This window comes from Pteronotus mesoamericanus, unplaced genomic scaffold, assembly GCF_021234165.1.
Source record: "Pteronotus mesoamericanus isolate MK-2021 breed Mesoamerican mustached bat unplaced genomic scaffold, CSHL_Meso_final scaffold_1186, whole genome shotgun sequence".
In the NCBI taxonomy this organism is placed as follows: Eukaryota; Metazoa; Chordata; class Mammalia; order Chiroptera; family Mormoopidae; genus Pteronotus; species Pteronotus mesoamericanus.
Window position 1 is genome coordinate 11,151,097 of NW_026555302.1, and position 72,089 is coordinate 11,223,185.

Here is a 72,089-nt window from a genome sequence, read left to right on the forward strand (position 1 = left end):
AGCAGGAAAGAAGGGCGAAAGCTTTGAAGGAGGATAATAAAACCGTAGCCCTCGATTCAATCTCGTCCCGTTCCTGGTGGGAGCACAGGGCGGGGGCGGGGGGAGGGCAGGGGCTCGTGCAGATGGATGGGACTCAGACCCTGACAGCGGGCAGGCCGTGCGGGGCCTGTGCTCGAAGGGGAGTCCCGCCTATCCTGCCCAGGCGGATCCTGGTGCAAAGGGCAGGTGGTTGGTGGAGAACACCGCGTTGGGCAGAGGGATTTGGGGACCCCGAGCTCGAGCCGCTCCCAGCAGGAAGTCCTGAGGGCTGCTGGGTCCGGGAGGAATCAGGAAGTTGAGATCCAGGTTCCAAGTTTAAGCAGCACGAGTTGAGAAGTGTGAGCCAATACAGGAAGGGAAGGAGTGGGAACTGCAGAAAGCACCAAGGAACACAGCAGAAACCAGACAGGAGAGGCTGGAGGAATCCCCTCGGCCAGTTAGCATAAAGCTGTAGGTTGCTTTTGTTTTGTCTTTTGTTTTTGGTGTGTGATGATCTTCAGAAAGGATGTGCCCCACAGAGTTGTCAGCGTAGCTTAGGGAGGTGGAAATGAGTGAACAAACCTTGCTCAGTGGCCCTGGGGCCGGGGAGCGCAGGGGGTTCTACCTTTAAAAAGAGAGAGGCTGCCGATGGGGCCTGCAGAAAGCTGTGAAGGGTGGTTAACGTGTGCCAGTGAAAGAATAAACACTGAAAAGCCCTTACAGGCTTAAGAAAAGACCACACAGCAACATCTGGCGAGGGCCTGCTTTGTCTAGATACACTGCTCTATGTGTTACGTAGCTTATCTCACTCTCGCTGTGAAGTAGGAAGTGCATGCAGAAAAGAGTTCCTTAGAAGGTCATTGGAGATGACAGGAGAGAACTTGTGGAGGTATCTAGATGGCGTTCATGTGCTCTTTGAGTCCAGTTGCTGTAACTTGCAGCTTTCTTAGTCTGCTTGGGCTGCCGTAACAAAGGGCCGTAGACTGGGCGGCCCGAACCACAGATATTTATTTTTTCACACTTTGGAGACTGGAAGGCCGTGATCAAGGAGCCAGCATGGTCAGATGCTGGTGTGAGCTCCCTTCCTGGCTTGCAGACGGCTGCCTTCTCACTGTATCCTCACTGGACGGCGGGGAGGGGCGGGGGAGAGAGAGCGCTTTCGAGTGTCTCTTTTCATGGGCACTTATTTCATCAGACCAGGGCTGCACCCTCATGACCTAATTACTTCCCCAAGGCCCCATCTCCAAACAACATGCTGTTGGTGATTCAACATATGAATTTTGGAGGGACACAAGCATTCGGTGTCTAACACCATCTGCAGAGAGTTTTGTGCAGTTAAACGAACAGGCAAGCCCAGATGATCTTGGCTTAAATCCCAACACTGTTGTGGTTACGTTGCTCTGAGGTTCTGGTTCCTCATGTTAAAGATGTGGTTAGTAATAACCAAGCAGGGTATGCCTCCAGGCTTCAATGAAAGGAGGCCTTTCATGTCTGTGACACAAAAGGCATCAAAGAAACACACATTCCCGTCCACCAATAATTTGGAAAACAAAAGATCTAATCGATAGGAAACTTTTTCTTCGTGAATTTGTGGCTCTGTGCCTTTGGCATGTTCCTATCCGCTTGGATGTATTGATTGTTTACTAGGTGCCCAGCCCAGACACAGAGCTCTTATTTTCATTTTAAAAATCAGTTGTGTCCCATAGAGTTTCAGGGCAGGCTCCCCAGTAAAAGGACCAGCCGGTCTGTGATGCCAGCTCTTCCTTATACTAAATGCGTGAGCTCAGCCAAGTCGGTTCATCTCTTGAAGCCTCAGGCTCTCTCAGGTGTGAAAAGGGGAGAAAATCAGCGCTCTTCTCACATATTGGTTTCTGGGCAGGGGAGGGGCATTTCCGATGGGACCATAAGGAATGAGAAGACTCAGGCAGTGAGCGCTGTGTGGCCTCTGTCACGGGCAGTGACTCAGGACACAGACAGCTACCCCAGGGTTTCTGGCACCAGCACTATTGACACATTAGGCCAATGACCCTTTGTTGTAGCAGGGCCTGTCCTGTGCCTTATAGGTTGTTTAGCAGCGTCCCTGGACTTTACCCACTAGACGCCGGCAGCACCCACCCCACATGCAGAAAACCCAAAACGTCTCCAGACATTGCCAAATGGTTCCAGCAGGGGCCGGGGGTGGGGGTCTCCCTCAGCTGAGCATCACTCATTTACACTAATTCCAGTTTATACTCAATTTAATGTACTTGGGAAAGAGGAGGGAATGTCTTATGTGCTTGGTTTAGATTTGCTTTTAGGATGATTCCTATTTAGCAAAAATGATCTTTTGGGGAGAATAAAAGCTCTGTATGTGATGATGGTGGCTTCATGAGTGCATATCACGCATCTAATTGTTTATTGTCTATAATTATATTTTAATAAAGTTGAATTTTTAAAAAAGAAGGTTACCTATATCCTATTATGAATTGAAAGACCTACTTACACATTTTTGCCTACCCTTGGCATTGCACACGTGTTTTTTCTCACTTTTTCTTTCGTTGTGTTTTTTATCGTCGACACCATTACAGAGGCTCCCCCCATCCCCCGCCTTTGCCCACCTCCTCCCCGCCCCCGGCTGTCCCTGCACACGCGTTTTAAATGCACGATTTACAGTGTAATTTTGCGAGAGCCAAAAATCTGTCTAGATATTGGCTTTCCATAATGGTGTAGTACTTCACAGGCATGTTTCCACAGACAGAAACAATTCTGCTGCCGCTTGGTGCCACACTAAGTTTTCGAATCTATCATCATGCCCTAAAATAACTGCCAGCGGTAAATTCAAGAGAAAGAAAAGTCATGAACATGACAAGAATGAAAGGAAAAATCAGCCCTGGAAGGAAAGGGGTTGATGAGGGAGGGGCTCCTGAGTCTGAAACCCAAACGGAATGTCATTATATTAGTTCACACTTGCATTTGAACTAATGCTGTACATCCGGTTTCAATGAAAAGTGCACATTTCGGGTTTGCTCATGCTTCACGTCTAAGATCAAAGTCCAGCTCTCAGGAGACTTCTGTATTTAACAGTGCCATTTTCAGTTTTGTTTAGACTCTCATCCTGTTCTCATCCTGAAAGTAGCATGCTTCACATCGACAGCAAGCAAATTCAATTTACCTTGGCAAACCTTTATAGAAAGACTTCTCCAGGCCTGTGAGTGAGCACGACACTGGACTCCTGAGCCCAGGACCGTGCTGCGTCATAGGGGAGACTGAAATAAATGTACATAGTTACAAGACAAGTCGAATCACAAGAGAGGCTCTCAAAATGGTGAAAACAACCTCATTTTTGCTGGGAGGCCCAGGGAAGTCTTCTTATCGGGGAAATGAAACAAGGACAGAGACCTGAACTGGTCACATGGAGAGACCCGCGTCTGGCTTTTATGACAATTTACGGAGATGCACATTCAAGAAGACGGTACTCCAATCTTGCTGACTGAATCCGCATTTCCAGAGGGAAGGGATCAGGACATCTGGATCTCCCCGAAGTTCTCCTCGTGACAGAGGTGACTGGCGAGGCTTCGGGAATTCCTGGTACTGCAAATCCCCGACCCAATCCTAGAACTTTCGGAGCAGGACTCCTCTAAAACGGTTTTGTGTAACGCATTCTGGAAGAGCGTGCGCTCACAACCTCACACGGCAGCCAGCCCTTCATGGGAAGCGCGAGCGTGTAAGGTTTTAGTCACGCATGGTGGAGGGTGTCTAAGGGCAAGTGACTGCCGGAGACAATCAGGGAGTAGAGGGAGGTAAGTTTGGAGAGGACACTTGGGGTTCGATGATGGAGCGACTCATAGGCCACCCTAAACAATTTCAACTTTTCCTCTCTGAGATGGAGACCCCTGCTAGGATTCCGGTCACGACTCAGTTTAAGAGTTTGCCAAGGCAGACTGGGCTGGACTTGCCAGAGAGCGGAAGTTTAATGCAGGTGTTCACATGGGGAGTAATAAGGGCTTTGGGCCAGAAGCAGTAGGAAGGGCAAAGTGGAGGGAAGTCTGAGCTCTAGGGCAGGACCGCCCTACAAAGCATGGCAGATGGGGGCAAGGAAGCATCAACGCAGATCCCAGAGATCTGAGGTCCTGGAATGTTAACGACGTGAACCAGAACGGGGACTTTTAGATCAAAAGCAGGTTAAGAAGACAGATGGGGAATTGGGCTTCTGACATCTAAGTGCCTGGGTTCCCATCACCCTCCATCCTGCTGCCACCTGTACCAGAGCAGAGCTTAGTCATGATGCCTTTGGTGAGCTCAGAGCACCTGGCGGGCCCTCGGCAGGTTTGGTGAATGAGGAGCCCTACAAACACCCTCCCTTCTTGTGATCCTCTCGGCTTCAGTTCAGGGCCTTATTATTTCTCACTTACCTAATTGTAAGCCCTGGGCCGTGGCTCAGTTGTGGGAGCATTGTCCTGTACAGCAAAAAGGGTGCAGGTTCGATTCCCGGTCAGGGCACATGCCTAGGTGGCAGGTTTGGTTCCTGGTCAGGGCGCCTGCAAGAGGCAGCTGATTGCTATTTCTCTCTCTCTTGCTGTCTCCCCTCTCTCCCCCCACCTTCCTCTTGCACTAAAATCAATGAAAACATATCCTTGGGTGAGGATTTAAAAAAAATCCTAATTGTAAGCTTGAGAACCATCCCCCGCTCATACTACTGCCTTTGTGTGGATTAGAACAAAGTGCCCTTTCTAAGTTTATGAATTAGAAGAACAGCCTTTACTTGGGCAAAAGCAGCCCCTTGTTGGGGGGTGTGGGCCGCAGAGCCCACGTTCGTGGGCTGATCAAGACCCCTCTCCCCAGAGGAGGGAATCCCCCTCTCCAGGACAGAGGGCTCGGAGAGCGGAGTGCGGGGTGGGGGGCCCCGCTCATCTCCTCGGCCGGCACCGGTGCCGGGAGTGGTCTCCCAGCTGGTCTCCGTGATCTCACCCCGCCATTTCTATTTCATGCACAGTGATTTTTATGTAAAATGTAATTATATCCCATTCTGCTTCGCACCTTTCTATGCTCTCCCAGTGTCTTCCGGATAGAGTTCCAGTTCTTAACTTGCAGTGGAACTCCATTCACGACAGCTTCTCCCCCTCTTCCCCGGCCGCTCTCCTCAACGCCCTCCTGTCCTGCTGAGGTCGCCTGGCTGAGACAGGCCCAGGCTGCGTCTTCCCCACCCCCTGCCCGACAGTCACTGTTTCTCCTCACTCCCCCGGATGGGCAGATGGCTTCTGGCATTTCTGAGGCTTACTTGGCTCATCCCAAGGAAGTTGTCCAAGTTCTCAGCCCAGTCTGAGCTAGCGTCCGCCCTGTGTGACCTCCCTGTCACATGACCACCTGGAACCAATGCTCTCCTGGCTGTGACCTTCCTGAGGACTGAGAACACGGTCCTCTCGCCTCTTGTCACTCAGCACCGGTATGGAGGCACCTGGCTCATGCTTGTCGAAAGGACACATGACTTAGAAACAAATGAGTAGTACAGATGTACCACCCCCAACCCAAACAAACAAAAAAATACCCCAAACCCAAAATATCATAGAGAGTTTTTGCTGCTCTCTAAACGTGAGGTATTGTGTTAGCTGTCAAAACCTTATTTTCCCTACTTTTCTGTAGTCTTGAAAGGGGCGTCCCTCTAGGGGTTAATAATCTTTGGAAAGGTAATCACTGGAATGAAACCTGAGGCTCGCACACCAAGGCTGGTTTGCGCAGGTGTGCCTGTGGATTTGATCTCTGTGCGAGGCTTTAAAAAATTACCCAGCCCTGGCTGCATGGCTCAGTTCATTGGAGCATCACAGTGTACACCAAAAGGTTGCCGGTTCAATTCCTGGTCGGGACACATGCCTACGTTTCAGGTTCGATCCCCAGTAGGGGCACATATGGGAGGTAAAAAATTGACGTTTATCTCTCTCACATTGATGTTTCTCTCTCTCTCTCTCTCTCTGTCTCTCTCCCTGCCCCTCCCCCTCTCCCTCTCTCTAAAAATCAATGGAAACATGTCCTTGGGTAAGGATAAAAAAATTGCTCCTAGATTCAGATAAAATGTTGATCTCTTTAAAACATGTCACCTTTGGATCTGGTGGTGGACCCTTCCCCTCTCTTAATTAAGACTGAAGTGCGGCCAGCAGTCTCTCTGCTGGTGGGTTCGTGAGTCCCAACTTCTAGGCCAGCCCAGTGATGAACTCTGAAATGCATCCCTTATCTGTCCAAAGGTCTTGCCAGGAACTTCCAAGTCACTTTACATTTATTTTTCTATGCATATTTCCCTTCTTCCCACAAAGAATGTGAAGTGGCTGTGAGGATGTGGTAAATAAAAAAGAGAAGAAACAATTAAATGTAAAACATCACTTAAATTTCAACCAAAAGTTACACACAGGCAAACTGTGACAGCCAGAGACTGAGCCATGGGAGACAAGAGCTGCACCGTAGACGTGTCTGCTCAAACGCTGGCATAGTTGATCGTCTGCTTTTCCTTGGGACGCCACCAAAATGGCAATTCATTCCGTTGCACCATCCTCCTGGTTGCTGATGAGAAACAGTACTTCTCAATTAATAGTTAAGAAGGAAGCTTTGTTAACAGTGAGACATCGCTTGGGGCACAAACATGTGCTCTGCAAAAGTATATCTTTTTCATCTGTTTGGCCATCATTTAAAAATATTTTCTATGATTTTCAGCATTCATAGTTTTCACTATTTCTTTTTAGTTGCTCTTATTTCCAATAGCATCTTTGGCTTTCTTTCTTTTTCTTTCTTTCTTCTTCTTCTTCTTTTTTTTTTGTTTTTTTTGCTGTGACTCTTAGTTTTTGAAATAAATGCATAAATGGTTATCAGTTTTAATGTCTATTTATAGCTATTAACTATTCCAGAAGGATTGGGCTCTACACGTGGATTTTTATTTCACTTTCCCTCTCAACACGCTGTATGGTACACATACTTTTCTCATGGGAATGGCAAATCAGAGGTAAGTTTGGAGGGACCTTGGTTTTTAGCTTTGGCTTGGGGTCTATGATAACAGTACCTCCATTCCCTTATTGTTCAGACAAACACTTGAACTTCTGAAAATCAACGTGTCCTCCAAATGCAAGGCATGATGATTATCACGAGGATATTAATTCATATTTTAATTGATTAATTCTATAATAAAAATGTACTCTCTTTTTCATAAGCTCTCTTTTGAATACGCCTCATACTCATTTTCTATTATCTCATATTGTTGATATCAAAATATTCCTCCCTCCTTCTTTCTGTAAGCGTCTTGAGCGGCGGATGGGGAGCTCGGAGGGACATTCTCGCCCACAGAAGAGACAGAATTCTGTCTTAAACAGCCCCCTCCCCATCTCCTGTTGTTTTCTAGAACCACGCTAGGATTATTACTATGTATTTAGTAAATATTTGTAAATTTGAACTTGACATTGGGAATAATTTTGTCATTTCAGTGGTAAAGAGTAAGTAGTGTCTATCAATTGGTAGAATACCCTTATTTTCCAAGTTTTGACTTCAAAAAAAGGGGCAAACTTCAAAGATTATTCGAATCTATCCATTCGTTCATTTGTGCGCAAATTACATTTGGGGAGAGTGTAATTTGGAAGGGGGAAAAGTTGGAGTGCTTTTCTGCTTGGCTTAACACCATCATTTAGGTGTTTACTAACTTTGTCTGCAAGGATTAAATGAGAAGAAGATTGGAAGGCTGTCTGGCATGTAATAGATGCTTACTATATACTAGTTTATTTATTCCACTGTAATGGAATAAAATTAGAGGGTCTCACTCCTTTATTTCTGCATGATCCATCGCCGTATTTTCTTCTTTTCTCTCTTTTTTCACTTTGCAAGTGATTTGTATGTGCGCCCCTCAAATCTGTAGAAGTGGTTCAATGCTCAGTTTCCAGCATTATCCTTAAATCTCTCCTGGGATTTAAAGACACCTTTGGGGGGAGGGATAGCTGAGCTCCTGTATCAACAGATGACGATTTTTATCTTTATAAGTGGCCCACGATTTGGTTCCTGGCGCAATGAGAAATTAAGAAAACAGTACTCTCTTATGACTGTCATTTCACATCACTCAAATCAGAACTGGAATGCCACAAAAACAACTCCCTGTTAGCCTAGAGAAGAGAAAAAAAAGAAAGAAAGTAAAGGGGAAATTCAGATTAGTCACAAAGAAGTTCCCCGCCTGCCTGTGGCGTTAAAACCGAGAGAGTCCGCTCTGCTCTTTCAATTGCCTCTTATCTCTGGTCCTGGGACCACTGTGGATTCTCTGATCGATCCGCTTCGTGTTGCGTTCATCTCCTTCTTGGCTGAGGAGAGGGCAGTTTCTCCCTAGATTTCCTTTTGGCTCCGCTTTCATCTTTTCTGTATCCAGACTGTGAAGATGGAAGGGGTCCAAGCCCTGGATGAGAATGTCAGAAGCGCAGCAGGGTGGAGATTCCAGGCGAACAAGCTCTTGCTGGTGGCCGCCGGGGTCCAGGGGCTGGGGCTGGTCCTGTGCCTCACCTACATCTGCCTGCACTTCTACGCTCCTCCGGTAAGATGCACACACGCTTTGTTTCCACCTGCTTGTGCCGATGGCCGCTCCCACAGCTGCAAAGGGTCCCCAGGACATAATCTGACAACCAACTTGTGAAGTTTGCCTTTCCTCACCCCTTGGCGATGGTCATGTGTGGTTAAACACCCTCCTCCGGTCTCTCTTTTCCTTCCCTTTTCTCAGTAGTGGCCGTGGTGGGGCACAGCAGAGGTAGGGCAGGGACACCGCTTCTGGATTAAGTCTCTGTTTCTTTGCAATGCAAGGATTCTGAGAGTGTTTTATGAGCTGTCACTTTGAAGCCCCAAGTCACTGATATACCTTGGTTTACCCATTCTGCTAGTTAAGCATCTGATCAGAGAATTAATATGAAAAGGAAGTAAGAATGAGATCAATTCCACATACCCACAGATACTCAGGGACGTTTTCTTCTGCTTTGTAAAGAATGCTGAAGGCATCACTCTTCAGTTCATTTAAACAGCTATCCTGTGCGCATCAAAGGCAGAGACGTGAGGGTTCCCGTGTGTGCACGCACATGGCCAAACACTTACCCCAGCAACCTAACCCGATATCGATCCTCCCAGCCTTTCTCCGCCGGTCAGCGCACAGGCGTCGCTGTGCCCCTTCCCACTTTGTCTAATACATTACGTGGGGAGTGATCATTTTTCTAATATTTCCCTCTCTTAGGGAACCTATTCCTTCCTTTTCCCTTTCTCTTTACTGCGGCCCCTTTGACATTATTTTTTCTTACTTACTCGTTCATACCTGCGAACATTATGAGGTCTTTAAGGGTGTCTTTGACGGCAGGCAACTCCACTGAAAATAAATGCAGAGCCTGCCCGCGTTCCCTTCTTGGGGCGGGTCCCCTCACTCTCGTTTCCCTGGCAGGTGGCTTTGGGTTAGAAGAGAAGTCTGTTCCAGGTAGAGGTCAGAGGAGGGGAGCCTTGTTTCTGATGGACATGTCAGAGGCTCAAACGAGACCAGGATAAGAGGAGAGGAGTTCTAGCAAATGCCTGGGCTGGCCTGTGCCTACCGGAAACAGGGGTTTTTCATGCAGAAAGGCTGGTGGGTAGTGCGGTTGTGCTGACTGCCCTGCAGAGAGGGCTCGTGTCCCCAGATTCCAGAAGCGTAGCTGGTGTCACGCTCGAGTCTGCAGCCCAGTGAGCACAACGCCACACTCTTCCTGTCCCTGCCGCATCTTACCTTTCCTCCTCTCTCGGGTGCGAGGGCGGCAGAATGTGTCCATGGCGAGGTGCCTGAGGCACAGACCGGAATTAGGCGCTTCCGAGAAGAAAACAAAGAGAGTAACCAAAAATAGAACAGCTGAGCGTGTGCAGCAGGTCTGGGAGCCCTGAGAGTGCTGTTTCAAACCACCACAGGGTTACGGGTTGCCTTACGCTGTGACGAGGGAGAGACAGGCCAGGTGGCCCCCGTCGAGGCTCGGCGAGGGCTCTCAGCAGGACAGAGCCAAAGGGGCAATGCATGGTCACGCTGGTGGCAGGGCTACCGACGCCCATGGCACTGATCTCATTCTCACTTGCTGGCAAGCCGCCCAGCAGCTCTGCAGCAGGGCCTGGAAGCAGAGCCGAGTGCTGGTTCCCAGGACGCCTGCGTTCACCAGGGCTTACTCGGTTCCTGGCTCAGAAGAGGGCGTAAAAATGCAGGAAGCGCTTTAGAGCTGTTGGCTCAAGAAACGTGTTCATATGTATTCTGGGTACAAAGTTTTGGGAGAACAGATGTTTGAAGTTCTTCACTTGACACTGTAATATTTTTCCTTATTTCTAGGCTAGACTGTTTCAGCTAATGTCATTTCTTATGCTGTCAGAGGATGCATGGTAGCACAATGGGTCCTCACATTTCAATTTCGTGTACTTTATCAAGGGGGAAGGCACCGCAAATAGATTGTGTGTATTCTTCCTGAGGCTTGATCGAACGGTGGTAGCTGAAGTGTGTGTGTGTGTGTGTGTGTGTGTGTGTGTGTGAGAGAGAGAGAGAGAGAGAGAGAGAGACATTGAGAGAGAAGGATGTAGAGTAGCTGTTGAAAAAGAGACATAGGCTGGTCGTCTGTCTAAACTCCTTGATAAAATTGTTTGGGATTTTGGCTGAAAGATGGGATAGATGATGATGTAAAAACCCTTCTGCTTTTATAAAACAGTATTGCAGTGGTCTGTCCAGGGTGTGAAATGGAGCTGAGCTGCTCGTCATTTACCCAGTGAAGGTGGATTTCTTTTTTATTGTAGGAGAAAGATATTTGGTAAATAATCATACTTTTCCCTCATATTTCAGATTTGCTTTGGCCTTATAAAATAATCGCCCGCACACATGGTTCTGTGAGAACACAGGTGTGACTCCCAGCTCCCTTGATGGGAACCTACCCCTCACCATTCTGTGACGGCAGGTGGACTTACGCACAAAGCAGAAGCTCTCGTTTTGGGATGTCAGGAAATGAAAAGCTAGAGCTTTACCACTCATACACATCACTTCCCTCTTTGAGCTTTGATTTTCCTTGTGTGTAAGCAGTTGGATCAAATGACCAGAAAGATCTCTTCCAGTTCAATAGCCTATAAGTATGCACTTTATACATATAGTCAGAGACATGAGATTTTGAGAAATACAAAATGTAAGTAAGCAGAATTTTGTGTCTGAGCTTATGAATGTCCTGGTTCTTAAGAAGGGATTGGAAGAAATTAAGTTTGCACATATATTTGTGTTTTGTACTTATTTATACACGAGGTGCATATCTAAAAAGCCTATTCTGGGTTAGCAAAAGACCTTATTTCAAAGGAGGAAAGAAGTGGATGCTGCAAGAATATCTGTGGTACAAATGATACAATTGAGCATTTCTGTCACCAAACACGATACACACTGTTTGGGTATTTTTTGAGGGGGCTGTTTAAAGCATTAAGCTGCCAGTCTTACCTGTCACTTCTGTTGGGAACAATGGCCGCAAAGGAGGTCAGTTTAGCAGGGTGTTGATGCCAGGTTCTCGCAAGGCTTGGATCACCCCGAGTGCTTTGAGTGGCAATTCTTCAGGAGAGCTCACAGTTAGAGGTTTACATTCTCATCATTTTCACTACTGGGAAAAACAGAAGTAGAGGACCTTGGAGAGTGAGCTGACCAGTTGTGATGATCAGAGTTAGAAAGTACAGTTTCTTGATGAAGGTGCAGTTGATAACTTGGACTTCTGTGTGTGTCATTTAGGGAGGAAACAAGTTCCTTTCTTTTTTTTTTTCCCCCTAAAATCTTTACCTCAGATTGCTCAAATTAAATGTGTTCCCATGTAATCTAACAAGATTTTTAGAAATTCTCTTTTTTTTAATGACAGACATGCAAATAAGTGATTTTCAACGCAGTCCAATTTACGGTTCATAAGTGAGCCTATGAGAATTACAAAGAAACATCTGAAGTATTGACGTGATTTGCCATTAAGTACCTGGAGGCCCTTAAAGGAGGTACTAATAATAACATACAGAATCATTGGATTTTGAGCAGATGTTAGACACAGTCTACGTGCGGACAAGAAAACAGAATCTCAGAGAGGCCAAGGGCTGGGGAAGAGGTAATGCTTCCGCTGATAGTAGAAGCAGGGGCAGAAGCTCTTCAAAGAGGCAACAGGACTGGTTGTGGCCGGAAAGGGGTAGAAGGCTTTATAGGTAGAACAGCAAGGTGCTCAGAATGGTTGAAGCTGAGCGTTCCTGGGCAAAATGGCAGAGGATAAAGCTTGAAGGGGCCTTGTGACTCATGCTTCCTTCCATGCTCCGCAAAGGAAAACACAGGAAAAATGACCCAAATTACTGCTTCTCCCAATTTCGCTTCTCTTCTGTCATCTCTGTATTTCTATAGGTAGAAAGTGAATCTGACCTCGTGCAGCACTAGAGGGCGCTGCAGTAAAACTAACCATTCTCAGGCGGCCTACAGAGAGGGACTCTTCCTGCGGTCAGACAAGGACACCTTCCTTGGGAAGCCCGGTGTGCGCCCTGGTGTAAGAGGATGAGGTGTAAGGGGGCCTCCTGTTGTTTCCTCAGTGATGAGATTTTGTAAGTGGAAAATTCTGGTATATGTACCTCCAGATAGGACAGTAGAATTTGTACCAGGATGGTGCTGGAAAATGTGACACATGTCCGCATGCAGGGTCCGGCAGAAGCATCGCCTGCTTGAGTGCGGCTGGTAGGGTAAACAGACGGGTGTAATAATTTATAGTGTTAATTTGAACATTTCACGTAAAATGTCACGTCGTGTGCTTCAGTGTGATGTTGCTCTGTTACAGAACGACATGCTAATGATTTTGTAATAAAAGATTTTGTAATGAGAAAGGGGTGTTGTTTGTGCCGGACTCGGTATATGGAAACAAACACACACAGAAGAGGTGGAGGTTGAGCAGAAAGGCTCTTGGTATAGACGGAAGGATCCGATCCCCCGATGCCATTGCTGCGACCCCAGTCCCCCCCCTCCCCCGCTACGGAGACCCAGCCCTGCCTCGGGGCTGGCCCTGCCCTCCCAACCCCATTTCTGTTCACAGCACTTATTCTGCGCCCTTCCCTCCCTGAGAGCCTGTGCTCTCCACCCACTTCAGGGACTCTGCGTCCCCAGGGAATGAACGGTGACATTCTGGAGTCACCTGGGCGAGAAAGCCACGGACGGTGTTCTCATGACTGTTTAGTTCAATGAAAAGAAATACCGGAGTTGCCAAAGGTTATTTTGCACCGCTGGTCACTGACGAAACATGTGGCGGCGTTAGGATGAAATCGGATCCCCCGACATCCTAAGGCTCGTGTGTTTTCTTCGGAGCCACTCACACCTTGGAAAGCCAGATCTTTTTAAACGGAGGATCTCGGCACTTCCTTCTGCACGAGTGCAAAACACTGTCTCAGAGCTGGGGCAGGAGGGGGAGGGGCGGGGTGCGGGGCGGGGGCGGGGTGGGGGGTGCGGGGCGGGGTGGGGGGCGCGGGGCGGGAGTGGCGCTGAGGTGCAGAGGAGAGCGCGACCGCCTGGACACTGCAAGGCTCTGGTGTGGGCTGGCCTTTCATGTAAATTCCCCGAAATTCCCTGAGTTTAATCGTGTTCGAAACTGGAATTTGGTGGTTGTGAGGAGCACATGTCTTAGAGGGCTTTGGAAATGCCGAGATGATTAGTACTATTCATGGACACGCTTCCCTGGGCGTGTCACCGCTGAAATGTTTGTATTGTAGCGCACGCGCGTGCGCGCGCACACACACACACACACACACACACACACACTCTCTCTCTCTCTCTCTAACTCAAACCTCAGAAAGTGTGTCCTAATAGGGGTTGACCTTAACTTCATGCACTTTGACTTTCTCACTGTAGTTTTTAGGATAAAAAAAAAAAATCTTTCGAATAATTCTAGCATTTTGGAATATCGATTTCTAATTAAAGTCCATGCTGCATTAGGGAACAAAGATAGACCGGAGAGGAGAATTTAGGAGGGTATAAGGTTTTATTAGGTTCACCTCTCCCCTACTTTTCCTTTTCTTTTTTAAAAAAGATTTTACTTATTTTTAGACAGCGGGGAAAAGAAGGAGAGAGAGGGAGAGAAACATTGGTGGGTTCTCTTGCACACTCCCCAACCCAGGACCTGGCCTGCAACCCAGGCAAGTGCCTGACCAGGAACAGGGACCAGCGACCTTCCGGTTTGCAGGATGATGCCCAAACCACGGAGCCACCCCAGTCAGGGCATCGCCCCACTTTCATCCAGTCCTCCAATGACTGGACTGTCAAACAGGGCAGAAAATTCTGTCTAGGAGAAGGGTGTGGCTGGCTTCACAATACGGGAATCACCGGAGCTGGGACCGGGATACAGTCACCCCCCCATCCCCCGCCTTTGGCTCGGTTTCGCTTTCTGTGGTTTCAGTAACCCATGCTCAACCGTGGTCTAAAGGTATTAAAGGAAAAATCCCAGAAAGAAATGATTCCGAAGTTTTAAATTGCACGTCTTTCTGAGTCATGTGATGAAATTGCAGGCGGTCCAGCAGGGGGCGAGTCGTTGTCTCGCCCAGCGTCACCCCGCTGTACACACTCCAGGCCCATTACTCACTGAGTTGCTCCTCTGTTCCCGGATCTGGTGTTGAGGAATCACAGCGCTTGCGTTCAAGCCACGGTATTTTACTTCATCAGGGCCCCAGCGCATCAGAGCAGCAATGTGGGCAGTTCGGACATGCCAAAGAGAAGCCAGAAAGAGCTTCCTTGCAGTGAGTAGGTGTGCACGTGTAGGATAAACATAATATGTATAGGGTTGGGTACCATTCCATCTGAGGTTTTGGGCATCTTGGAACATATCCCCAACAGATAAGGGGGGATAACTGTAATTAATCGTTTTCTTTTCCATATAACTTTTATCCTGAAATGCACCTTAGGTGGGTTATTCATCTGTATAAATTTGTCTAGCATTGCCTTGGCTGGCGTGGTTCTGTGGATTGAGCGCTGGCTTGTGAACCAAAGGGTCACCAGTTTGATTCCCAGTCAGGGCGTACACCTGGGTTGCAGGCCAGGTCCCCAGTAGGAGGAGCATGAGACGCAACCACACACTCATGTGTCTCTCCCTCTCATTCTCCCTCCTTTCCCTTCTCTAAAACAAACAAATAAATACATAAACCTTTAAAAAAAATTTTTTAGCTTTGATAACATGTAACCGCTATTTAAGAACATACTCTCAATAGACAGAAAGAGGGCAACAGCTGCACACTTTAATTCCTCCAATACTAATTTACTCAGGGCCTGTGGGTGGAAAACCCCACTCCTGAACCCTTGCGTTATATTTGTGGGGAACTGCGGGGGTCTTGTGAATTTTAGTGATGGACCCTCGGGGCTGGGCTTCCCTGTAGGTCACCAGGGAACCTACCAAGGAGGTTCAGGAGGAAAGTGACAATTAACATTACAAAAAATGGTCAACCAGCACCTGAAGAGTTATTAAGGGAAAGTATAAAAACCTTTTGGGGTTACAGAACAAGTTGTAAAACATCTACTTTACAGTTCAGTAATGTAAAATATGTTTTGATTTACTTATGTGTTGAGTCCTTAATGCTTTTGTCTTCCAAGGCCCCTAAAGATCTTAACCTGGCCCTGTACTCAGTTCAAGGAAGACTAGGAGCCCCTTTGGGGGGGTGGCGTTGAGGGGTAACATGCCTGGTGTCACTTGCAACAACGGTCTCTTGTTTCTGCAGATCTTCCCCCCACTTTTGCTCTCACTCCCTCGCCGTGACCTTGGAGGAAGACAGAGACTTGTGTGCAGTTTTGCAGTGAGGAAATGGGAGGCCTTACAGGCTTGTCTAGGTTGGTGCTGAAAGGTCAGGCAGGGGTCGACATGAAGGCTAGGTCTGCATTCTTGTCCTGTCTCCTTCCGTTGCCCTTGGTCATGACCTCATGACTCTACACTTTAAGAATTTTGGTTGGCTGTTTTAAAATCTGTTTTCTTTCCCTGCAGTAGTTGTATTTGAAGAAAAGTTGGGAAGAAGATTTATGACCTGGTAGAGAATGAAGGAAGCTTCTTTTGAAGAGAGATTTAAACATACTTACAAATGTAGATAACACGATCCATGAAGCTTTAACAACTACATAAAACCTTAGAGATTATTTTTATAGAACAGAGCATAGCATATGTGATATGTTCATAGAACAGCAAGGGGACCTAGCTCAACATTTATTCCCTCTGAGCTTTATTTTCCTTTTTTTAACAATAAGAGGCTTAGGCTATATAATTTCCCTGGACCTTTCTAGTTCTATGGGCCTCTGACTCAAAGATTTACTTTCATGTGCTAGCGTGATTTGCACACTCTATACAAATATCTATAAAATCGTGTATTAATTTCTAAGAGTTGCCACAACAAATTACCAAACCTGGGTAGCTTAAAGCAACGGAGAGTTCTCTTTTCATAGTCCTGGAGGATAGAAGTTCAAAATCAAAGGGTTGGCAGGACCCTGCTTCCTCTGAAGGCTCTAGGGAAGAATGCTTCCTTGCCTCTTTCTGGCTTCTGGTAGCTCTCAGCAGTCCTTGGCTCGTAGCCACATCACCCTGTCTCTGCCACCATCTTCACACGAACATCTTCCCTGTATATTCTGTGTCCTCTCCTCTTCGCTTAGGGATAGAATTCATACTGGGTTGAGGGCAGGTCCTAATCTAGTGGACCTCATATTAACTAAACTATTTACACCTGCAAACACCCAATTTCCAACTAAAATCATGTACTGAAGGTCCAGGTGGACATGAATTTTGGGGGCAACACTCTTGAAATTGCTACAAACCACAAGTAAAAAATCATTTACTTACCCAACAGCATCTGAGTGGTGTCAGCTACCTGCCAGACACAGAGGGAACATTGGTGAGCAAGACATGGTCTTCTTCGCCCTCCCAGAGTGTCCAGCCCCATGTGTAAAGAAGCAATAAGATGGTGTGTGGTATGCACTGGATTACCAAGTAGAGCACAATTCTGCAGGGAGAAGTTTCACAGAAAGCTCTCCCCCAGCTTCAGGGCCTAGCGCCCTGACTGAGATTATAAAGCGGGCCCACTTTCCTTTTGCATTAGGCACCTTGTTTCTCCTCTGTGAATTTTCAGGAAGGTTTTGGTTATAAACGTCATTGTCATTATTGTCACTGCCGCTGTCACCATCACACTGTGATTCTGTGATGACTTTTACTCCTCTCCAATCTCAGTTCCCATCAGAGTGCAGGCTCAGGGTTATTAAGAGCTTTATTGCACAAACACTAGAGATACTATTGATTGTTCATTAATCATCAGGGGAACCAGGGGTTGGGGGAGGGGAGAAGGTCTGCTGCTTCCAGGTACAGCAGAGGGTTTATTCTGTTGAAAAGGTCTCCCATTCACCCAACCCTTTGGGATTTCTCTTTGGAATATTGTGGTTTGTTCAATCTCTGATATAGAAGGGTCCTTAGGGGCTGGTTATATGCCACCATCTCAGTTGAGGTTGGATATCAAGATGAGGCAATTAGAAACTGAGGAAGGGGAAGAAACTTTGTTCGGGCCCAAGACCAGACCCAGGGATCCCAGTTCTCAGCCCAATGTCTGGTCCATGCTTCTAAGTTGCCTTTGCAAGGCATTAACCTCTCCTTTTCATATAGCAAATGAGATGGGGAAGGAGTGACTCTAAGAAGAGATACTGATTATAATAATTCTTTGTACTCAAAGATGAATGGGACCATGTTGAAGAACTTGAGCAATGCGTGGTGTTGGTCAGAGCCAGTATCAGATACCATGTGATTAGGAAGTCACTAGGTAAGGCCCAGGGATGGTCTAAGGGGCTAAGTTCCACCTGGGCACAGCAGACATTTGCTTAGTGAATGCTGCTATGTTTGAGGCAACGGAAGAGTCATGATAATGCAAGGGGTACAGTGTCAACCGACCCTTCTGGTTGCTTAGAAACTAAGCCGCTATAAGGATGTTATGGTACAGACTCACCCAGCCACCGAGGTGAGGAAGTGAGTTCTTAGAAATGTTTTGGCAGATGCCTCTCTCTCTGTACTTTGAGGACTTCCCCAGTGCATGAGGGAAGGGAAGCCCAGATGTAAGAAAAGCCAGCCCCTCGAGGCTATACAAAGTTGGTTGCATTGGGTCAATCACATAATTTTGCAGGTGTGTTCAAGTCACATGGATGCTTTTGGACCATCAGGTTGTTTACCTGAAGACCTGAGGTGCCTCTTAGGGATCTGGTCATCGCTGAGCAGCCTGGACAATGAGACTGCAGTTCTTGTTCTCTGAGATGCAGAGGACGGGGTCAGTGAGCAGCAGATTCTCTGTGGGGGAGCCACTGTGAATTTTGACAGGAAGAGTGGAAGTGTTTAGAGTGAGGGCACTGTGTTAGTATGTCACATGGACCGTGTAGTAGAGAAGGCAATGAAAGCTAAGAGAGAGCTCATAGCAAAGTGGTGTTGGTGGCCACAGTGAAGGGCGGGGAAGGAGAGAGATGAAAATTTGGGATGACAATTAAAATGCCTTTTCTTTGTGTTCATTAAATCCCAACAGACTCTTTATTCAATGAGATTTTCAAAGCCACATGTCTTTGTTTCTAAGACATTTCACTTTGGGGAAAGGTTTTCCTGAATTTGGAAGGCTCCTTGGGCAAAGCACTGTTGTTGCCCATTCTCCCTAGTCCTACCTCTGTGTGGGGATCTGAAGTGCCCTGGTCAGAAGTGAGGCCTTTTTCTTGGTACGGAGGCCATTTCTGCTGAGCACACGCTGACTCCCCCAGGATGAGAGTCTAGCTTCCCTGCCTCCTGTGATGGCTAAGGATAGAAAATTCCATCTTCCCCACAGAGGCTCCTGGAGATGCACCCTAAGAGCTTGTGGGGTGTGCTTTCATGATCTCTCAGGTCTCCTCTGATTGACATGAAGCCAAGGTGGGGGAAGGGAGGTTCCCATCCCAGTGGAGGTGGCATGGAGAACCAGGGAGTCCCCATCACAGTTCTGTTTCCCCCTGTGCCCCACTGACCCCCACCCGACCCCACTTCCACCTGAGATGTGGACGTTGTGGCCGGGTACACAGTGAGGAAGGGCAGGCGAGGCCCACAGAGTGACTGCAGAGCCTTGGTTTCATGCTTGTTGAGTCTCGTCACCTCCTGCCCTTGAAATATCAAGAAGAGCAAAAACCCTCAGATCTTCTTCAGACATTAAGAAAATGGAAAATATCAAAAGTCAGTCAGACTCCTGCCAGTCTACACACCAGAATCAAAGGACGGTCCCGGAGTCTGAGGGAGGCGGCCTCGGAGGCAGGAGCGCCTGATGAGTCATCTTCTAGTTGATGCTTGCATTTTCCAGATGAAGAAATTGCGGCCCAGGGGAGGCAAGGGATTCCACTCCAGCCCTCCAGTCCAGCACAGTTTTCTTCAGGGCACAGAAGAAGCCCCCCCGCCCCCCCACAATACCAATTTGGAGTGAGGAGGAGGCACTAGGAAGGTGTGAACAGTATTCCGCGCCCGGATCCACTGCAGCGCCCAGCTGGGAGGAGAGAAGAAGTTGGCACACAGAGCAGGTCGTCTAGGTGGTGTTCTCTTCATGACCTCATCCGGACAGGGCAGAGGGACAGCCCAGAGTTCAAGTTTCCCTCCTGGGGCTGAGGTCATAAGTGAAGCCAAGGAAACAGGAACGGCAGAGTCCCCGCAGATGGAGGGACATTCTTGTTGCCTAGAACAAAGGAAGCAAGTATTTTCGAAAGCTCACCATGTGCCGGGCCAACCGCTCGGCGCTTTCACGTGTGTTCTCTTATTTAATCTGCACCGTCATGTCCTGGGAATAACCCAGAAACAGTAGGTCTCGTTGCAACGGGCACACAAGCTAAAGCCCAGGAATGGTATGTAATGCTTCCAAATTCGCAAGACTAGAGAAGTCCCAACTCAGGTTGAATCTGACCCTCAAGCCTACATTCTCTGTCTCACCTTCCCAGGCTCTGGTCAAGGGCAAAGAGATTAGAGAAAATGGTGGGCTAGAGCATAAGACACGGGAAGGATGTGTGTGGCGATCAAGTTGGACCAGGAGGTTGGAACCGGGCCCTGGAGACCTCGAATGGGGCGCTGCGGGGTGTTTCTGGGCAGCGGGGTAGTTGGGACAAAGTAATGGGGTATGGAGGGCGAGGGGGACGTTGAGGCAGGGCAGGGAGCAAGAGGAAGGGCCGGTGATGTTTTTTTCAGAGCATCGCCGTGACTTAATGGGATCGATGCTGGAGATTTCTGGGAATGTGCCTATTTCTAGCACCGGGTAACCTCCAGGAGGAGGAACAGAAAGCTTCAGGCTGGAGTTCCAGTAGCTCCACCAAGAGAGGAAGTTGTGTGTGCTTTCCCGGCAGCCTCTCAGCATCTCGGTCTCCGGGCAGGTCCCCTGGGTCACTGCCACCGTTAGCAGGGCAGTTCAAAGCAACGGGAGCAGTCTTTAAATTGTAGAAACCATTTGGAGATTTTGCAAAGTCAGTCACATAATCCAGTCACGAGGGCTTTTAGATCAGAGGGCTGGAGTCGTGTAGGGATAAGAGGGTCTCGTTTTTATTTCTCCTCTTTTATTAAAATTGACTTAGGGCTGCAACGTCAGAAACTTGAATCATGAGGGTTAGTGCTGAAAGGGATGTTTTGATCTTCTTGTAATTGTTCAAGATGAGAAAACGGATGGGTAGAGGAGTCATGAAACTTGCCTAAGACGACATCACCCCCGGCTGGCTCCGTTAGAACTCACGTGACCACCAGCTGAGCCGTGCGCGCCCCGACTTTAACGCGGTGGCCGGGCGTGCTGCGGCCGACTTGCTTGGAGAACAGTGGCGCATTTCATTACGCCGGGGAATGGGGTGCTGGGGTGACATGCCTTCTAAGTGGCCTCCTTCTGGAACATTGCACAAGGGACACCCATTCAGCCCTAACACGCAGTTCAGAAAGGGGAGCCAGCCAAGGACTTCTCACGTACCCCCAAGTCAACACCTCTCCGCATGGGCTCCTCCCTGACCCGGCGGGGCTCAGGGTGTCTCTCCTTCCGCCTCCGCAGCCGCTTGGTTTCAGCGTGGTAAGGCCTGTGCTTTGACTTCTGTGGGAAGCAGGGGATTCCTCACGCCTGTGGGCAGTCATCAGAGGAATCCCCTTGACTAGCTACTCGTGTGCCAGGGAGTGGGAGGGAGGGACTCCACACCCCAGGGCATGAACACAAATTCCTCCCCACGCCTCCCTCTGTTCAGGACATGTCGCCAAAAAGCGTCTAATAAGAAGAGCTGTTGTTCTTGGCAGGGGCCAGAGGCACTGTTTTATTTCCATTTCGTTGTTTGGTAGGTGATAAAAGTGTGTGTGGTACGAAATTTAGAAAATAAAGAAAAGTAGGCCGGGAAAAGTGAGAGTCCCTCCCAATCTTGATTTTAGGCTTTCGATTCCTCTCTCCAGAGGTGACATTTGCAACTAGTGTTTGTGTATCCTGTCAGAGCCAATGCCCATGCAAGCATCATTTTTATTTTCCAATATGTAGTAATATACTTCACACACAATTCTGCCTTTTGCTTTTTTTGGCTTTATATATTTTGGAGTTTGCTCTTTATTGAGCTTGTTGGTTCATTTCACCACCAAATAACTGCAACGTTTTATTCTCTAGGCTTCCTCTCTTCTTTCTTGCTGTTGAATACTCTCTGGGTTCAAGTTAGGTCTTTTCAAGCTGGTAAAGAGAAGGGAAAAACCCAACGTTAAAAAAAGCTACACTCACACGCACTGAACTCTGAAGGGTTAGACCAGTTTTTATTGCCTGCGAGCCCTAAAAATAAAACACTGCGACTCCTGCGTTATAGCCAGGAAGCATCCAGAACTCACTCCCAGTGGGCTCTGGGAGTCTGTGGCCATGGTGGACTGATAGGTCCCAGCCTTCTCCACGAGAGGATGGCCCTGTGAGACTGAACCGGTTTCTATTTTTTTAAAAAAGATTTTAGGTATTTATATTTAGAGAAAGGGGAAGGGGGGAGAAAGAGAGGGCAAGAAACATCAATGTGTAGTTGCTACTACAACCACACATGTAGTAAAGCTACTACACTTCCGTGTCAACGAATATGACATTAATTATTTATTCACTATTTTTCTAAAAATATGTTCTTTTCCCTCCTTCAGGTGCCGCCTCAGCATCCTCCAATTCAAAGTATCAGAGCACAGTTTACCCGTAAGTATTGTTGGAAGTTCAATTTTTTTGAAGAATCTCCTCTCCAGTCTCTTCACTTTCTCCACAACACAAGGCCTTGCCCTTTCTCAGGGAGCATTAAGTCCTGGATTTGATGGACTTTGTATGTTGTTTTTGTGGGGGACAAGGAAGGTGTATAAAGGAAAAAAAGGGGAGTCATTAGTTAACCAGATCTGCGCTTGCCACTGTCTTAATTCCTGTAGATGCCTCACTAATCCTTCCAGGGACCATCTGGGGAAGAATTATTCTCATTTTGTAGGTAAGCAAACTAAGGCTTTACTTCTTACAAGCCCGCCTGACTGTGAGACACACCATTTCTAGGACAGGACAAGATGTTCACCTTGATGAGAGGTGGGAGAGGCCCAGCTGTCATTAACTACCAGGAGAGCATGGCTTGGATCCATGATTAACACCAGGAGGCCCACCAGGAGTTTCTTCAAGGCTATTCATTGGTTTCTAAGTTCCCCTGAGCCGGAGGGAAGTATATCTTGCCTTCCATGAGTGGTCTTCATTTTCAGTTCCAAGCATGCGCCCTGGAACAAAGCAAGAATTACTGAGTTGCGTTCAGCAGTAGGGACATGGGCCAGAGTGGGAACTCTGAGATGTGGCTGCTCAGCCATATTGGGACTGATGACAAAGAAAAGAAATCTAGGCTTTTTGGCTTACAATTGGAATGGCGCCACACAAGGGTACCAAAGCCATTGCTCTGAGTCTTCCTCGTCCTCCCCCTCCTTTTCCCTCTCCTGTGGAAGCAACTCTTCCCAAAGCACTTTCCAGGAAAAACTAGCTACACAAAGGCAGGAAGGAAAGGCAGGTCTGTGTTCCTGAGTGCTCTTACCTTCATGCTGAGCAGAGCCGGAGCTCACCAACATTCTGGGCACTGCAGCATCATTAAGTCTTAGTGGCTGCTGGCAAAGGCCACTAAATGCTGTTCAGAAGTCCAGTGCCCAGGTGTGTGAAGAATGTGCATTTCATGGTCAGATGGAGAGAGAATAGGGAAGAGCTCAAAGCAATGGCTTTGAATGAAGATGGTGCCCAGGACTTGACAAGCAGCCCTTCCGCCCCCCACTTTGTGCTCAGAGCCATTGAGCAAGAAAGGAAACCCTGACGCTGCCAGTGCCTCCTGGTTTTGAAAATCAGGGAAACCTGCAAGTCCATTTCCTGCCATAGGTCGGTGGCGACAGCCGCCAGTTGCTTTCACCTCCCGGCTCTTAAACCCCAGCCTCACGGGAAACTCTTCTGGGTATGAGCACTAGCTCCACGTCCTCTTCTATTCCACAGATAGAGCACGATGCTTGCTTCCTCTCCTCCTTCTCAGTACCTCTTGCTATTCCTGTCTCTTCATGGGTTTCTAGACATGTTGGAAGGTTGTTGTTTAAAGCTGTGCTAAGGAATCACTGTTTTTTTTTTCTTCTTTTTGTCCTACCATCCTTAGAGTGTGATAGTGGCAAAGCTTGCCTGCTCATGCCCCCAAGCAAGGAGGAGACCATGAAGGTGCAAGACAACTCAATCCCCATCAACTGTGACGGGTTTTATCTCATCTCCCTGAAGGGCTACTTCTCCGAGGAGATCAACCTCCACCTTTATTACCGGAAGAACCTGCAACCGCTCTACTCCCTGAGCAAGGTCCAGATCGTCAACTCCGTCACTGTGGCCTTTCTGGGTTTCAAGGACAAAGTCTACTTGAACGTAACCGCTCATAATACCTCGTGTCAAGACATCCAGGTGAATGGTGGGGAGTTAATTCTCATTCATCAAAATCCTGATGAATTCTGTGCCGAATGAGGACCTGATGCCCGCACATAGGCCAGCGCCAAGCACAAATGCCACACCGGGGTTGGGCAGGACACCGATTCTTCCTTGGGAGTGGAGGAGTCCTCCCAGCTCAGCCCCGTCTATGGCCGCACAGGATGTGACCAGAAAAAGATTCCCCTACCCCTACTCAGGGATATTTAAGACTTATTTTATGTATCATTTACCTTTATTTATCCTAATATCTTCAAAATGACTTAGTCTTCATCCCTCACAGGTGCCCCAAGCCTCTCAGGCACCTCTGTGGGATGAGAAAATAGGTGCCTCCTCCTGAAGACTCATTGTTTTCATTGGGCAGGAAACGGTTATAATAAACTTGTTTTACTGACAAAGACACTGGATTACCACTTGCTGGACCCTTAACACCTGGTATTGTCAAAATGTGGAGGACCTGGGAGGGGGCGATAAATCTGCCAAAGGGGGTGTGGACCTACTCCTGAGAGCCAGCGCTGCTTCTCCAACATGGAACTGGTTGCAGTTTGTGTGTTGCCTAAGTACTGCTTGTTTGGTGAAGTTCAGACGGAAAATCAACTTGTGAACAACTCTCTGGACTTGGTGGAGATAGGCAGCCAAGGATGGCTCTGTGCTCTGGGCTTGCTCTCTTTACCACTTTCCCAGCCTCCAGGTGTTCTAAATAGAAGTTCTCCCTCAAAAACCCATCCTGGGGAAGGGATGTTGTGAAAAATCCAACTGGCCATTTCAGGAAAACCAAGAAAAAGCTTTCACTAAATTGGGCAAGTGAAAGAGTTACCTTGAGCTCACAGGAGATCGGTGAACCTGGAGCTCTCAGGGGAAAAGTCAGTGAGACTTGCCGCGGTCTGGGGAGGAAAGCACACTCTTTGTCACAGTTAGGCAGAGGGACATGCATGTATTCTCCTGTTCATGCTGACGGACACTTGGCCCCGTGCCTTGTACACACATGCACTGCACAGCTAGTTTCACAGATGAAACAATTCCATTATCACACGCAACTTCATGTCAAAGACACTGAGCACCACCTGGATCTTACGAAAAACAGTGATCTCTGTGGAGAAACACCCTAATATCACAGTGACGACTGAGACTAGAGGGACTCATCCTCAGCCAACTCCTCATGTTCAGTGGACATATTCCTCTTGATGTATAAGGCTCATGGCATGGTCAACAAGTGGGATTTTTCATAAGTCAAATTTCAAGATATTGTGTAGGTTCTCAAATTGTGGCTAAAATTTTTTTTTAACAGGTGCCAGTGTTTCCCTGCCATTTTAAATACAGCACACAAAATACCACAGGCTTTCTCTGGATGATTCTGTATCCTCCCAGTAACTGCACTGTGCTGCAAGGCAGTGACATCTCCAGACTCTTTTGAAAAATGGCAGGCGTTCTGCCCCTGCACTAGACTGTCTCAGTCACATTTGATTCTTTTTTGTCTGTGTAACAGACAAAAGTTGCTTTCTCTCTCCTCTTACAGTATCTATCTCCAATTGTATTCCTGCCCTTCTATCTTAATCTGTTGTGGAGACATAAATAAGTGCTAAGTGAAAAAAAAAGTAAGATAAATTGTGCATAAAGGTAAGAGCGATCTAGGTCTAGATGGTGGCCAAGGCCCCGCCCAATTGTAATCATAACCACTGGTAGACTTTTAGGGAGGGGCTACTGTGGACTGGATATTGGGCTAAATGCTTTACACGAATTATTCTGAGCAAGATATTCTATAAACCTGCCTTAACTACTCAGAGGATTTGTGTGTGTGTGTGTGTGTGTGTGTGTGTGTGCGCGCGCGCGCATATGAGCTTGTTGACTGTGGTCTGCAAAGTTGATATTAGTGAGTGATATCTAATAAGTAAATGTTTATGACTATAGATGATATTTAAGAAAGTGTTTGTTTACTTTTTTAAGTTTGGGATTTCTGATTGTATTTCACCTGGACATGCACATTCCAGGCCTAAGCATGATTGTTTTGTGGGTTGCTTGTCGTTGGTGTCATGGCCTCTCCTTGCAGGTACACCTGTGGGCACACCTGGCCTGCTTTTTCCTCGCTGGCCTCCTCCAGACACACAGGGATATTTCTACCATGGAGCAACCTCACTCCCCCACCTCCCAGCCATCAAAACATGCATGTGCCCTTTGAGTCATTCCTTCAAAGGGATAATTAACACTTCTCTGGACACAACAGAGTTCTGTGGAAACAGAACTGAATTGAGAAGCCAAGAAATTGGAATTCTAGTTTGACTCAGTCACTAACTAGCCAAATGACTTTGGACAAACAATTTCCCAGTTTCCAATCCTGCTTTCTGCCCTTGTTAAATGATCATGTTAGAATCTTCAGGCACTTAGCACTGTGAAAGTACATGCTAAGTGTCTCTGTACTGGTTGCTATGAGTCAACATATGTAATCTCTTTTACTGTGTGGATTTTTTTTCCCCTTGGACAAGCTAATAGTCTTCCCTCAGCCTTCTTGGTGAGTCCTTTAAGAGCAGTTGCCATTGTTACTTAGTGACTTCCTACCTAGGGAATGATGTAAGAGATCCAATCTTGATATAAGTCATAATTTGTTCTTAAGCATACTGGGCAGGTCCCCCTTTTTAAGCTCTGATTTTGTATTTAGTGCTTCCCTGACTCTAAGAGAGTATTAATATTGATATTAATAATATAGCTAATAATAATATTCATATTTACATGGAAACAAATAAAAGGTCTCAGAATTCGCTACTGGTTAGAGTGTTGGAGTTTTTATTTATTCTTTTCTCCCATCCCTTGTTATGCTAGGCTGGTCCCCTGATGAGGGGAGCCTGGGGCAAATGTTCTGGTTGTCCATCTGCCTCTCATTTCAGCTCTCAGGACTATGTCCAATGAGTGGTTAAGCTGCCAAATTCCAACTTTGCTTTGGAAAAGACATTTGTTCACTGGAAGTCCTCAGGGACCCTCTACGTGGTCCAGGATACTGATCCAAATGGAATTCTACATCCCACTGTTTTTTTCCTGCAGGACTTCCGCCTCATTTTTTAACCCCGGAATGATTTCTTTGGGTATTATGTCCCCTCTCCACAGAAGAAATTACATCTGCAGTCTCAAGAAGAGGTTGCAGCTCCTGATGGGTTTGTGTGCCCAGTTGGCCACCATGACCCTTATGCCACCTGTGATGGTGTTGATGCCTCCCTCCTCCAGGAGGTGCTCCTAAGCCTGTTTCTTTGACCTCAGCCACTTCTGGTCCTCTTTTCCCTGTCTTTGCCAGTCTCTTTCACCCCTCCCTCTTTCTCTCCCCACACCTTTAATGCTGTGTTCTTCAGGGTTCCACCCTCAGCCCTCCCTTTCTCTACTGTCTGGTGGCCAGCAAGCCATGATCTGACCTCTGTGTCTGTCATTTTGTTTGTTAAGTTGAGTAGAGTTGCCAACACTTAAACATTGGGAAATTTCTGGCTCCTTTGGACAAAAAACAAAACAAAACAGGAGATCTAGCAATGCTGGGCTGGATTTTGGGATGGCAGCAATCAACTCAAGCCAAGAGTAGCAGCCTCCCTCTTTGGAGACACTGCACTCTCCCCTTCCCCAGAGGTACCCCATTCATGTAATGTGCCATATGCTTAGACTGGCTCATTTCACTCATTTGCTACATTTGAATTCTGGGCATTTGAGTTGTGACCTTTGCTCTACACACTTGCCATTTCATGGACTTTCTTATACCTTTGACCACTGCTCATATACCAGCGATACCCAAAACCACTCTCCAGTACAGATGTTCTCCACTCTGGGGTTACACTTATTGCAATCACCTGTGTTATTAGCAATAAAATGACACTTATTGACTACTTATCACATGCCAGTCATCATTGTAGCCATTTTATATGCATTGTTTAATAGTATCTTCCTAAAAACTCTTTGAGGTGGGTATTATTATTCCTATTTTGCATACAAACACCTGAGACTCTTAGAGAGAAAATAATTTGCCCAAAGGAGTGCAGCTAACAAGTGGTGGAGGCCAGGTTCAAGACCAGGGATAGGTGACATCCAAGACCATGCTCTTACCCGTGGGTACCCTGTCTCTGGGAATCTGCAGATAGATGCAGGGGCACTCTGCACAGGATGCTCACACAGGCTATCTTCCCCACTGAGCCCATCTTCCCTGGCTCATGATGTTAGAGGCATCATGATCATTCCAGAAGTCACAGTGTCACCCTGCTCTCTCCCTCTCTCTGTCCCCACCCATGTGCCTGTGGACTCTGCCTTCTTCTCATTAACTCTTTTTTTTTAGACATTGTGGTACCATCCCACCAAGCCTGCATGCCTCAGTGAGTCCTGGTTGGATTAAGAAGATAATAGGCCCTAGGTAAAGGAACGAGTGAAAGGGTCAAACAAAATGGAACAGGGTGCCACCAAGGAAAGACCATGGTGTGTGAAGCCTAGTTTTAAATCCTGACTATGTCATTCATGAGCTGGGTGACCCTGGCAAATTTTTCATTTCCTTTTTTTTTTTTAAGCCACTCTAAATCTTACTTTCCTTATCTGTAAAATGAGGACATCAATCTATTCTTTTCTATTCTTTCCGGGTTACTGCAAACATAAGAGTGCCTAATATATTGCCTGAAACATAGTTGGCCTTAATACCTAACAATTGTTTACAAAGGTCCCTTACTCCACAAGGCAGAAGATATGTGCCAAATGAATAACAGAATTATGGGGATTTAGGGATGGAGAGAACACTGAATCCTAATGGAAGAGCTTGGTGGGACCAAGACTGCAGAAGGAGAGGAAGGACAACATGGCAGAGGAAGAACAAGTATATGTAAAAGCTTATTGGTAGGCATCCTCAAGGTGTTTTCTGCAGACGAAGAGCTATTACTTGGTTATGGCACTCAGTCTCTTCCCTCGACTTGAGCACATTCTATTTCTTAAGACAGAAATTTGTGTATAGCCATGGTTAAAGATAAGGATTAACAGTCAGTTTGAGGATAAAATATTGGAGGCATTAGAGACACAGCTAAGAATTTTGGATCAGAGAATCAAGATGGTGGAGGAGTGAGTGGAAGTCACACTGACCTCCCCCCAGCACCAATCTGGAATTACAATTAAATTGTGGAGAAATCTCCTGGAACAAACAACTGAACAACAATGAGAGAGGAGCCTTTTAACCTTGGCCAGGCAGAAGAAACAGCATTAGCACAACCTAACTGGTAAAGAGTGCACTAGAGAATCAAGAAGGCAGGCAGGGTGCCCAGAGGCAGCAGCACCAAAAGGATATTGAAATGGCCAGTTGGATCCCTCTGAGAAGAGCGGGGTCTAAACCATAAGCAGGGACCTCCAGCCTATAGCACCAGAGCCCAAAAAGTACACAGATAAAATCCAGCTGTGAAAAGCGGCAAGGTTTCTCTTTGCCAGACACAGGCAGCTGGAGACGCAAAGAGCCGTTGAAAGGACCGACGCATACATTTTTATTGGCAGCCACTTACCCTGGTCTCCGGCAAAGGCGGGGGTAGAGTGGGCTGGAGATGCCTGAGGAGAGACTGGAGAAGGAGGCTTTGGGGAGAGAACTGAGAGAGTAGCCGGCAGGATCCTGGTGCTGACTCATCCCCCATGCAGGGGCAGCCATCTTGCTCAGGGAGACCACTCCCCCTGAGCATCAACAGCGTGAGAGGACATGATAGCCCCGCCCCCAGGAGGGACTCTGCCCTGGCCCAGTGGTGCCAAAGCCTGATTTCTGAGTACAGAGTGACAGCCACAGATAGTAGATCCCTGGCTACAGAGGGCACAGAGTGGTCTAGAGACATTTGAGGAGAGACTGGAGACAGAGGCTTGGTGGAGAGAACTGAGAGTGTAGCCAGCGGGACCTTGGTGTTGACTCCTCCCCCACACGGCAGCAGCCATCTTGCTCAGGCAGACTTCTCCTCTGAGCAGCAGCAGCGTGAGAGGACCCAATTACCCCATCCCCAGGAGGGACTCTGTCCCGCCCTGTAGTGTCTAAGCCTGACTGCTGAGCACAGAGTGACTAGATTAACAACTGAAGGACAAAGCCACAGACAGTAGATTCCTGGAGGTCTCGAACAGACTGCCTAAGGTCAGACAGGGTCAACATCTGACATCAGCAGAGGCATAGCCAGAAAGAAAAAACAGCGGTCTCCTACCATAGAAGTTCACACCACAAAGTCAGGAAATCAAGACAGATCAATTTAAGAAGCAGAAGCAAAAAGAAGAGTCTCACAAAAAATGGCAAGACAAAGAAATACGCCCCAAACAAAAGGAAAGGAGGAATTCCCAGGAAGAGAACTAAATGAAATAGAGGCAAGTAAAATATCAGATATTGAGTTCAAAACAACAGTTCTAAGGAAGCTCAATGAGCTCAGTGGGCTCAGACAGAATTATAAAAAACTACAGGGAAACTAAGAGGAACTTACTGCAAACTATATCAGCATGAAAAAGGACATGGAAACTATCAAAAAGAGACAAGAGGAAATGGAGAATACAATTTCTGAATTGAAGAACACAGTAGAAGGAATCAAAAGCAGGCTAGATGAAGCAGAGGATCAAATCAGCAAGCTGGAGGATGAGGTAGGACAAAAGCTCCCAGAAAGAGCAAGAAAATGAAAAAAAGACTGAAGAAGTGTTTAGGGAAATGCAGGACAACCTGAAATGTAATAATATCTGCATAATAGGGATACCAGAAGTACAAGAAGAGGAGGAAGGGATAGAGAATCTGTTAGAAAAAGTAATGACAGAAAACTTTCTTAATCTGACAAGAGAAAAAGTCACACAAGTCCAGGAAGCACAGAGGGTCCCATTCAAGAGGAACCCAATGAGGCCCACTCCAAAACACATCATCATTAAAATGGCAAATATCAAAGACAGAGAATCCTAAAGGCAACAAGGGAGAAAGAGGTAGTAACATATAAGGGAGCCCTGGTACAGCTAGCAGCTGACTTCTCAACAGAAGCACTACAAGCCAGAAGGGAATGGCGAGAAATATTCCAGGGAATGAAAAGCAAAGGCCTGCAACCAAGACTGCTCTACGCGACCAGGACTGCTCTACCCAGCAAGGCTCTCAGTTAAAATGGAAGGCGAAATAAGGAGTTTCCCAGACAAAAGAAGGCTAAAACAAAACACCTCTACCAAACCAGCATTGCAAGATATGCTAAAGGGACTGCTTTAAGAAGATGAAGGAAAAGAGTTTATGAATACCAAGTTCCTTTCACAGTCACCAATACTTGATATTACCAATATTTTTCATACTTGTTAATCTGATTGTGACAATGATGTGTTATTTTAAGTGTTATTTTATTATTTGTTGAAACTAAACCTATTTTTTTGTATGTTTCTTGACTATTTCTATTATTTTTAAAAAGCTTTAAATAACTTTTAGGTATTCTTTATCCATTTTTTGATTAAATGTTTGTAGAATTTTTTCCCTAAAAGAAAAATTATTAACCCCTTTTTAGATGTGTTGCAAATACTTTCCTATTCTATTACTTGTCCTTTAACTTTTTAATATGTATATTACTGTATAGTCTTAAATGTTTAATATAGTCACATTGTCTATATTTTACTTTATAGCTTCTGGGATTGAATATTTTACTTCAGGGTAAGAAAAATATTATTTTGCATTTTCTCCTAAAACTCCTTAGATTTTGCATATTGATTTTTAACTCACTTGAGTATTTTTTGTATAATTTGTGAAATAGGGCTCTAGATTTGTTTTATTTCAAGTAATAGTGGTCCATGCACCTTATTTGTTGAATAAGGCTTATTTTCCCCATTGACTTGAAATATCAATTTAATCATATATTACATTGTTAGACAAATATATGTTTGTTTCTAGAATGCTCATTTTATTTCATTGATCTACGTGATTATTTCTGTGCTGGTGTCATGTTGTTTTAATTGCTGAGACTTTATAATAGATTTAAATTCTTTAAATATTTTATAATGGATTTTGACATTTAGAAAAATAAATAAATAAAATCAATCTGTATTAGAAATAAAAGAAAGAAAGAAAGAAGGAACTCCTACCTTTTGTGACAACATGGATGGAACTGGAGAATATTATGGAGAACTAAGTGAAATAAGCCCGTGGTGAAAGACAAATACCATACGATCTGACCTATCAATGGAATCTATTCAACAAAATAAACTAATGAACAAAATAAACCACAGGCATGGAAACATGGAGCAGACTCAAAGTGACCAGAGGGGATGGGGAAGGAGGTCAATGGAGGAAAGAGGGGGGAGGGAGTAAACAAAGAACATGTATGAATGACCCATGGACATGGACAACAGAGTCTAAATTGTCTGTGGGGGAGGCAGGGTGGGATGGGTGGAGGAGGGCACGGGGGAAAAACCAAGAAAACTGTAATAGAATAAACATGATTTAAAAATAAAAAATTAAAAAAATAAAATAAAATGTATTTTGACCCAGAAAAATAAAAAGAATTTTGGATCATGTCCTGCAAAGGAAGACACTGAAGGTTTTAAATAAGGGGAATATATCACGATTTGAGGAATGAGCCTAAATTCAATATCCCTTTTCATTTTGGCCCAATTCATATGAATACCTTATTCCTGCCAGCTGAATCAAAGCTTAGAAGTACTTTTACTAGAAGAAAATAAGAAAAAGGAATGTCATAAGAGCCAAGTTTTTAATGCTTTTGGGAAAAGATATACAAAGAGCTTCCTATTAAATTCAGAGTAAATATTTAATAAAGACCTTACTGAGTGGTTTTTAAAATAGTAATTTTTTTTAAAGGTTGAAAAAGACATGACAACTCTAACTGAACAACAATAAAACAAAAAAAGAAAAAAGCTACAACAACAAAAAGATTTTATTTATTTATTTTTAGATAGAGGGGAAGGGAGGGAGAAAGGGAGAGAAACATCCATATGCAAGAGATACATCAACTGGTTGCCTCTCACACATACCCAAATGGGGACTTGGCCCACAACCTAGGCATGTGCCCTGACTGGGAATCGAACCAGAGATCTTTGGGTTCACAGGAGGGCACTCAATCAGTCCACTTAGCCACATCAGCCAGGGCTAAAATAGTAATATTTTAAAATACCAACCTGAGATGTTATGAGCACTAAAAAGTAATCCTTGAAAATTTTAATCACTCTGCACATTTATTAATTTGTTTAGGGTTTAAATACATTCTGTTTCTAAAATTAAGTTTTTGGCAATGCTTTGGAATTGCCTATCTATCTGTCCATCATTCACCTACCTACCTATCTGTTATTTTCTTTTCCGCGCAGTAGTCTTCGTCACAGAGTATGTGTCGGGGCCTAGAACCTTCCACAATAATATCCCTGGTAATGAGCCTTGGTGGCTGTTGTAGCCACTCATTTAACCCATGATCTATGGGAAGAAGCCATGGAAGGATATTGTTAAACTTTAAACATAAATGTGACTTAGGAGAACTGACAGTTTACCACTGCCGTTCCCTGCCTGACCCCCTTTCTACCCCCAACAAAAAGCTAGACAGATGGCTCATTCTAATCTTGAGGACATGGGATAGAAGGGTCTTTAGTGTTGACTGATGCCTGGGGGACAACTAGGGAGGCATTCAACCCAGAAGCCTTAGAAGAGGTTGCTGAGTGTCCAGGGTATTCTATCATCTTACTCCCACCCTTGAGGAACCTAGAGCAACTGTGCATGGGGCGTGGTTGAACATGGCCTTGACCAGCATTTTGGTTCATGGAACTACTTGGGAGGAAACTGAGGGACGCTGAGCTGACACACAGATTTCAGCGTTTAGATTTCCTTGGAGTCCTGCCAATGCTGAGCAAATACTTTTACTTTCATATAATTTCTTTTTATTGCTGATGGATAGAAAAGACCTTTCATTTTCCTCCTAATTTATGCACTCTTGACCTTCTTTGGTTTTTGAGGTTTGAGGTTAAAAAGAGACCCATAACAAAATTAAAATGATCAAAAGGAAGGTTCAGTGTTGCAGAAATATAAGCAGGAAGTAATCTCTAAAGGTTGCTTCCGTCCAGCCCTCTACTTTTATTTAGGATGTGCAATCTTTTAGATAGAACAATCTATGTCCTCCCCTTATAATCTGTTTCAAGAGGTAACATTCTATAATTCTATGACCATTTCTTAAGGCAACTTGAACCTTTCAATTTATAAAAATCTCACTCATGATTGTAAATCAAGCAATAACAGGGCAGTTGACATCAATTTGGTCTACTCTTAATACACTCCAGACGTTGTGCTACACTTGGTGATAGCTTTCTTCCCCTCAGGATGCATGGAATTGTGCTGTTGTTGCTAATCTTGGACTCAAAGCCCCAGGTACTTGCTACTGTTATGTTTATTGTCCCTGGAACCTGTGAGACACATATATTACCCAGATGCACCCGAAAAACCTATTCAGTCAATAACAAGCATTGATAAATTGTACCACATTATTTTTGTATTTATCATCGATACTATTTTATCCCCTTAATCATGTCCACATTATTTTAAACTCTTAGAAATTGATGCAAACAGAGCTCTTTTAGGTGAATAAATATTCTCATTCAATTTATACTTAAATCTCATTTTGTTACAGGTCCAATACATAGCATCTTTTAGAAAAATCCCTCATTTGAAAGTTCGAAGTAATTTTGTCTATAAATTTTAATTCTTAGAGTACTGAATTCATAAGATAAAGAGACTAGAGACAAAGTTGACAGGCTTCTTATCTAACATTCCTTATATAAACCAATGTTACTTTATCCATTTATCCACTCCTACTGTGTGTTACGGTGGGCCTACTGTGTGTTACGGTGGGCCTACTGTGTGTTACGGTGGGCCTACTGGGCTAGGCACTGGAAATAGAAAGACAAATAATGCGACAAATAGCTTCTTCCCATTAATCCAGAAGAAAATGGAAAATATATTTAAAATACTCAAGAAAAAGAAAATATGGGGCAAGGATTTTATATCTAGCCAAAGGGACCTTTAAGTATGATGGGCATAGACAAGTTGTTTTCAACTTTTAAGAACTGAGGAAATATTGGTCCTCTGAGCTTTTCTTGGAGAATCTATTAGAAAATGACACAACTAAAATAAATAGACAGACAACATAAGAACTTTTGATGATCATGAAACACCTAGTTTTATAAAATAAGGCTTCACATGAAGAGATTATAGTATATGATGGCTACAGTCTCTGAGAATGAAGGTATATTATAACTTTAAAATGGATAGGGGAGAGAGAGGAGGGCATGTTCAAAATGTTTTTAAATTTAAAAAAAGTCATTTATAGTTCATATTCTATATATCAGATGTACAGCATAGTGTAGTTAGACATTTATATAACTTATGAAGTGATCCCCCTGGTAAGTCTAGTACACTGTTCTTACCAACTGTGTCGATGATAGTTATATTAGGATTGCTCTTCTGTTGTATACAATGTGGAATCAATTAAACGTATAATAATTATTCAGGGCTCAGCTTGGAGAAAACTCCTCTGTGGGGTCTTTAGTTCCATTAGGAAGAAGAAATTGGTTCCTTCTTTGGCTTCCAATTATACGTTATATAATTCTTTCATGACAGTTTTTTAAAAATATTTTTCTTTACAGTGATCAATGCAAGTTTTTTTTTCCCTTAAGCATAAGGACAATGAGTTTTGCATTTGGTTATAGTGCTAAGCATATCAATTTGGCCAGGGCATTTTTTCTTGTGAATAAATAAATGATTTATTTAGAAGAAACATAGCATGTACAGAGATACAAGATTGATATTGTTAATAAAATTCTCATAACCTGATCTATGTTTCTTTTTTTCCCCAAGTGTTGAGATAACTGAAGGACAGAGTACTTTTGTTAATAATGGCTCCTTATTAAGCAGTAAAATATTCCTTTTGTAAGTCCAGGTCCTGCCCCCTGGTGATTTTCTTCCTTTTTCCCTCCCTCCCTCCCTCCCTCCCTCCCTCCCTCCCTTCCTTCCTTCCTTCCCTTCCTCCTTCTCTTTTGGTCCAGATTGGTAGTATGGAAATAACTCCCCAAGGATCCAAAATTTTACTGTCTCTGGAAGGCAGTTATTGACTATGGATATAATTTTTTAGACAAGCCTCATAAACCATAATTAGCTACCCACAAAAATTCAATTACACATTCCCTAATTACCTGCCCACATCTTCCTTGCTGCAAAACAAGTTACCTTGTACAGGGTATAAGGAAGCTGTAGCATTCATCCTGATCCTGTAGCCCAGCTCTATGCTTAAAAGCAGGAGATATTTGTAAGAGGAGGCTTCAGCCAGCTGGTTTTAGGCCTTCCCCCAACCAAAAAGAAAAGCATGACTTTGTTCTTTCTTGGCAGACTGCCTGTTAAATGTCAATTGAAAACATAACTTACTTTCCATCTAACAGGAGTCTTTCTGGAAAAAGGAATCAAATTCAGGTGGGGAGACTAGAGGCAAAGTAGTATGCCAAACTATGCGTAGGCATACAGAAAGTCGGGTCTACATCCACATTTCACAAGAAGGTCTGGCCTGAACTAATTGTTTTCTCATAAATTACAACATCATGCTTTTCATTAGACTTTAACCAGTAATTCTCAAGTAACAGGAAGCCTGATGATTTACTAGTTAAACTTTCCTCTTCAGCAGGGTTGAGGTGGCTCTTAGGAGACTCAGGAAAAGGATAGGGCACTACTAGGGAGGGAAAAGCCAAAATAAAGCAGCCATGTACCAGACAAGATACCAAGGAAGGAACAATATCAGTGTCCTTCAAGAACGTGGCTTTACACTAGAGGTTTATTAAATCTGAGGGTTTATTCACCACGACCTCAAAGGAATCAGGGACTCCACATCTCTATTCCAAAGAAATTTTTCACATAACTTGGAGTTTTTACAAACACGAGGTTCTCCAGATGCCATGCAACAGTGATCAAAGAAAGAATCGAAAACTTGGCCACTGATTTGTCTAGTATAATTAATTGCATATTCTCTATTTGCAAGTCCATAGCTAGGGTGTCTTTTGACACCTGGCCAGTCTGCTGTACTAGAATGAGTGATGTCCTTGAGGTAAGACCCTTAGGTTCCAGTATCGAGTCTGCTGCACCCCTCACAACCATGGGTCTCAGATCTGTAATTTTTCATCCTAATTCTTAGTGTCAAGGAGGTCTAAATGTGTGGAATGGGTAGCTTTGTCAGTATAATCTCTAAAACAACTCTTGAATCTAACACACCTGTGTTGAAGGGGAAAAGGTACCACCAGCACCACCACCATCAGCATCATTGCAATTCTATAGGCAATGGGCTAGAACAGTGGCTAGGAACAGGCTCTGGAGCCAGATGACCTGTTGGAATCCTGGTTTCATCACTCACAAGCTGTGTGACCTTGGGCAAGAGGCTAATCCCCTCCATGCCTTAGTTTGTTCATCTGTAAAATGGGGATGAGACCCAACGAGGCTTCAATGGTTTCATTTTGCTGCCACCTGCCACCTTTCTCTATCTATGTGGATGTAAAGAGAATGTCATAGGTACCTGAAAAGCCTGGGTATTTTGACTGTAAGTGGGCAATGGCTTTCAACTATGAGGAAGAATTACTTATAGTCCGATTCTTAAGTCAAACAGTGGGTAATGAGTGTTATTTGACTGATACGTTTCATCATGTTCATATACATATGTAGCCCTTTGCATGCCTCAGATAGTTCATCAAAACAGTAGGATTTGTGGAGTAATTATGAACTAATGATTGAATTAATTTATGAATTAATGTGAAGTTATATAAATATATAATAGGAAGGTATTTTTATCATTTAAGCGTATCATAGTAGCAGCACTCTGATGACCCCAGTTGTAGAGTGACATCCAAAGAGCCGAGAAGACGCGCGATCTTGGCTCGTTTCACCCAGGAGAATGGCGCTCCGTGGGGATGAGCCACAGCAGGTTTGTCTTTGGCCCAACAGGACCCTTGTCTTTACTCCTTTCCCTTCCTGCTCTCACCTTTTGTTCTTACCAAATCACACTTTAAGCCCCCCCGCCCCCACCCCTATTACCTGGTTGCATTCAACATCCTCCTAACAGGTCGCCTTGCCATCCGTCAGGTCTCCTCCAATCCTGTCTCTGTGCTGCATCCAAGAGGGCCTTTGGAAAATACAAATTTGACCATGTTGCTTCTTGGCTTGAAACTCTGGGATGACTCTCCATGGCCCTGAGGACAGAGTGAACATGGTGTGGCGTAGCAAAAACTGCTAGGTGTCTTTAACATCTTTTTCTCCTTTTTTCTTACTAACAGAACTCTGGTTTTGTGATGGAGAGCAATTGTGCTTAGCTAAGAAACTACATTTCCCAGCACCGCTTGTAGCTCAGAATAGTTGTATGACTAAGTTTGGCCAATGAAATATAAGCCAAAGTTTCAACTGTGGCATCTAGAAAAGTTCCATCAAAAAAGAACGGATTCGGGGGGACTAGAACCTCTTGCTTTTTTTTTTTTCTCTCCTTCCATCTCCTTGACTGGGAAACATAGTAGCTGATGTGGCCACCTTTTAGACCGTAAAATGGCCTTATGGAGAGAAGTCCTGCACTAAAGATGGTAGAACGAGAAGCAAGAATGGGCTGAGATCTTTGGTGGATCTTCCATCAGGGAGACAGTTTGGACTGCCTACTCCTGGATTTGTTTCACATGAGAGATGAATAATCCCTCTATCTTATTTAAACCATTGTTTGGGTGACTTCCATTTCTCAGCTGTACACAGTGTCTAAATGATATCCGTGGCTCTGAGGCCTGGTGTCTGCCTGTCTGTTCAACGTTACCTTCTACCATGCCACCCACTTTGGTCCTCAACCCTCAAAGACCTGCATCACAAGCAGACTACATTACTTGCAGGTCTCTACACTTGTTACTCTGTTATCTCTGCCTGAAATAGTTTGTTCTTTGTCTTTGACTGCTTGAGTGTCCCCTTCTTCTTTCTGGTCTTAATTGTCACATCTTCCAGGAAGGCTTCCATTTTATTCCAAGTCTGGATAATTCTCCTTTCTGTGTATTCTTGTGACGTCTTTTATTTTCTACCTTGTCTGGCATCAATTGTACCTGATAGATTGCTTGTCTGATTCCTTCACTAGGTTGAGGTTCAATGAAAGCAAGAGCTCAGACATGCCTACAGTTTTATCTCTAACATCTAACGGAAATCCTGGCACCTTAGAGCCAGGATTAGAGACAGCATACGTGTGGTGATGAGTGAATGAATGAATGAGTGAATGTGGAATAAAATCATACCAAGGGGAAGATTGTGAATTTATACAAAGGAGCTGCTTCTGACGAGGCAGTTTTGCCTGTAGAAAGGGTCAGAGTACAGCTTCTGAGAAAGAGTAGGGTGGTCCTTTTGGTTCTCCTGATGTCATGCCTCCTGTTGTGCAGAAGGGAGAGAAGGTGGCCCATTTCCACTTTTGTCTATGATTTGTCTTTATATGTCAGTGTTCCTCTTTCCCTTCCTGGATACCATGGCTTGGGGAAGAATCCAAGTGAGGATGAATATTTCTTTGGAAAAAAACCTCATCTCTAATTTCAACTATTCACAAGCCAAAGGGTCCATTAGACACTTTTGTGGTTAAGTCAAGAGTTTGGCGAGTGTATCTCTATGAGTCAGGTACTGCACTGATAACATCAACTCTTTGCTTAATTTTCTTTGTTTTCCAAGTTTTTTTGTTAATTATTCTTTCATGACCTTTGTTCCTATTCTGATAAAATAATAGTAATAATTTGTTTAAAGTTAATTCATCTTGGGGTCTGTGTCTGTGGAGAGGCTTAAAGCTAGCTGCATACATCTGTTGGCCAGGAGTGAATTCTACTGTCTATGGTTTACTAGTATGACTTTGTGAGTCTAAGGTAACTCACATGAAATTGTTACTTAAAATAGAGGACCTGCTTGTGATTGCCAATAATTCTTATGATGTGGACAAGGGATGAAAAGCCCACCCTCAAAGTCCAGACAAAGAAAGCAGCTGAGTTTCAAGGCTTCGAACAAATAAGAATTCAGATGGAATTCTGAAATTATAAAAGGAAGTTTGGGACTGAGAACCAGAGAATTGCATTTCTGAGACTTACATATCAACTTTTATTTGTGTTTGTTTGAAAATTACTTAAGATCTACATATTGAAGAATTTTTATCCACAGTCACCTACTCCTGCCTCCCTGGTCAATCTGACACAGACCAGACTGAAATACAAATAAAATTCACGATGGATCTGAATTATTTTGGGGACTGGTACAAATCGGGTCATAGTCAGCCAAATTTGAAAAGTCACTGAGAACAAAAAGATAGATAGTCTTGAAATGCCAGGTTGAGAAAAGAGGCTTTACTTAAAAAAAATCAGAAGTAACAAAAACCCGTGAGTCTCACACCTACTAATGGTGGAAAAGAGAGGTAACGATTGGGAGAGATGGAGGTAGAGCGAGCACAGCAAGGACAGGCTTCGGAGTCTTGGAGGCCGCCCCCAGCTCCTGCCCTACACGGCAGACCTCACTAATTGATTGAGACATTCTCTTCTGCTATGCCCGATTCAGCTTCATGAAGTTTGTCCCACCTCTCTTGGGTAGAATGGTGCTGGTAGGTCATCTAGATTCCACCAAAGGGATATTGGCTTGTGGGGTGACTCACGTGAGGAAGTAGGCCGTGAGGGTGGCAGTGGCTTGGGTCTGGGGTCAATGGTGGACGCATTTTTCTGTGGTGAGGTGCTGGGAGGAGCTTTTAGAAACTCAGACATAGGTTTACTTCTCAAGCCTCTTGAGCCACCTAACTTCCCATAATAAATTTTGTTTCTGCCTAAATTAGCCAGAGTGGGTTCCCTTTTTGCAACCAAGAGGCCCAGATGAACTTCTGTTGGCTCCAGTAAGCTCTGCAGGTCTTCGCTTCATAAATACCCTTTATCCCTCACTGGTTGTTGAGTGGATCATGTGAAATTTAAGCAGTACAGTGACCATGTATAACTCAGGATGTAAGCAGAGGCCAAGTTCATTGTCTCCCCTCACCCCTTGAATGTTTATTCAGAGGACATAAGCTTTCCCTACTCCTGGAGCAAAACTTTGGTGGATCCCAAGCCTTTTCTAACCAGAAGATATGGTCACTTTCAGTAATGAACACAGTCTGAAGTCAGTAATCAAAATATCCGGGAGAAGATGTAAAACAGATTGTGAAACCTTGTCTAATGGCTTATCTCCTCCTCCCCATGATCAGCCTATTTCAACCTGGCAGCTTCTAGTGGGAAAGGGGACATGGTTGGCTGCTTCTCCATCCCCTGATCTTCTTTCTCATCCTTCTGTCAGAACTTGCTGATCAGGGAGGGTCAACAAGATAGAAAAGGCATCAGCTGAACTGACCAAGTAAAGTTGGTGCAAACATGGCAGGTGCTTAGAGCGGAGTCTTTTGAGAAGCTCTCTGGTGGCTCTTCAGGGGCCAGGATCAAGCCTCTCAGGCTTCAGCTCCTTTGTGCTGTGCAGCTCCTCCTCTAATCCAGAAGGTTCCTTGTGCCTTTCTGTAATCTGGCACTCATCTCCATCTTTCTGCTGCTGGGTTCTGCTGCCTCTTTGGACAGCTGCATAAGACAAGCCCCAGGCTGGCCTCTCACACCCGGTGCCATCAACATCCCTCGCCCTGACAAACCCTAGCAGTGTTGGCCAGCCCCAACATCACAGCGCTTTCCCTGCTCCTGCACCCGCACCCGGAACACTTAGCTCATATTTTGAGTTGAGATTCTCTGGGTGGACAGTAGACCTCAGACCTCAGCCCCGATTGGTCACAGATTAAGCTCCGCCAGTAGACCCATGGAAGACTACCCCTCCCCTAGGTGCGAAATGAGGGAGCAGGCATCTGTTTCCAACATCTGGTTAAAGAAACAGAGGACAGGTATGAGTTTTGTTACATAAAATGCTTTAAAAAATCAACTGAGTTCAACAAACATCTATGCAGTAGTAGTGAGGCCCTGAGGTTGCAGAAATAAATAAAACACGGTGCTTGTTTCCTGTGTAGCAGATTGATAAGTGCAAACAAGTAATTGCAGAGGAGGATGTGTTGGGAGGAAAGGGTAGCATCAGTCACTCACTGGAAGGATTTGGTCAGAGGAGTACATAACAATGAGTAATGAATTTTTAAGAGAAAAATGTCTGGATGTATGAGATGAAAAGGAAAATATGGGAAATTTTGATACTGAGACAGAAGAATATGCTAGGAATTTTGGTCATGAGGTGGGGAATTTTCCTTCAGTTTGCCGCAGAGCTCTTAGACGTAATGTTTTGTCTTCAGAATAACCCATCAAGTGACATCTGGGAGGCTCATAGCTTCAGACATCTGTACCCTTGATTTAACTTTTGATACCTACATAAGCTCTTGGTGAACATCAGTGAATATCATCAAGACTGTTGCTTCTTTCAAGTTTTCTCAAGGAAAATAAAAAACAAGCACCAGGGGTTACTTAAGAAGTAGAATTATTTTCCTTGTATGTAAAAAAATTAACAACAGAAGAAATTCTCCAGGTCATGTTCTCTGACTACAGTGTAATAAAATGAGAAATAGCAATACTTTATCGTTATTCTTGATGCAGAGATTCAGATAAATTAAAAAAAAGTATGAAAAATGTTTAGTTAATTACAAAGCCTATTATTAACCAAAATAAGACATACACCAATCAGTTGAAGACAGACTTTGGAGAAAATAACAAAAATTAGAAACACTTCATAATACAGAAAACCTTTGGGATGAAATCAAAGGCATACTCAGAGGTCAACTCATAGTCTTCAATACTTGTACTGTTAAAAATAATAATGAATAAATAGCCCTGGATGGTGTGGCTCAGGCCTGCAAACCCAAAGGTCGCTGGTTTGATTCCCAGTCAGTGCACATGCCTGGGTTGTAGGCCAAGCCCCGAGTAGGGCGTGCATGAGAGGCAACCACACATCACTGTTTCTCTCCCTCTCTTTCTCCCTCCCTTCCCCTCTTCCTAGAAACAAACAAACAAACAAACAAACAAATAAAATCTATAAAAAATAATGCGTAAATAAACAAATAAAGCATTGAACTTAATTATGTAGGAGGAAAGAACACATTAGAAGTCCTTAGGAAATGGGCAGAAATGAAATAAAACAAAAGCCAAAAAAAAAAAAAAACTGTTTAGCAAAAAAGATGTTAAAGCAGGACTGACAAGTCCCCTTGTTATGATTACAAAACAGGAAAATGAAAGGGAGTAACAACACTGTAGGAGAGACTGCCCTGAGGGAAAGTCGAACGTGGGTTTTATTTCCTGCTTTATTTTCTCCCCCTTCAGCAACGGGATTTACGAGAAAACAAAAGCCCACGGCCTGGGGACCGCGGGGTTTATGCGACTGAGTTCACGGTTTTGGTAGAGGCCTAACGCAAGCCCACACTCGCTGGCATGTGGTTAAGGACGGGCGCAGCAAGGATGCCTTTGGACAGTCTTCTGTTTAAACAGCATTGCTTGGGCAAATCGATGTACGACGCGTGTCAAAGTTCCTCGCTCATTAAGGAGGAGAGTATCACGCAGATAGTGGAATGCCCGTTCTCAGTGGCAGGAGAGAAAAGAAGATGCGTAGTTACCAGCGTCTGCCCTTGTCGTCGGTGCGGTTCCATAGGCAGTGGCCTTTAGAGGCCCCGCCCCAGGGCTGCCAGGCCCGAGCCGTGAGTCAGAAACAACGAGTAACTCTTCTGAGACGGCAGCAACCAGCAAATCGATCTGCAGCAGGGAAATACTACCCAACAACAAAGACTGTATTCCTCCAGAGGCCAAATTAGGTAAGGCAATTTCCGAGAGCGGTCGCTCGACAGAGGTCGGAACATGTGAACTCTGAAACATGGCGTCTTGGCACATTGAATATTGGCGGGTGCGGGAAGGACCGGGTGACCTCCCCCTCCTCCCCTGAAGCGGCCCTCCCTATACCTGGAGGGAAGGAGCGTTCTCCTCTCGGAGGACAGAGGGCCGCCGGGAGGAGCCGAGCGGACAGGCCTGGCGGAGCTTCCGCAGGTCACTGCCCTGAGCTCGAACCCTCTGTCCGCGCACGCTTTCCCCTGACTTTCCACTCTTCAGCCAGCCTGGTGTAGAGACACTCAGGCTGGACCACTGCTTCGGGTTTTCGTTTGCTCATAAAGTCTCCACGGTCATGGAAAACAAATCAATTTCACGCTTTTCTCCTGTTAATCTGTCTTTGTTTAATTTCCAGGCCCAGCCAGGGACCCTGAGATGTCTGAGGAAAACTTATTCCACCCCAGCACTTAGGTTGAGACACTCCCGCAGCTGTTCCCAAATAGTAATTAATATTTTTATTAATAAGTAAATATTAATTAATAACTTCGATCCCTACTCCAAGGCCGTAATGGCTCTGGGGCAAGACATGAGAGCTGCTCCTCATCACCTGAATCCTCCACGTGCCTTCTCTGGCAGCTGGCAAGGGGCAGAGAGAGTACAGTTAAAAAAAGCCTCCATAGGAGTAGAACCCACGAACATTCTCTCCTTTGACCCTGGGTCAGGAGGAGGTGTGTGCCCCTGGACTCCATCCTTCCAATGAAAAGGGTGAGGCACCTGGCTGTTGATCTGGCTGAAGCCTAGAGCTGGGGCCCAGGTCCCTGCCGTTCTGGGCCTAAATCTTGCATGGGACGCAGATGTGCAGGAGGAAGGCCCTGTGGTCCGTGGGCACGGGTGCCTGGCTGCGCAGACGCAGGCCTCCCTGCCACACTGCGCTGAGCTCATGAGAATATACTCCCTCCCATCACCACCCTGTTAAAATCCTTCAGCGGCTCCTTCACTACCTTCCAGATAAAACGCAACTATGTTAGAGAAGACCATTCATGATCTTGGTCCCTGGCTCCCTCCCCACTCCAGCCATTGGAAATGTTTTAGTTTTCCGCGAATGCATCAGCATCTCTGGGCAGAGCAGACCATTCCCTGGGTCTCCCGAGCTGAATCACTGCATTCTGGGCTCAGGGACATTTGAGCTTGAAAAAAGAGAGAGAGAAAGAGAAGGGAAAGAGAAAGAGAGATATCAGAAAGACCATCTCTGGTGGGAGGGATCACAAGAGGTCAAGTCCAAAGCCCTCGGTGACCAGGTTTTATCCGAGTCTAGAGAAAACCCCTGAGCAGTGTGAGGAGGAGGCCCATATGTGGAGACACAAGAAAGAGCCTTGGCCTCATGCAGTGCCCAGTTCCAGCTGGGTTTCATCACAGTGTTTACCTGGCTCCCTCCTCCTTATCCCTAGGGGCGTGTGACAGACACTGCACAGAAATGAGGAGAAGGTTTCTGATCACCAGCAGAGCGTCTAGACAGTCTGCCGTGCAGAGCCCTCCTTGGACTGGGCACGGCGGTGGGGACCCAAGACGCCAGTTAATTTCTGGCTTTGTCCTTGATGCAAAGAAAGTGCAGAAACAATCCTTCCTTCCTTCCTTCCTTCTTTCTTTCTTTTGGCAATGAGGACAGGATCTGAGCTTTAGGAAACTGAGAACTTGAATTTGCAAGAGGTAATGCATTTTGAACATCTAGTAGAAAAAAACACCCAAGTTGTTAAATATGCATTTTCTTTCTGCAAAGTGCTCCTGAGGTACAACCAGGCTAGCAACATTTGGAATGCAAGAAAGAACGTGAGGAATTAAGTCAGAACACACCGATTACCTGCAAAGCACTCAGTTTTGGTTTCAGGATTGAGCAACCAAACGTTGAGGTGTGGAAACCTCCCCCTGAGAAATTTCCCTTTCATTGTTAGCACAAGTCAGTACCTGGGAAGCCGCATGGGAACAGTGCCGCGGGGCAGGCCCTGGGATGAGCCCTTCCTTCTCATTCACCTTAGAACCTGGCTCAGCTCTTCCCACCTCTAGGCAGGTGGTGAGTAAGGAGTCTTGCAAAGCCAGCGGAGGGAGCAAGAAAACCCATGACGTAGGTCCGGACTGCAGCTGAGCAGGGCACCCGGGCGGAGGAGGGACGTGGGTGGAGGGACGGGAGAGGAGCTGGGGTGCTGGGTTAGTGTAATAGGGTGTTTATGCTCAGGTCTTTATCCTGGAACCCCCCCCCACCCACCAACCTACAGGTACACCGAGGGTTAAGAACATGCTGGTTAGTCCTTCCCAGCCTTTATTTAAAAAATATATATATAGTCTCAGGCTTTACATAACAAGGAGCTCAAAAGAAAGAAAAGGGGGGAAAGAGGCTAGAACATTAGTCCCTGGAAGCTTCCTTGGTGTAGGCGCTAGTCCATGTTCCAGTTGCATTGTTGCACGGTTTCAAGAACTGTGAGTGCTTGGGTGCCAGAGTCACCTTGGCATTGAACCCTGGGCCATCGACTCCAGACCGCTCAGTCTCTCCAGGAGTAGTCCTATCTCCTTATTTGGGTATTAGGGAGGTGTGACCTCATGAGGCCACTAAAGGACCTGGCCGTTGGGGGAATTACAGGCAGGTTAACAAAGTGTTAATGGGCATCTGGGCTCTCAGTCAGGAGAGAGGAAGCTGGCTGGCCTCCCTGCTTTGCTCAGGGGCAGAACCTCGGCAGTGGACTAAGTGAAGGAAGGAGGCAGCTGGTTTCATCCATATCTGTGTGTGTGTGTGTGTGTGTGTGCGTGCATGCATATATATTTTTAAAAAATTTTTATTGCATTTATTGGGGCAACATTAGTTAAAAAAATTATGTAGGTTTCAGGTGTCCAATCTGTAATACATCATTGGCATGTTGTACTGTATTGTGGGTTCAGCAGCAGAGGTCAAGTGTCTTTGATGTCACCCTGTATCCCCCTTGACCCTCACTTTCCTCCCCTGCGCCCCTTTTCCTCCAGCAACTGTCACATGCCTCCCGGGCTCCCGCTCCTGCTCCTCCTTGGGAGGCCAGCAGGCCCCAGGCCGCTGTGCTGCAAATTGCTCATGGCTGGGACCAGCCCAGGAGGATCCTCTGGCAGGAGGTACAGTCAGAGGGACTTTCGCTGATTAGGGTAATAATTGGCGTCTCTTCCCTGAGGGAGGAGCAGCCCAGATTTTTGTTTTCTTGATCCACCCACTGAATTGGAATCTGTTCCTGATCACTCTGCTCCTTTGAATGTAAGGAGTAGATCTTCCCCCAGCCCCCCCCCCCCTTTATGGAAGGGTTTTGATTTGACCACCTTAAGCAAAGAATAAAACAGCTTGTTCACCAAGAGAAAGACGGTGGGTCCTCCAGCTCTGCTGGCACCCTTGTTTCCCATGGTGTGTTTGGGACCGACCTGCAAAACCAGGAAACTGCCCGGTCACAAGAGGCTCAGTTACAGAAAGTCGAAGGCAGTCCAGACTAGACACACGCCAGGCCTTAAATGGCAATTGCAGGAACTGGACAGTTTCTCGGGACATTACTTAGTGCCCTTGCGTCAGAAGAGAACTGCTGACCTATGAGGAAAGGACATGTGCTTTGCAAGAGCACTTCCAGGCTTGATGACAGGGCTGGATGGCCCGCGGAGCCTTGTGTTTGCTTTAACTGTCACACCCTGCCTTCTCCTTCCCATAAAAACAAGGATTTAGGTGGCTTCTTACAAAAAACAAACACAACGAGCCATCCTGGGGTCCTAGTACAACTGGAAGACCTAAGCCAGGCAGAGGGAAGTGTCTGGTTGGTAAATAGGCCAGGAAAAAAAATCAGTTATTACTGGGAACTGCATATTCAGGTAGCCACAAAAACAAACAAACAAACAAGCAAGCAAGCAAAAATGAATCACAGAAAATAGTCAAGTAGCCCAAGAAAGAAGGGAGGGACCAATGCTCGTGGGACACCTAGCATGGTGCTTGGCACTTTCGTAGCTGTTTCCTCGCGTCCTTGGGACAGCCCTACGTGGGAGAACAAACCATTTTCTCTATTTTACAAAGGAGGACAGAGAGATTAAATGTATCTGCCCCGGTCACAGGGCTCGTAGTTGGGACTAAGGTGCAGCTTTTCTTTCTATGCCCAGTGAGGAACTGGGAAGAGTGTGAGGTCTAGTGCTGAAGGGTGTGTTCTAAGGAACCAGATGCCTGGGTTCAAGTCCTGGGTCCACTAAGTACTACCTGTGTGTGCCCTCTGGCCCCGTCTCTCCTTAGCCCATCTCCAAAATCAGGATGAAGAGAATCGCCTGAGATAATCTGTATAGAGCAAGTATCTGGAACATTGTGAACACAGAAAACCATGAAAAACTATTACACAGAAACTGGTAGGAGGAGGTGGGGCACCAGCTGTGTTTTGTTTTGTTTGTATTTTATTTTTTCTTCCTGGATTTCTGTTTGATTCTGTTCTGGCTGCTATAACAATGTATAGGCTGGATGGTTTATAAACAGCAGAAATTTATTTCTGACAGTCTGGAGGCCGGGAAGTTCAAAACAAGTTCAAGATCCCTGAAATCTGGTGTCTGGCAAGGACTTCTGGTTCACAGAGGGCCCCGTCTTCTCTGGGTGTTTCCACTTGGGGGATGGGATTAGAGAGCTCTCTGGGGTCTGTTTCAATCCCATTCATGAGGGCTCTGTTCTCCTGACCTAATCACTCCCAAGGACCTCACCTCCTAATAACATCAAATTGGAGGTTAGGATTTCAACAGGAATTTTGAGGGGACATAAATCAGTCTGTAACAATATCTTTTTAAAGCTAAGATTGAGACTACCAGTCAAGATGGTGGTGTAGGCAGACATGGCTCACCTCTTTGAACAACCACATCAAAATTACTACTAAAATGTAGAACTTCCATCACTCAGAACCATTGGAAACTGAGTTGAATAGAAGCCTGACAGCTACAGAATTAAACAAACCATATCCATCCAGACTGGTAGGAGAGGCACAGATACAGAACAGGCTGGTCCCACACCCATGTGTGGTAGATAAAAATTCAGGAGGGATATCCCTGGAGCAAGGAGTCCCAGACCAACACCAGGCCCCCAGACCAGGGTTCCATTGCTAGGAAAATAAATCCCCACAACTTCTGGCTGCAAAAACCAGCAGGGATTGAGTCAGTGGAAGAAACTTTTGAAGCCCCAAGCAGTTCTTAAAGAACCCACACACGGACTCACCGACTCAGACTCACTCCCTATGAGCTCTAGCACTTGGGTAGCAGCTTCAAAGGCACCAGTGGTAAACAGAGAGAAACTGAAGTGTCTGGCATCAAGGTGAGCAGAGGCCATTGTCTCTTTACTAAACCCTCCCTCCACAGAGCCAGCAAGCTTGTGCCATATCCTAGACTCTATCAGCCTGGCTAACTGTTTGACCCACCTTCAAGATCGCCAGAGACTCTGCCCCACCCAAGCTGCTTTTCCATATGAATGGCTAGTCTTGGCTCATGCTTCACAACTTCCAAAATCCTATCAAACAAGCAACAGCTGGCCTCAGTGAGACCCAGGCCCGGCACTAGCAGCAGCCAGCCTAGATTCACAGCTTGGCTTTGCCGGGGAGTCTCCAAGCCCAGCACAAGGGGCAGCCATCTCAGTTTGCTTTATAGCTCAGGCAGGGTGGCCCCAGGCAAGTACCTTGCGGTGCACCGCCTGGGAAATCCTAGGGCCAGCACACCCAGTGGACAGCTACAGGCAAGTCAGAGCACCACTACCCTGCCCCTGCAGAGCTGATCCTCCATGGAGGGTGGTGGTTGGTGGTAAGTGGTCACAGCCAGTCCTCACAGCTGACTGGCCTGGATAAATCCTTCCCATTTACCTGCCAACAGCAACCAAGTGTCAACTATAAGATGGGGGTGTATTCAGCCTAAAGGAAGGGTATACCTCGAGTACCCAGCTTGGGTGATAGGGGAGGCTATCCCACCGCACCCTAGGACACCTACTACATTAGGCCACACTACCAAGACATGGAGTCAAAGCAGCTCTGCCTAATGCATAGAAACAAATGCAGGGAGGCTGCCAAAGTGAGGAGACAAAGAAACACGGCCCAAGTGAGAGAACAGATCAAAACTCCAGAAAAAAATAGGTAAATGAAATGGAGATAAGCAATCTGTCAGATGCAGAGTTCAAAACATTGGTTATGAGGATGCTCAAGGAACTTAGTGAGGACCTTAACAACATAAAAAAGATTCAGTCAGAAATGAAGAATACACTAATTGAAATAAAGAACAATTTACAGGGAAACAAGAGTGGAGTGGATTAAGCTGAGAATCAAATCGATGTTTTAGAACATAAGGAGGCAAAAAACAACCAATCCGAACAAGAAGAAGAAAAATGAATCCAAAAAACAAGGATAGTGTAAGCAGCCTCTGGGACAACTTTATGGGGTCCAACATTCACATCACAGGGGTGCCAGAAGGAGAAGAGAAAAAGCAAGGTATTAGAAATCTATTTGAAAGAATAATGAAAGAAAAATTCCCTAATTTGGTAAAGGAAATATGCATGCAAATCTAGGAAACATGGAGAGTTCCAAACAAGATGGATGCAAAGAGGCCCACTCCCAGACACATCATAATTAAAATGCCAAAGGTTAAAGATAAAGAGGAATCTTAAAAGCATCAAGACAAAAAGCAGTTAGTTATCTACAGGGGAATTCCCATAAGACTGTTGCCTGATTTCTCAAAAGAAACTTTATAGGCTAGAAGGGATTGGCAAGAAGTATTTGATGTCATGAAAACCAGAGATCTACAGCCAAGATTGTTTTACCCAGCAAAGCTATCATTTAGAACTAGAGGGCAGATATAGAGTCTCCCAGACAAGAAAAAACTAAAGGAGTTCATCATCACCAAACCATTATTATATGAAATGTTTAATGGACTTACGTAAGAAAAAGAGGATCAAACTATGAAAAAGAGAATGGCAAAAAAATATGTATCTATCCACAATTGAATCTAAAAACCAAACTAACCAAATAGAAGAACAGAGTCAGAATCATGGATACGGAGAGCATTTTGATGGTTATTAGATGGGAGAGGGATGTGGGGGATGGGTGAAGCGGTGAGGAGGTTAAGAAGTACAAATAGGTCGTTACAGAATAGCCACGGGGATGTGAAGTGCAGTGTAGGAAATGGGGCAGCCAAAGAACTTATACACGTGACCCATAGACATGACCCCTGGTGGGGGGATGGCCTGTGGGGGGTGGAAGGTGCTGGGTGGAGGGGGGCAAAGGGGGAAATAGTGGGACAACCGTAATAGCATAATCAATGCAATATAATTAAGAAAAATAAAAGTAAGGTTGAAACAGCATCTTTTTTATACCCCTCTACCATATTTATTCCTATTTATGGCTTCATACTCTATCCCACTCTATCATACTCTTCATACTCTATCAATACTTACTAGTAAGTATTATTGAAAATACTTTATAGATAATTCAATTTCTCATCTTGCATGGCTAATCAAAAATTTTGGGGGTTTTTTTTGTTCCTGTTTTGACTAGTTATTTTAAAAAATATATACTTTACTATGTCTATGGGCCATTTGCCTCTTTGGAGAATTATCTATTCAGGTTCTTTGCCCATTTTTTAATTGGGCTGTTTGTCTTCTCAGTATTGAATAGTACAAATTCTTTATATATTTTGGAAATTAATCCCTTATAAGATGTGTCATTGGCAAATATATTTTCCTCTGCAGTGGGTTCACTTTTCATTTTGCTGATGGTTTCTTTTGCTGTGCGAAAGCTTTTCAGTTTGCCATAGTCCTGTTTATTTTCCTTGGCTTCCCTTGTTCAAGGACATACATAGGAAAAAATATTGTTACCAGAAATGTCTGAAATTTTACTGCCTATGTTTTTTTTCTAGGATTTTAATGGTTTTGCAACTTACATTTAAGTTTTAATTCATTTTGAGTTTATTATTGTGCATGATGTAAGTTGGTGGTCTAGTTTCATCTTTTTGCATGTATCTATCCAATTGTCATATCTCACAGATCTGGACAAATATTCCAAAAATTTATATAGAACCACAAAAGACCCCAAATTAGCCTCTGCAATCTTGGGAAAAAAAGAACAAAGTTGGAGGGAATCATGCGACCTGATATCAAACTATACTACAAAGCCATAGTAATCAAAACATGCAGCAGCATAGTACTGGCATGAGAACAGGCATATAGATCAAAGGAACAGAATAGAGAGCCCAGAAGTAAACCCATGACTTTATGGTCAGTTTTTTAAAAGGCTTTACTTTTAGAGAATTTTTAGGTTCACAGTAAAAATAAGAGGAAGATACAGAGATCTCCCACAGACTCCCTGCCCCCAGATATGCATAGGCTCCCCCATTATTAACATCCTCCACCAGAATGTTGCTTTTTTTTCCATTAATAAACCTGCACTGACTCATCATGATCACCCCAAACCACAGTATACATTAGAGTTTACTCTTAGTGTTGTCCATTTTATGGACAAATATTTAATGGCATACACCCATCATTATAGTATCGCACAGAGTAGTTTCACTGCCCTAACATCCTGTATTCTGCCAATTTATTATCCCTTCCTCCCCCCAAACCCTGGCCACCCACAGATCTGTTTACTCTATAGTTCTGACTTTTTCAAAATGTTACACGGTTGGAATCGCACAGTAAAAAGCCCTATTAGGTCAGCCTCTTCACTTAGAAATATGCATTTAAGATCCCTTCATGCCTTTTCATGGCTTGGTAGCTCATTTCTCTTTAGTGCTGAATAATATTCTATTGTTTGGATGGATCGCAGCTTATTTATTCATTCACCTGGTGAAGGGTGTCTTGTGCTTCAGAGTTTCAGCAACCAGGGATAAAGCTGCTATAAATAGCCACGTGTAGCTTTTTGTGTGGATATAAACTTCCAGCTTCAGTGAGTAAATACCAAGGAAAGCAATAGCTGCTACATGGTAAGAGTGTGTTTAATTTTGTTAAGAAACTACAAAAATGTCTTTTAAACTGGCTGTGCTATTTTGCATTCCCACTAGCAATGAATGAGATTTCCTGTTGCCTCACGTCAGCCTGACCAGCATTTGGTATTGTCTGTGTTCTGGATTTGGGCCACTTTAATAGGTGTGTAGTGGTATCTCATTTTATTTTAATATATATTTTCCTGAGAACATACGTGGAGCATCTTTTCATATGTTTATTTGCCACTTGTATATCTTCTCTGGTGAGGTGTCTGTTCAGGTCTTTGGCCTATTTTTTAGTTGGGTTGCTTGTTTGCTTACTAAGCTTCAAGTATTCGTTGAATATTTTGGGTAACATTTCATTCTCAGGCATGTCTTTTGCAAGTATTGTCTCCCAGTCTATGACTTGTCATTTCATTTTGACAGTATCTTTCATAGAGCAGAGGTTTCTAATTTTAATGAAGTCCAGCTGGCATCTCTCTTTTGGATCATGCCTTTGGTACGTGCGCGGGCTGGTCTGCCCCCACACATGGCCGTGGCTCATTGCTCTGGGGCGGAGCCCGCCTTGGAAAGGGGAATTGTACTGGGTTAGGGTGGGGGACCTGCTCACTCAGGCTACCGCATTGGAGCACAGAACTCTGAGCAGAGCCTGCAAATTCTGAAACTGAAATTGGTCTTCTAAACTATAACAATCCATGCAAGATGATAGCACATATTTAATTTAGCAGCCTCTTAGTTTGACTTGGATGGTTCAAAAGTTTGGAATGGAATTCACGGGTCTCCCTTTATTTTTTTCTCACCTGGACCTGAGAATGTTAGGAGGAGACCTGCTTAGAGGATTCCAGCCCTGTTCCCAACTCTGCTCCAGGATACGGTACTCTTCTTTCTGGAAAAAGGCCTGAGGAACTGTCCATCTGCCAGGCGGAGAGGGAAGACTTTCAAACCTGACTACTGGCTGATCTTAATTTTCTTGCTCATTTAAGACAAGGGAGTCTTATACGGCTTTTCAAATTGGGCCTCAGCTTGCCTTTGACTTTCTCCTCAGGTCCTCCCTAGGCTGAGTGTGTTGGGGGAGAGCACAGAAGGATAAATTCTTTCTTTAGGAAAGGGTGTACTCTACCCACTCTTTTTTCCATTCCTCCTTCAAAACCACATGCACACACATGTGCAGAACCAGGCACGATTCCTGTAAAAACTGGAACCCCCTGAGATTTTTCTGGAGCTTCGTTCCTCCTCTTTCTGCTGTAGGGCATTTTCCACTCGAAGCCATAGAAGAAGAAGGAGGAGGAGGAGAAGGGAGGGGAGGGGGAGGAGAAACCACCCCTGAGAAAAAGTAAAAGGGAAGCGTTCTTGTCAGAACATGGAAAACAAAATTCTAAAAATAACTCATATTCTCATATTCCCCTACTGACATGATGCAAGTGTTATCAAGTTGAGGAACCGCTGACATCAATGGGGTGATCTTTCCTTCTTTCCCATCAATGTTTTCTTGAAACTGGCTTCTAGGTAGTGACTCTTCAATGCATCCTCACAAGCGAGCACCCACAGACGCCTACAAGGAAATCTTAGAGCCGGGCCTCCTCTTCAACTTGCAATTATATTTTTATAGAGCTGTATAATTATTGGGGGCTCATTTGCTATAAATAGCCCTTCAGATTATTCCTGGTGTGGTGAACGGGTTGGAGGAGGTAGAGACGGGATAAACACCATGAGGGGCCAGTCTAACTTTAGGAGCTGACCCAGTGGTATTGACACAGTTGGGCACTACTCAACAGGTTTGAGGAGGCTCAGGACAAACATTGAGATAATTTATCAGACCATTCATTCAAGTAATAGTAGTTCCATATCCTTCTTTCTAGCCTAACACAAAAGATTAAAATAGCTAACTTGGATTTTGTGTTTACTCACAGGGATTTTGTACACTGCTTTGGAAAACATTCAAAGTTTGTGACACAGCTGTTCCGAAGCTCAAAACTACTGGGGAAGGAAGACATGTATGTGAGAAAGTTAAAACAATATAGGGCTTTATGAGAGATATTATACCCTCATTAGTACCTCACTTCCCCTTAAAGCCCTTGAGAGGTTCTCTATTTCTGATTGGGAGAAGCTGAAATGTGTAGAGTGTTCATAATCTCATCCTAGTCTCCCTTTTGGGACTCCCTTCCAGAAAGACTCACTCCTTCCTGTGCATTGGGGCTTCCTAAGAGGCATGACTGCTGTCTCACTAATGCCTGGCTTCTCTGTATCATAGAGGAGGCCTCAAGGACGCCTGACTTTCAGTTAATAGAGTCTTTTCCACCTAAGCTATTTTATTGTGGAATTCAACACATACAGAATATTCCCCCCCAAAAAACCCCCAAAACAACACCACCACCATAAACATTTATGTAATTTCCACCTAATTAAAAAAAACAGAATGTTGCTGGCTCCCCAGAAGCCCTCTGCGCATCCTTTCCTAATCACGCCCCTGCTGCTCCGCACAAAGGTCGCCATTTATCCACCAGTTTGCATGTTCTAGTCTCAGGCCACAATGCCCAGAACCTCTGGTCCTCTGTGTGCTCCTTCCCCTGGCCTCACACAGCCCTGTGAAGACATCGTCTCTCTCTCTCTCTGATTTTAAAAGCACCTAATATGTTTTTAGCATTCATGTGAAGTATCTAGTCACTCACAGCATCTCAGCAAAGTATTATGTGTTTTATCAAGTTACATTTATGAAAATCTTCTTGACTCGTATATATTATTTTGCCTTCACTGCAGGTATCTTTATCTGCTCAAATAGACCTTTTGATATCTATCCTTTACATTGCTATTGTCTATGTTTTACTTTGATAGTTAAGATCTCATTGTGGATGCTCAGAGAATATTTATTAAAAGAGTAGTAGCAGGTGGAGACAAATGTATTTGAACAATTAAAAAAAATAAAAGAGTAATAGTTGAATGAATTACAGACATATCAAAGCATGTAAGAGGCAGAGATTTATTCAACCAGAGAAAGAGAAATAGCAGAGTTTAGTCTGCACAAATAAAACACCCACCCACCCACCTACACACACACACACACACAGAGGAGCAAGATACTGTCCTAATGTAATGCACATGAGTATTCAAGAGTTTCATACACTGAAAATCATTTCTCTTGCCCTATTATTCACTTCAAAAGCCAGAACATGGATTAGAAAATTTAGGTGTGCTTCTGATGTTATCTTCACACAGTTTGCTGCCACTGGTTTTGAGTAAAGATGACGTGTAGGGTTAGGCAATGCATGTCCATCTTCTGCATTTTATTAAAGGAAATGGCAGAAGAGACTTGGCCAGAATAGGGGCCAGAGTAGGGGGGACCTCCTGACATGGGCCCTCTGGGAAGGAGTCACATTTCTAGGGATATTGGAAGAGATGCCACTGAAAATCCTTTCCAAGCTTTGGGATGGTCTGGGCAAATGGCAACTCCTGACAAGCTGAACACAATGACGGAGACTGTAGCTTCACTTAGAAATGACGTTGTGTCCAAAAGCTTAGGTCTAAGGACATGGGGTGTTAATTCAAATATCTCCTAGTATCCAACCGGTGAATACAGTTAAGGCTTTTAGACAACCTAGAGCCACCCTTCCCACTCTTAGATGGAATGATATATGTGAACGATGTAAACTTGAATTATCCCTCTTTGCTTGTCATATATTAACGAATGGCTGCCAACCCCCTTGGCCCCCACCATACTTTTCTTGCAGAATTGGACTCATTCTTTGCATCAAATAAAACATATTCTTCTATATGAAGTCTTACCTTGATTCCTCCTGAAAGTTAGGGCTTTGTTTATTCTAATCACACTATTTTTTCCCTTGAAGCACTCAACGCATTGTATTTTTGAATGGGTATTTATCTGTCCCGCAGAATTATAAGTTCTTCAACTTTAAGGATTGGGTTTTATTTATTGAGTAGTTAGTGATGATAGACCTAGGGCAGGTGTTCAATACTTTGAGTGGACAGAAAGCATAAAGTAGTAAAATTTGAGACACAGAATCAAAAGCAATAAACACTCGGCACCTTCCATTTTCCAGGTGCTGAGAAAAGTGACTGGAACGCAGAACAGGCACCCAGGCGCTGACAGGCTGGTGTGGGAAACAGAGAAGTAAGCGAACACGCGCAGTGTTGTTGGAGGGAGGAAGACGGAAATGGGGAGGATGCCCCGGGAGCCCAGGGGCTGGTCTTTGACTCAGACTGGGGACTGGGAGGCAGAGGGTCAAGCGGACGCATTCAGGACAAGTCATCAGGTGGAGAAGGGGAACAGAGGCGGAGGGCATTCAAGGCAGAGGAAACCGAAGCATTGGGGCCTTCTGTCTTAATGGAAATGAGGGCCTCTGGCCTTACATGGAGCTTCCCAGTGGTGAGGACAAGCATAGGAATTTGCTTCTGCCAGTGGGTCATCGCCCTAGCACTTCTGCTGGGAATACCGGAGAGGAAAGGAGAGAAGAACGTGAGAGAATAGGTGGAGAGAGTAAACTTACATTTTTATGTAAACTTATGTTTATGTTATGTTATGTTTATGTAAACTTATGAAGGGAGAGCCGCATATTTCTGTCTGACTTAGAAAAAGAGAAGAGGTGCAATTGGATCACAAATGAAGTTGAACTACACTTAGGCATACTAAGAAAATGAGCTGCTTTATTTTCCATGACATGTCTGATCTTTCTCACAACTACTTCTCATCCTCTTGGGAGGTGAAGGCAGTCTTTCCATTTCTCAATTTTTGCATCACAGACTCTCCCCGTTTGAATACTGTATTTTGAATGAATCAATCTCTTTTTGGTAAATATTTCTCAGATTTCCTCTCTCCACCTCTACTCCTGCCGCCTTCCCTTGCTTTCTTCCAAGGATAACCACATGGTGAAAGGGGAGACAAACGTTTGGAACTCATGTAGCATTTTCTAGAACCTTACTGGTCTCCTCTGGACTCTGTCATGGGGCAGCCACTCAGAAACGCTCCCTGGACTGGTGACCTTTCAGGTGCAGCTGGTTCTACTTGACCTTGTGGAGGACATGCAAGCACCTGTGACTGGAATCCACAGTCCAGGGCACTGATATGACGCTTTAAATGTGGCAACAATTTTACTTGTACCCTGGGTCCTAGCCAGTCTGCTGCCCCTATCAGCACCTCAGCATCTGGTGACATGGTTGAGTAGCATGTACAGGCCATTAGGGACAAAGAAAGATACTTTAGGATCACCTTTCTGAGCCCCTTCCCTCAGGGTCCCCAGATATCTGTGTCTGGATGTTCCTATTGGGTCCCTTCCCCTAGAGATCCATTCTGAATGAAAAAAAAATACAGAAAGGAAAGATCTCTCTACAGTATTCAACTCTCTTTTATTTCCCATAATTCCTCAGGACAAAAGATGCAACTAACTGACATACCTCTACCGTCCTAGCACAGACTTCTCTCATATCAGCTCCCCGCCGTTCTTTCTTAGGAGAAGAAGGGGTATAACTTCCATATTGTGGGAGAAACTGTTATTTGAAAAGCAACCCTAAAATCTGAGTTGGCCAGGCCTGGCTCTTGGGAAAAGACAAGGGAACACTAGTTTAACATTCCCACATATTATTTTAATAAACACACAGACGTGATAAAAAGCAACACTTCAAATTGAGAAGTGCTCCTGAATGGCAGAGGGAGAAAGTCCACGAAACCGTTTTCTTACAAAAACATAGAGAATCAACTAAACAAATAAAGTCAAACACGTCAGAACTCTGGAAATGAACCAGAGCCACAGGACAAACTGAAAATTGTTTATTCAAGAGAAACTACTGAGGCTCTGCAAGACGGTGGTGTCATTTATACGCACAAGACCCATCCCCTGTGTCTCCAGAGCAGCAGAATGGCAGCCATGAGAAGCCAGCAGTATCAAAGCCAGTGAGAGGACTGGCCACTTCTGGAGCTGGATTAAAAGCCCCATCCACAGAGTACAATCAGTATTTTGTATAAATTAGCAGCCATTTGATTTGACTCAGAATTTAGCTCAAAAAAAAAGAGCCCTCTCCTCAGGACATTACCTAAAATAATAGAAATTTGTTGAAAACACCACAGCTGTTGGTCCAAGGCTGTGATTTCAGTTACGGGACAGAAGAGCATGGCCAAAAATTTAAAGGAAGTCTCAGAGATCTAGACAACTAAAACTAGGGAACTTCAAAATGCGCTGAGACATTTCTGGGTATCTAGAAGTTAGGGTATATATGCACAAGACGAGCCCCGGGAAAGGAGAAGGTTCCAGTCACTATGTTTTATGCCTGCCTGACCTTAAGGTCTTGCACAAGCAGGAAGTGAAAGCTAAGTCTGTTTTGTAAATTGCCCAAAATTTAAGGGCATGCCTCTATACATGGATTTCCTTGGCAAAGGGGAGAGACATACTGACAAAGCATTTAAGGAAATCTTCTGATAGAGCATTGGCTAACCACTAAACAGTGCTGACTTAAAAATGACCCCTAAGAACCGAGCTTAAAAATAAAAACAAGAATTAAAAAAAACCTAGCAGAGAACTCAGTGGCTACATATAGCAAAATACTAGCAAAAAAATTAAAAAATGTGGAGAGGAGGGTGATCCTATACAATAGTTGTTACAATACACAATATATTATCTAAAATCTACAGTTTCAACAAAAATTAGGAGATATGCAAAGAAAAATAAAAATATGACACATCAGGGAATAAAAAGGGAGACAAGAGAAAATGTCCTTGGGGAGAGGGTAGACTTGACAGACAAAGTCTTCAAATCAGCTACTAAACTATGTTAAGATAACAAAAAATTAAGGGGAAATATGGCAATGATATGTTATCAACTAGGGAAAATCAATAAAGATAAGCAAGTAATTTTTAAAAACTCAGTAGACATTGTGGAGTTGAAAAGCATAATAACCGAAATGCTAAAGGTGCTCAAAAACGAACCTGAACTTGAAGATAGCCCAATTAAGATTATTCAGGTCTAGGAGTAGAAAGAAAAAAAATAAAATATAAACAGCACCTTAGAGACCTGTGGATACAATCAAGTATATGAACACAAACAAAATAAGAGTCTCAGGAGAAGAGAAGAAAGGGGAAGAAAGAATATTTGAAGAAATAATGGCCCTGAACTCCCCAAAGTTTATAAAAAGCAGTAATCTATACATCCTAGAAGCTTGACAAACTGTAAGATAAACTCAAATAGATCTACACAAAGACACGTTATAATAAAATTTGAGAAGGACAAATACAAAGAGAGAATCTTGCCAGCAGAAGGAGAAGTGATTCGTCACATACAGAGGATCCTCACTGGAAACCATGGAGGCCAGAATGTGGTGAGATCACATATTTAAAGTAATGAAAGAAAGGGATTGTCAGTGAAGACTTCTCCACCCAGCAACACTGTCCTGCACAAATGAAGATATTCCCAGATAAACAAACATAGAGACAATTTCTTACTAGCAGAGTTAACCAGCAAGAAGTACTAAAGGAATCCCTTCAGGCTGAAACTAAAGGACACCAAATGCTAACTCAAACCTACAGGAAGAAATAAAGAGCACTGGAAAAGGTAAATATAAAAGATAGTATAAACATATTTTGTTTCTACTTTTCTATTATCTAATTTAATAGACAACTACATAAGGCAGTAAGTATGAAACCGATGTACTTGGAATGTATAAGTATATAGTTTGTATGAAAATAATAGCACAAAGGAAGGGAGAGAGGCACAGAGGTGTATTGAAACGAAGACTTTATATACTACTGAAATAAAACTAGTATGAAACTGAACTAGATTAAGTTAAACTGCACATTTTAATCCCTACTATTAAAATAACTTAAAAATATAATAGTAATATAAACGACAAAGGAAACAAATTGGTACAGTAGAAAAATATGTACTTAACAGCAAAATGGTAGACATAAATCCTGCCTTGTAAATAATTACAGTAAATGTAAGTAGATGAAACATTCCAATCAAAAGGCACAGGTTGGCAGGATATATGAAAAAATATGAACCATTTATATGTTGTTTACAAGAAACATGCCTTAAATTTAAAAGAATGGAAAATGATATACAAAGCAGAAAGTAACAAAAAGAACCAGGGTGGCTAAGCAATACCAGAAAAATAATATTTTAAGGCAAAAATTGTTACAAAAATTTTTTTATAATAATAAAGCCATCAACTCATCAGGAAGACATATTAATTATAAACATATGTGCACCTCACAACAAACTCCCGAAATAAATAAAGCAAAACCTGACAGAATAAGAGGGAAAAGTGGAGAACAAAACAATAGTATTGGACGGTTCAATTCCAAAATGTCAACAAAGAATTAGAAGACTTAAACAAAACTGTAATCAACTAGATTTCACTGACAGCTATAAAATGCTCCACTCAACAACAACAAAATGTATATTTTTTTCTTAAGCACACATTAAACTTTTGCTAGGATATACTATATGCTAGACCATTAAATAAGGAACAGTAAATTTAAATGGCTCAAAATCATACAAATTATTTTCTTCCATATCATTTGAATTATATTAGCAATAAACAGTGAGAAGAAATTTTGGGAAATTCCTAATATATATGAGAATTAAACATACTCTTAAATAACCAATGAGTCAAAGAGGAAATCATGAGGAAAGTTAGAAAATTAAAATGAAAACACAGTATAACAAAGTTTATGAAATGCAGCTAAATTAGTTCTAAGAAACAAATTTGTAGCTGTAAGTGCCTATATTTACAAAAAATCTCAAATCAGTAACATAATCTCCTGTCTTTAGAAGCTCATACAAAATGAGCAAACCAAACTAAATCAAGCAGAATGAAGGAAATAATAAAGATTAGAACAGAAATTAATGAAACAGAGAATAGAAAAAAATAGATAAAACCAAAGACAAAAGTCAGAGGTTTTTTCCAAAAAGATCAATAAAATTGACAAACCTTTAGCTACGCTACCAAGAAAAAAAGTAGGAATACTCAAATTACAAAAGTAACATAAGAAATAAAAAAGGGGACATCACTAGCAAACTTACAGAAGGATTCTAAGCACACATTATATGCTATATATATTTCTGTATGACAACATTTCACAACTTAGGTTAAATTAAAAGATTCCTACAGCATGAACTACCAAACAGAGACAGGACATCTGAGAAAAACTATACAAATAAAGAGACTGAATTAATAATTAAAAAATTTTTCATAAATAAAAGCCCAAGTCTAGATGGTTTCCTTTGTAAAGTCTGCCATACATTTAAAAAAGAATGCCAGTCTTTCACAAATATTTCTAAAAAATGATTTTGACGACTATAGTTTTGTACTAAGTTACAAATTCATGCAGTGTGAGTTCTTCAACTTTGTTCTTCATTTTCTAGATTGTTTTGGCTATTTTGGGGTCTTTGAGAGTCTATAAGAATTTTAAGAGGAGCTTTTCTATTTCTTCAAAAAAAATGCCATTGAAATTGTCGTAAGGATTGCATCAAATCTGTCAGTTACTTTGGGTAGTATTGCCATCTTAACAAAATCAAGTCTTCCAATCCATAAAGGTGGAATGGCTTCCCATTTGTTTGTGTGTTTTTTAACCTCTTTCAGTAATGTTTTATAGTTTTCAGTGTACAAACTTTTTGCCTTCTTAAATTCAGTCATAAATATTTTATTCATTTCGATGCTATTGTAAGTAAAACTGTTTTATATTAATTTCATTTCTGAATTGTTCGTTGTTCAGGTATACAAAAACAACTGATTTTTCTGTGTTGATTTTGTATCTGGAGCTTTCCTGAATTCGCTGATTGCCTCTAACAGTTGTGTGTGTGTGTGATCTTTAGAATTTTCTACATATAAGACCACCTCATCTGTGAACAGAGATAATTTTACTTCTTCCTTTCTAATTTGGATGACTGTTATTTCTTTTCTTAGATTAACGGTCCCATTGCCTTTGATCAATCCCAAAGAGCTTCCTCCTCCAAAGCTTTCCCAGGACAACCTGAACTGTACTTCCCTTCCCATGCCTTCTTCTTCACAGGCCTTCCCTTTGTGGCCTCAAATACAGCCGCTCAAAAGTCCTCAACTTCAAAACTCTGTGCTGCTTTGACAAACAAAAAGGAGCTGCCTGAGGTTCCTGGTAAGAGCTAAGACCATCTTCTGTGGGTCCAGGTGGACATCAGGCCTGTCTGCTCTAGAATTAATCTCAGAGTTGAGTCCCCTCCTTCAATATTTCCTTTTATCTCCCAGAGTGCCAAGTGTGGTTGGATGAACACTGTACTTGTAATCAAAACATGGGGTTCATGTCCCCATTCCATTCTTACTAGTTTTGTGTGGAGAATTTCTCTTACCCTTACTCTGCATGTTGGCACCTGTAAAAAATAGGGGTGCTAAAAACACCTGCTTTACCTTATAATATTCTGAGAACTAAATCATTAATGTATCTAAACACACTGCACAAGCTCTGAAAGTACCACCTCAAGGCCTATTATGATTGTACATGAAGTTGTAAAGCGCTGCATGTAAGTCAAACGTTATTATCCATTCATTTCTTTATTCCACAAAGTGAACCAAACTTGTGCTCCATTCTGTGAGGGAAACAAGGGGAGTTTCTCAAGAGGAAATAAGACAAGCCTCTTTCTCTGGAAGGGCTCACACTTTGGTAGGAGGGATACATGCTCAAATGACTCCAGGTGAGCATGACCGATGATGTCGTCATCGTGTGAACAACACGTACATTGGAATAACTTGTTCTTCTTCCTCCCTGGCTGTGCATTTGGGTTGAGTCCGGAAGACCATTGGTGGGCTCACTATGGATAAAGGAGGGACCCCTAGAGTGCCCTGGAGGTCACAGCAATCTTAAAAATGTAGGGACAGCTGCTCCCTGGGCTGAGTTCAGAGCTCCCCAGAGTCCAGGGACAGAAGCAGTATAAAAGCAGCAGGGAAAGGGAATTTTCAACAGACTCACTTTCATACCTGGAAGCCTCTTTGGTAATCCTTCAGATTCCTTTTTTAGCCTCTGCGTGACTTCCAAGCAATTAGTCACTTGCTCAGGTAAAGCCACACCTGCAGAGTCAGGCAACTCCTCTCCATTCATGAAAAAAAGGAACAACAACAACAACAAAGCACTCAGAAGGTCAGGAGGTAGAGAACCATTTTACAAGGTCTGGCCACATATAATACCATTTGAATTAATTTAGAATTTGCTTCTGGACCCCAGGGTTTTGGTACTATCAGCTAACAACATTGCACCGATGCATGCATATCACTGCTGAGGGAGAAAAAGAGAAGAGAAGAAAAAAAAAACATTCTCAACTGACAACCTGCCCAAGTAGTTAACTAATTCCCATGGGGTTGAAATGCCATGTTCCCAGGAACAAGACCAGTTTCCTTGAGAAAAGTACCCCTAGGAATCAATCACACAGGGAGTTCTCTGAGGAAGACAAAACCAGGAAGCTTTACTCACATTTTCTTCAAGCAGAGAGGCTCTGATAGACTGTAGACTTTAAAAAGAGGGGGCCCCGCAAGATAGTCCTGGGGATGTAAAGGACAGCAGAGGAAATACAGTCAATAATGTAAATGTGTACAGTGCCAGGAGAGCACTGGAAGTACCGAGGGGGGGGGCACTTTATAGAGAATATGATTGTCTAACCACTATGCTCTACACCTGAAATTAATACAAAGTAATGTTGAAGGTAAACTGCAATAAAATAATCTAAAATAAATTTAAGACTTCCGGCCAAGGTAGAGGCATAGGTAGATACACTTTGCTTCCTCACACAACCAAAAGAAGGACAACGACAAATTTAAAGACAAAAAAATAACTAAAACTGCCAGAAAATCGAACTGTATGGAAGTCTGACAACCAAAGAGTTAAAGAAGAAACATTCACTCGGACTAGGAGGAGGGGCGGAGATGGGCAGCCAGACTGGAGAGGACGTGAGGAGAGGTGGGTGGTCTCACATCTGCATGTGGATAAACCAGAGGAACTGCTGGGGAGTGAGACAGACTGTGTGATTCAGGGCCCCAGTTCGGGAAAAGAAGGCCTCAAAACCTCTGGAGGTAAAAGCCTGTGGGAGTTGTGGCAGCAGGAGAAACTCCCAGCCTCACCAGAGTGTCCGTTGGAGAGACCCATGGGGTCCTAGAATGTACACAAACCCACCCACCCAGGAATCAGCACCAGAAGGGCCCAATTTGCTTGTGGGTAGTGGGGAAGTGACTGAGAGCCGCAGAGAGCTGAGCAAGTGGCATTGTTCCCCCTTGGACCCCTCCCCCCGACACAGCATCACAACAAAGCGACCTGGGTTGCCCCGCCCTCTTGCATACCTAAGGCTCTGCCCCTCCCAATGTAACAGGCATGCTGAGACCAAGAAATATGGCCCAAATGAAAGAACAGATCAAAGTTCCAAAAATAGAACTAAGCGATGAACAGATAGCCAGCCTATCAGATGCACAGTCTAAACACTGGTAATCTGGATGCTCACTAAACTAGTTGAGTATGGTTGCAAAATGGAGGAAAAAGCGAAGGCTATGCAAAGTGAAATAAAGAAAAATATACGGGGAACTAACAGTAAAGGGAAGGAAACTGGGACTCAAATCAACAATTGGGAACAGAAAGACAAGATAAACATTCAACCAGAACAGAATGAAGAAACAAGAATTCAAAAAAACGAGGAGAGACCTAGGAACCTCTGGGACAACTTTAAACATTCCAACATCCGAATCGTAGGGGTGCCAGAAGAAGAAGAGGAAGAGCAAGAAATTGAAAACTTACTTGAAAAAATAATGAAGCAGAACTTCCTAAATTGGGCAAAAGAAATAGACTTCTAGGAGATCCAGGAAGCTAAGAGAATCCCAAAGAAGTTGGACCCAAGGAAGCACACACCAAGGCACATCATAATTACATTACCCAAGTTGAAAGGTAAGGAGAGAATCTTAAAAGCAGCAAGAGAAAAGGAGACAATTACCTACAAAGGAGTTCCCTTAAGACTATCAGCTGATTTCTCAAAAGAAAGGGGCAGGCAAGAAGGGGCTGGCAAGAAGTATTCAAAGTCATGAAAGACAAAGATCTGCATCCAAGGTTACTCTATCCCACAAAGCTCTCATTTAGAATGGAAGTGCAGATAAAGTGCTTCCCAGATAAGGTGAAGTTAAAGGAGTTCATCATCACTAAGCCCTTATTATATGAAATGTTAAAGGGACTTATCTAAGAGAAAGAAGATGATGAAAAACTATGAACAGTAAAATGACAACAAATTCACAACTATCAACAACTGAACCTAAAAAACAAAAACAAAAACAAACTAAGCAAACTACTAGAACAGGAACAGAATCATAGAAATGGAGACCAGAGGGGAGAGAGAGGAGGAAGAATGAAGGAAAAGGTACAGGGCATAAGCAGCATCAATAGTAGGTACAAAATAGGCAGGGGGAGATTAAGAATAGTATTGGAAATGGAGAAGCCAAAGAACTTATATGTACGACTCGTGGACATGAACTAAGCGGGGGAGGAATGCTGTGGGGAGGGGCGGTGCGGGGCGGAAGGGAATAAAGGGGAGAAAAAAAATACAAAAGAATACCAAAAAAAAAAAAAAAAAAAGAATTCAAATTTGCCATCTTAGTAGGGGCTGAATAAAGCCTGAACAACAATAACAACAAAAAAATAAGAACAATTCACTAAAGAAATAATTTGAACAGACAAAAAACCTTATTTAAAATGTTCAGCTTCTTTGGTTATCAAAAACAAAGTTAAAACAATAATATAACTTAAAGAATTTTTCAGTTGGCAGTTGCACAATAGTCACGGGGATGTAAAGTATGGTATAGAGAATATCGTCAGTAATATAGCAATAGCTGTGTAAGGTGCCCAGTGGGCGCTAGACTAATCAGGGATCGCTTTGGAAATTATATAAATGTCTAACCACTCCGCTGTACACCTGACACCGGTATAAAATACTATTGACTGTCAGCTGTAATCGAAAAGTGAAGATCGACATCACTGGCACCTCTCCTAAAAAAATAAATAAAATGAAAATAAAAATGAATTTAAAAAATCAAGAAAGAAGGGGCCCGCGAGGGTCCCTGTCGTCCCTCCAGCACCTGGCACACGGTCAGTGTGTGTGACGGTGAACCGAACCGTCCGGAGAAGGCTGCCGCAGAAAAGAAGCGTCCACCTGGAAACGAAATTCTGGATCTGAGCAGAACCATTCCTTTGTTAACAGAGACATTTCCGCTCGCGCCTCTTTCCCACGGCCTTCAGAGACAGCCTGTGCTGCGCAGGAAAGATGCGCGCAAGGTTGTTCTTGGGCCACCGCGTTTCTGCTCCTCCTCCCCGCGGCAGCACAATGCGACCTCTCCCCCCCGCATGCTCTCCTGGCTCTGGAAGGACTACAGCTGGCATCCTTTCTTGTCGCGGCTTTGGGACCCGGTTTTCCAGACATCACCGAGGGCTTCTAAAAAAGGGGGGAGTTTTTCCTTTTTTAAGCCATGACTTCTCCATTCTTTCTTCTTTATCAGAAATAGCCTTTTCCCCCTTATCAAGTTGCAAGAAACATAGTGTCTGCAAAAGCTTATAAAAAAATTCTAGGGCCACGTCACAGCACATGATGTTAAGTCACAAGCACAGAGTCATGGGACACAGCTAGTTTCGCCCTATCATGAAGAATCTTGTTTTCTCTCCCTCTCGGACTCTCCTTCTGGGTTCATCAGTGGCCAAAGAACATATGTGCGCATATGCATAGCCCATGGACACAGTCAACAATGTGGTGAAGGCTGGGAGTGGGTTGGGGGCCGTGGAAGGCAGCAAAGCGGGGGACAACGGGGAATAGCTCTAATAGTGTCCACGACCAAAAAGGAGATTTCTTCGGGAGTTGGGTATTTTTCTAAAGGGCTAGTGCCCCCTAATATCATTTGTTGATTTGTATTCTCAAATGCTAAGCCATGAATCTGAAGGCAATGCTTTAGGAATCCCAAATGAGTGGCTGAGAATTCTCTTAAGAGGGAATAGTAAAATGGGGAGAGCATAACTGGGGGCCGCAATCATCTGAAGCGACAGGGCTTTCAGATCGGCCTTGTGGGCCCAGAGTCTGTGCCCGTCCACTGAGTGGAAGCTAGACCGTTGGCTTAAAACCTGCCATCCATTGTGCATGGAAAGCTCTGGCAAGAAAGGGAGGTAGGAAGAGACCTGTATATGTGGTCGACTCTTGGGATATAAACAAACCCCAGCCTGTGAAGAAACACCCACGGCAGCACCTGCAGGAGCTGATATAAACATTCCATAGAGGCACTGTGGGGAGCCAAGTTCTATTCCAGGGAAGAATGGGCCTTCGGAGATGGGAAGCTCTTTTGAGAAACAAAGCCGGGAGCATGGCACAGGGGCCCTCCTGCTCCAGGCGCGTTGTGCGCAGGTGGAGTAATTCTGGGTTCTGAGCGCACACACTGCAGGTAATAGGGCCGGGGAAGCCGCCGTTCACCGTGGGTCTTGTGAGGCCCTGGTCTGAGGCTCGCTGGGTCACCTGGTGTGCAGGGCTCCCCGGCAGCCCGTCTGTGTTCTCAGCTCCCCCCTTCGCCTTGTGTCATTTGGTCCCTTTTTCTAGCCCTGAATAGCAGAGAACAAGTCCAGCAGAACACTTTCTATCTAAGCTGATACACACCCATGTATTTTAGAGGTAGATGACCCCATGCCTCATGCTCTCTCTCCAGCCTGGGTCAGCACCGGAAACATTCTTGGCCTTTGAACACCTTTGCAGAAAACCTCTTCTTGCCCCGCTTCCTGGGAAGGTGACATTCTGCCACTGTCTTACAAACCTGTCTATCACAGCAAGTATTGTGTTTTTCCCTGAGCATAGAGAAGAGATTGATTAAAGATGGAGGTTTTTGCAAGTAAATTTCATACACATACATACCCAAAGTGACACTTTTTTCAACTATATATTTATATAAATATAAGATTTATAAAGATATATTTATAATGTATATATTATATAAGTATGTAAATACACAATTCCATATATACCTTTATGTATATAAACTTTTAAAGATATATACAAACATACACATAGATATAAATCGAACATATTACGATGTGCCTTTGTGGGGATAAAGTGGATGGGAATGGAGACGGGAAAAGAAAAAAGAGAAAGAGGGCTTTTCATGGACCAGTGATGATATACTTGAGAATCAAAACAACTAAAGATGGGAAAGGACTTTCTCGCATGGGGAGGAGAGTAGGAGAATATATCAGGGAGAAGGAATGACATACAATTTATTCACTTCCTAACCAACTCAACCTGTATTGACAGAGCACCTACTATGTGCCCCACACTGTGCTAGGCATTAAGGATATGAGAGTACGCAGGGCAGACATCAACCCTGAATTTTCCAAGCTCTGTTCAAAGCATATAACATACGCAATATAGTTCTCACAATAACCCCACGAGAGAGAGAGGTGGCATTTTCATCCCCAGCTTAGATAACGATCAAGTTCTGAGGCACAGGGGTTAGATAGCGAGCCCAGGGCCACCAACCAGTGAGTGGCAGAGCGAGGGTTGGAACGGCAGCAGGGTGACTTTGGAGCCCACGTGACCACAGACTGAAGTCACTCCCCGCACAGGCCTCGTCACAGGCAATAGCAGTGTGCGCGTTAAGTACTAATGCAATTCAAAACCTCCAAGTTCTCCAGCCTCCTCCTGTCCCTTCCACTTGATTATTAAGTGGACGGGTTCAATCTCCGCCCCCGCAGCAGTGGGAAGTCTGGTCCACGTTCCACTGTCAGAAAGTCTTCGGGGGAAACGCGCAGTGTGCGAATGCACAGTACTCAGTCAGTCCCCCTGCAAACGTTCCTACTCTAGACCTAATTCTGGACAGGGCTGTCTTTTCTCTCCATCCACGTCAGCTTTGGGAAGAAATATCAGATGGTCCCTGTGCTCCTGGCAATCCCCCTGTGCCCTCCCCCCCGCAACCAGAACCAATTATAAGAGGTACTTACAGCAGAGTTTCATTAAAGGTTTATTAAAGGGAGCGAGTGGAGGAAGATAGGAGCCTGCAGAAAAGTGCGGTCCCGCGGTCAGTTTACCGGGATTCAGCGGGCATCATCTCAAAAGCCCACCCGCCGGTGCCGTGGGCCCCGGGGCGCTCAGCTCCAGCCTGCGCCCGGTGCTCCGGCCTCCTGCTCTTTGTAGATGCTGTCTCTGCGGCCTGGCAGTCTCCGGACCCTAAAGTCCTGTTGGGTTTTCTGTGCAGCGCGATCTGGCTCTTTGTGTTAGCTCTCTCCTCCTCAAGCAGACCCAGCGATTTAGCGCGGGGTGGGGGGTGGGGGCGGGGCAGGGGGCTGGGTGCGCACAGAGCATGCTTCACAGCCAAGGGATTTAAAAACAGTGCCCTAGTGTCTGAAGGTGGCTACAGTCAATTCTTGTTTTGAATAGGTGGTGTGCCTCTCTACGCTGTCCCAGAGGAAGAGGACAAAGTGCAGCTGGCGCTGACGGATGGGCCTCGAACCCGGACAGCAGGTGCGGGGCGGCCAGGAGAAGTGATAACTCAGCACTGAGGATTTGAGGACAAGGTGAAGCCAGGTGAAGGGGACCCAGGGGAGGATAAAAGTGTTCCAAGCCACACAGCCTAATCCAAAACCGGGGGCAGAAGGAACACCCATTTAAGAACCACCCCCCACCGCCCACGCCCAAGACGGTTTTGGGTTGTTAGAGTGAAAAGATTGACAAAGACCGTGGCAAGGAAATATGAGCTGAGTCCTGGCAGCCGGACGAAGGACCCAGAATTTATCTGAAGGTAGTGAGGATCCATAAAAAGAATTTTATAGGAAGACAATTGTAATCAAACTTTTGTCCCGCCCTTCCCCCTTCTCTCTCATTCCTCTCGTTTCTCTCCCTCTTCTGTCTTTCCTTCTTTGTTTTTCTCCCTCCCTCTCGTTCTTTCTTTCAGGAAGATCACGGTGGTCGTAACGTGGATAATGAATTATTGCAGAGAGCAAGAGGTTAACTTGGATACTGGTTGTGGGGCCAGAGAAAAGGGAGGCAGAGCCAAGAGTTATTCAGGATGCGTATGGAGAGTGGGAAGGCAGTGAGGCAGAAAGGTGTGAAGAATTGGCCGCTGGAGGGATTGCGGGTGGAGTGACAGGTTCACTAGCATTGGGAATCAAAAGGGAAGGAATTAGTTGAACAGGCACCAATTCCATTCAATTTTGGACATGTTGAGTAAAGAGATTTCCAAATGGAGATGACTGGAGGGAAGTTGGGTATGTGTACCTGAAGCTCATTTTGAGATAGAATTGGGAATTGTCATCAAAGGTGCTAACGGATGATGCTGAAGTGGATCACAGTACCTACTTACAGTGGCCACGTGAGAAGAGAGAAGGACCACGAACCAAATGTCAATGGGTACCATGGTTTTAGGGATGGATGAGGAAAGAGGAGCCCACGGGAAAGACTAAAGAAGATGAGACAGAGAGCCGGAAACTAGGGCAGAGAAACCACGACACAGTCGTTTAAGGAGGCACAGTGCGGTCAGCCACGTGAAAGCTCAGGCACGTGTCCTGGGAATGGTGCTGCTGTGACTTGCCCTTCCCCAACCTCATTAGAGGCTTCTTGTGCCTTGTGGAAGATGACATTTGTGCTCGATAAACACTTCCTGGCTGATAACACGCAGCCCGTCCTCCCTCCCCAGATATTGTGAGTCCAAGTTCCTCCAGTAGGACAGACATTGGTTCCCTTTGTGAGGAACACCTGCTCACTCTCTGAATAAAACCTTTAGAAAACCTGAAGCTGAGTTCTCTGAACAGATAAATATGACAGCAATTAATTTCTTGGTGTGCCATCTCATTACATGGGGAATACAATACACTTCAGAAAAAGGTGACTTTCTCCTTTCTCTTTTCCTACCTCCGAGGGTCAGCAGGCGAAGCTCTTATTCCCTAAGGCAATTAAACACTCAAATAATTCATTATTTATTAACAAATCTAGGAAACGGGCGCTGATGTGTATTGAAAGGCACAGATCTCCTAGGCGGCCTGCTGTGCAAAGAGTCTGGTGTCTTGTCATTTGCTAAAGCTGCTACTACGGGTTCACGAATGCTGGACTCCGTTGTCCACAGAGCAGTTGCTGGTTGGAATAAGTGGCATTCAGATTCAGGTGGCTTTAAAAAGTCTTGTCACAGTTCCAGAAATTGGGTATCCCACCAACCACTCAGAAAGAAAACCTAAGTTGGGAAAAGACCTCTTGCAGTTAAAAAGAGGAATAGAAACACTTTCACTTCCTTTAATTAGTGTGAAATTTATTTGCTCAGGCTTGTGAGTAATTGGAAAGTGTCTGTTTTCTTGTTTTGTTCCATTCAAATTTATCTTGATCCGAAAAACACAGCCAACTGGAACATTTGTGGCTTTGGCGGTCTTACGTACTCTCCCCACAACAGAAAATGCA

The 72,089-nt window shown here is 44.4% G+C and overlaps 1 protein-coding gene across 1 annotated transcript; it reads left to right on the forward strand.

Annotated features, from left to right (window-relative positions):
• The first annotated feature begins 8,389 nt into the window (after positions 1–8,389).
• TNFSF4 (TNF superfamily member 4) lies at positions 8,390–23,979 on the forward strand. Its single transcript, XM_054587597.1, has 3 exons — positions 8,390–8,542; positions 22,128–22,176; positions 23,630–23,979. Exons 1-3 carry the CDS (start codon positions 8,390–8,392, stop codon positions 23,977–23,979), a joined length of 552 nt encoding a protein of 183 aa, XP_054443572.1.
• The last annotated feature ends 48,110 nt before the right edge of the window (positions 23,980–72,089 follow it).

Bases quoted from the DNA above. Each gene is read 5' to 3' on its own strand.
- TNFSF4 (XM_054587597.1), top strand. From the start codon at position 8,390: ATGGAAGGGGTCCAAGCCCTGGATGAGAATGTCAGAAGCGCAGCAGGG. The intron at 8,543-22,127 runs GTAAGATGCACA...TCCCTCCTTCAG, and splicing joins TGCACTTCTACGCTCCTCCG to GTGCCGCCTCAGCATCCTCC. The intron at 22,177-23,629 runs GTAAGTATTGTT...TACCATCCTTAG, and splicing joins TATCAGAGCACAGTTTACCC to AGTGTGATAGTGGCAAAGCT.